This window comes from Nicotiana tabacum, chromosome 24 (genome assembly GCF_000715075.1).
Source record: "Nicotiana tabacum cultivar K326 chromosome 24, ASM71507v2, whole genome shotgun sequence".
Lineage (NCBI taxonomy): Eukaryota > Viridiplantae > Streptophyta > Magnoliopsida > Solanales > Solanaceae > Nicotiana > Nicotiana tabacum.
The window spans coordinates 21,709,455-21,781,309 of record NC_134103.1 but is presented as its reverse complement, the minus strand read 5'-3'; the positions used below and the strand labels follow the sequence as shown (position 1 = coordinate 21,781,309).

The window sequence follows — 71,855 nt, the reverse complement described above, 5'->3', positions numbered from 1 at the left end:
TTTGGATTTGGTCAAATGATCGATTGATTGATTAATTTTTTGGACCAAATTTATTTGTTAATAGTAAATATTAACGTAAGATTATCTGCATTTGTAACGGATATTTTCCAATCTGTGTATTGACCATTTGGCAGCCGCCTAATGCTCTTCCCACCATGAATGTGCTTGCTCCACAAACATGAATGTGCTTGCTCCACAAACAAGCTAATGCTTGCTCCACCATGGAGGGTGGACGTTTGGTCTTCTTCAACACTGGCTGCTATATATATGTGCAGCAGATGTTGAAGAAAGACCCTCAACACTCAACACACAAACTGAAATCCTGAAATCGCTCAACAGATTTGGCTATACATTGCACTCCTTCCTCTCAGCATTTCCATACAATTTTTTGAGTTTCTACTCCTTCGTTCTGCATTATTTTAACTTCAAATAAAGCAACTGTAAGTGTGATTTGCTACCGAACTTTGTGTTCGCTGAAACACTGGGGTTTGAAGTACCGCTACACCAGTGAGTGATTCGTTCTATCCTGGGAGGAAATAATCTATTACCTTGGGTACTAGGAGGGGATTAAATTCCTTAAGGAAATACTGTGAATTCAGTGGGCTCGAATTATTTACTGTTTCATTACGTTAACTTATATTTTGCAGAATTATTATTTACAAATACAGCAATATTGGCGGGAATAACAATCTTAAGGAATTTATATTTATTTCTGTATTTGTGTTATTCTTATTATTCTGCAAACTAAAACCTTTGTGGTTTTGTGTACTCCCGTTTTGGAGAGTAAAGCCTTCGTGGCATTTTTTTGGAGATTAAAATCTACGTGATTTTTTACTCCAGTTTGAAAACGTGTATTAAACGTTTGTTTGTGTCATTTTTTTTTCCTGAAACAATGACGACTGAAAGCGAAAATCAAGCTGTTCTGATGGTGACTGCCAGCGCATCGACAAGCCGAACACACCGGCGTTGGCACCGGCAGAAAAACCCGAAAAATTTTTCGGGATTGATTTCATGCGCTGGCAGCAGAAGATGTTCTTCTACTTAACTACGTTATGTCTACAGAAGTTTATCAAGGAAGATGTTCCTGATCTGCCAGATAAAACTCCAGAGAATGAACGCTTTCTCGTGATTGAAGCGTGGAAGCATTCTGATTTTTTATGCAAGAATTATATTCTTAGCGGACTGGATGATAATCTGTATAATGTATACAGTAGTGTGGAGACGTCAAAAGAATTGTGGAATGCGCTTGAAAAGAAATATAAAACTAAAGATGCCGGGATTAAGAAATTCGTTGCCGCAAAATTTTTGGACTACAAAATGGTAGATAGCAAGTCTATTATTACCCAAGTCCAGGAATTGCAAGTGATTATTCATGATCTACTTGCTGAAGGTCTTGTCATCAACGAAGCATTCCAAGTAGCAGCAATGATTGAGAAGTTGCCTCCGTTGTGGAAGGACTTCGAAAATTATTTGAAACACAAATGAAAGGAAATGTCCCTTGAAGATCTCATTGTTCGGTTGAGAATCGAAGAGGACAATAAAGCTGCTGAAAGGAGAGGCCATGGAAATTCAATAATAATGGGAGCAAATATTGTTGAAGCTAACAAAAAGAGGAAGAAGGCTTCTGGTCCGAAATACAACCCAAGCAAGAAGCGGTTCAGTGAAAACTGCTACAACTGTGGGAAAACCGGACACAAATCTACGGAGTGTCGTGCTCCGAAGAAAGACAAGAAAAGGGGTCAAGCAAATATGGTAGTAAACCATGATGATGTTGATAACTTGTGTGCCATGCTTTCTGAATGTAACTTGGTGGGTAGACCTAAACTGTGGTGGTTTGATTCAGGAGCCACTCGCCATGTTTGTGCAGTTAGAGAAGCTTTTGCTACTTATGCTCCTGCTGGACCCGGAGAGACAGTTTATATGGGAAATGCTTCAACAGCAAAAGTTGAAGGATGTGGGAAGATATTTCTGAAAATGACTTCTGGCAAGGTCATGACTTTGAACAATGTCCTTCATGTTCCCGAAATGAGAAAGAATTTAGTCTCTACTGGACTTCTTGTTAAGCACGATTTTAAGTGCGTTTTTGTGTCCAACAAGGTTGTCATTAGTAAGAATGAAATATTTGTAGGAAAAGGTTACCTCACCGAGGGCCTTTTCAATCTGAATGTAATGGTTATGGAAAACAATAATAATATTTTAGCTTCTTCTTACTTACTTGAGTCAAATGATTTATGGCATGTACGTTTGGGTCATGTCAATTATAAAACCTTACGGAAAATGATTAACTTGAAAGTACTGCCCAAGTTTGAATGCGAAAAATCAAAATGTCAAACATGTGTGGAATCTAAGTATGTTAAACATCCTTATAAGTCAGTTGAAAGGAATTCAAATCCTTTAGACTTAATTCACACAGATATTTGTGACATGAAGTCAATATCATCTCACGGTGGAAAGAAGTATTTCATAACTTTTATTGACGATGGTACTCGATATTGCTATGTTTACTTACTGAATAGTAAAGATGAAGCAATAGACGCATTCAGGCAATGCAAAAATGAAGTTGAAACGCAACTTAACAAGAAAGTAAAAATGATAAGAAGTGATAGGGGTGGTGAATATGAATCTCCTTTTGAAGAAATATGTTTAGAATATGGAATTATTCATCAAACAACAGCCCCTTACACACCCCAATCTAATGGGATTGCGAGAAGAAAGAATCGCACATTAAAGGAGATGATGAATGCGTTGTTGATAAGTTCTGGTTTGCCACAGAACTTGTGGGGGAAGCCATTCTTACGGCTAATCGAATATTAAATCGAGTGCCCCATAGCAAAACACAATCCATTTCATATGAAAAATGGAAAGGAAGGAAGCCCAACTTGAATTACTTTAAAGTGTGGGGGTGTTTGGCAAAAGTGCAAGTTCCTAAACCCAAAAGGGTAAAGATAGGACCGAAAACCGTTGATTGTGTTTTCATAGGATATGCGACAAATAGTAAAGCATATCGATTTCTGGTTCATAAATCAGAAAATCCCGACATTCATAATAATACGGTTATAGAATCAGATAATGCTGAGTTCTTTGAAAATATATATCCGTATAAAAAGGAATGTGAGTCGTTTGGTGAAGGATCTAAACGACCTCGGGAAGAAACAAAAGAAAGTACATGTAATCAGGAGGATCCAAGACGTAGTAAACGTCAAAAAACGTCTACTTCATTTGGACCAGATTTTGTGACTTTCTTATTGGAGAATGAGCCTCAAACATTTAAAGAAGCTATGACTTCTTCGGAATCATTGTTTTGGAAAGAGGCAGTCAATAGTGAAATAGAATCCATATTGAACAACCATACATGGGAATTGGTTGATCTTCCTCCTGGAAATAAACCTTTGGGTTCTAAATGGATTTTTAAGAGAAAAATCAAAGATAATGGCACTATTGATAAATTCAAGGCAAGGCTCGTAGTCAAAGGGTATAGACAACGAGAAGGTCTAGACTACTTTGATACATACTCTCCAGTTACAAGAATTACGTCCATACGGATGTTAGTAGCATTAGCTGCAGTGTATGGTCTTGAAATTCATCAAATGGATGTTAAGACGGCCTTCTTAAATGGAGAGTTGGAGGAAGAAATTTACATGGAACAACCTGAAGGGTTTGTGGTTCCAGGTAAAGAAAAGAAGGTATGTAGACTTGTTAAGTCTCTTTACGGACTAAAACAAGCACCCAAATAATGGCATGCGAAATTTGACCAAACAATATTGTCAAATGGTTTTAAGATAAATGAATGTGATAAATGTGTGTACATTAAAAATGTTCCAAATCACATAGTCATTGTTTGCCTATATGTGGATGATATGATGATAATGAGTAATGACATTGCCAACATAAATGCTACTAAGCGTATGCTCAATAGCAAGTTTGATATGAAAGACTTGGGAGTTGCTGATTTAATTCTGGGAATTAAGATCCATAAGACTCCTCAAGGTCTGGCATTGTCACAATCTCATTATATTAAGACAGTACTTGAAAAATTCAAGTACTTGGGCTTTAAAGTTGCAAAGACTCCAATTGACGTGAATCTTGCATTAGCAAAGAACAAAGGCCAAAGCATATCACAATTGGATTATGCTCGTGTGTTGGGATGCTTAATGTATATCATGAATTGTACACGACCAGATATAGCTTGTGCTATAAGTAAACTGAGTCGATATACGAGCAATCCAGACCAATCTCATTGGATAGCAATGAAACGAGTTTTGGGATATTTAGAACATACCCAGAACTTTGACATGCACTACAGTAAATTCCCTGCGGTGATTGAGGGATACTGTGATACAAATTGGATCACCGGTTCAACTGATTCTAAGTCCACGAGTGGATATGTATTCACTATTGGTGGAGGAGCGGTATCTTGGAAGTCGTCCAAACAAACATGTATTGCCCACTCTACAATGGAGGCTGAATTCATAGCCTTAGATAAAGCCGGTGAAGAAGCTGAATGGCTCCGGAATTTCTTGGATGACATTCAATTTTGGCCCAAATCGTTGGCACCAATATGCATACATTGTGATAGTCAAGCGGCAATTGGAAGGGCTGGGAGCGTTATGTATAACGGTAAATCTCGTCATATACGACGAAGACATAAAACCGTTAGGCAATTACTCTCTAGAGGAATTATCACGATTGACTATGTAAAGTCAAGTGATAATGTGTCGGATCCACTTACAAAAGGCATAACTAGAGAGGTAGTTGAGAAATCATCAAGGGGAATGAGGCTTTGGCCGAGAACAAGTCATTGTGGCGGTAACTCTACCTAGAAGACTGGAGATCCCAAGATCTAGGTTCAAGGAGATCAAACAAAGTCATTAATGACGGTTCAACATTGTCAAATAAAATTTTAGTCCGTTCTCATGATGAGACAATGTTCAGTACCAAGGATAAAGCATTAAGGCTTTTTAATAATTTCTAAATTTGATACGGGATATATCAAATAGTGTATCTACAGGATGACACGTTTAGGAATCACCTATGTAAGTGTGAAGTGTTAGCCGCTTCAAGGAGAACTTTGTGAGGCCAGTTCTCTACGCACTTATGAAACCAGGCGGTGTTCATGGCTGAAACGAACACAACAATGAGAACCAAAGACGGTTAAGGGTTGATTGTGTGACTTATGGTTGTCTAGGTATACACCAAAGATCGACGGTTCAAAGATATCAAATCTACCGATTGATCGAGTATATCCGACATAAGTTTACTACGGAAAGTTCAAAGGGAAACCTACTTATCCAGATGCGATTAATCCTTGCTTGTAAATCACACAGTTTTTTCATGCATACTTCCGTGATATAGCCATTCCCCATTCATGTGGGGGATTGTTGAGGTTTTAATTTTTTTAAGATGTAATATTCTTAAAATGAGGGTGAATGGGAAATGGAGGGAAAATAAAATTTTTGAGTAAAATTTTAAGTTTCCCTCTCTTGACAATGAGACATTGTCCCATATTGGAAGAGGAAAAGATTTTTGGTGGGTATATATATAATTGCTCTTCTTGTAGCTCTTAAAGAGTTAAGAAGAAAGCAAGCCTTACGCCGTCGTCATCGTCGCGCGCTCGGCTCGGCTTCGGCTTCGGATTCGGATTTGGATTTGGATTTGGTCAAATGATCGATTGATTGATTGATTGATTGATTTTTTGGACCAAATTTATTTGTTAATAGTAAATATTAACGTAAGATTATTCGCATTTGTAACGGATATTTTTCAATCCGTGTATTGACCATTTGGCAGCCGCCTAATGCTCTTCCCACCATGAATGTGCTTGCTCCACAAACAAGCTAATGCTTGCTCCACCATGGAGGGTGGATGTTTGGTCTTCTTCAACACTGGCTGCTATATATATGTGCAGCAGATGTTGAAGAAAGACACTCAACACTCAACACACAAACTGAAATCCTGAAATCGCTCAACAGATTTGGCTATACATTGCACTCCTTCCTCTCAGCATTTCCATACGATTTTCTGAGTTTCTACTCCTTCGTTCTGCATTGTTTTAACTTCAAACAAAGCAACTGTAAGTGTGATTTGCTACCGAACTTTGTGTTCGCTGAAACACTGGGGTTTGAAGTACCGCTACACCAGTGTGTGATTCGTTCTATCCTGGGAGGAAATAATCCATTACCTTGGGTATTAGGAGGGGATTAAATTCCTTAAGGAAACACTGTGAATTCAGTGGGCTCGAATTATTTACTGTTTCATTACGTTAACTTATATTTTGCGGAATTATTATTTACAAATACAGCAATATCGGCGGGAATAACACTTTGAACATTAATAAGCCCAAACTTCAAGACTTCTGGAATTTGAAAATTTTCTATATGAGACCCTAGTATCATATGCTAGAGTTTATAACTTTTAAGAGTGAAACTTCTAACATGCGATACTGGAGCTTAATTAGAACTTAATAATATCCTTCCCTGTTAATACACTTTACTGTATTCAAATGTAGAAAGCTAGATTTCAAAACGATTAAAGGTAAAAAGTCCAATACCATATCAGGGAGTTCGAATCGCAAAAGCGATTCATTGTTGGAACCATTATTTCAAAAATTCCACCAATGAAAGAAGTTGGAGGATCTGAATCTGAAACTATCTACCAACCAACAGGAATTCAGATGTATTTATTTTGTGTTTGTACAACAAATCGAAGTCATCAACAATGACAAAATTATTCCTAAGCTTCTGCAACATATAGAAAAGGCGAGAAATAATCAGTTTGCAATAGGTTAAATACAAAGATAAAGACATCACTACATGATCAAAGTAACTCCACCATATTATACTGAGATTTCACATTTAAAAGTATTGAACCTTAGCATATTATGTTAGAAGTTTACGGGCAATTTCGAACTCCAGTACTAGTTCTACTTGTTAAAATTTTAAAATCCAACAACGATTGTTGAAGTTATTCCGTATTTTAGTTAAGAGGCACTAATATCAACGTAGTCTAATTTAAACGGAATAAAGACTATTTTACTAATACATTTGAAAAGGTGAATAATCTTTAAAAGCTGGCCCAAAAAAGTGGCTAGCCCACCCAATATTTTCTATAATAACCTATTTCGCATGTTTTAGGTACTAGTTTTAGTATACGTGCGTTGTACGTGTGTATAGTGTCTATCAATTAAAAAATATATACGTTGACGTTAAAATAAAATGAAATATTTATTTAAATGATGAAAATATGTTTTCTCACAATAACATAGTAATTGTATTCAATATCTTTTGAATATGCATGAATGATGCATTTAGATAAATTAGTTGTGCATTATTTTATATATACAAATATATTAAATTATGTCTCACCTGACATCTCTTTATGAATATGTTTTATCTTCTACTATTTTATTCTTATTTCTTAAAGTTGCATTTTAATAATTTATTCTTAATACAATAATTGGTTTTATTTTATATTCCGATCTCTTTTAATTCAAATACTTAATTATCTTTTTAATAACTAAAAGAAATAATTTATTTTTTGAGGATTCAGATTATTAATATTAGCTCATATATTAAATATTTAATTATAATAATATTTTTATCCACAAAAAAACTTTTGTCAAATGATATTAAAAATTGACCTTTTGTACTTTATATTTGTCGTAGTATTGGTAAACAACTTTTGTCAATCACTTTTCTTTCTCTCTTGCTCTTATTAAATATTATCGTAATTATTTTTTCTAATTATATTTTAAAATCTGTGTTAATATTTATATCTACTCAAATTATTGATCAAAGAATAAAATTATAGTTAGTGGACGAATCTCACATGTCTACTCATAGCATTTATACGTTACTTCCTGATTTGAGATAAAGGACAATGCTTCCTCTTTTTTTAGTCTTTTCTTTATTTTATTTTGTGTTATATCATAATTGTTTACCTAAAATTTAGTATAATTGTACAATCTCTTTTGCACTAAAAATGTTTAAGTGTAGAAATTCATAAGCATAAATATTTGGTATTACTTAATCATACTTTAGTCGTAAAATTTATATAAGATAAAATTTTAATAATTTTAAAGTCCTAATTATAAGGACTTCTTACTTATTCAAATAAGGAAAGATTAATAAGTAATAAATCTGATTTAATTTAAAACTCCTAAATATTAGTTAGGAGAATAATTAAATGACTATTTTTTCTAGAATGAACTCTATTTTAAAGGGGTAAAAAAGGCGAACGACATTTCGCTAAGGGCCTTCGTGCTTTTAATATTGTATAGATTATTATCCAGCCCAGATGTAAAATATTCCTAATCGAGTCCACAAATACATAGCTTCTTTATATTTTCAAGTTTTCAATTTGTTTTAATTCAACTTTTAAAGTTACTAATTTTAGCTTTTCGTTAGATACCTTTTCAAATACCAGAAAATTAATGTATATGTCACAAAACTATAATTGATACTTAATATTTTTTTATCATTTCCTTGTATTCATTATTGACCTTTAAACTAAAAAATATTATCATTATTTTCTTGTATGATACATTAAGAATGCAATAAATCTCCTTTTCAAGTGTTTAAAATTTTTCAATTTAATTCCCTGATTTCTTAGTAGAATTTTGCTTAATGTCATAAGATTTTATAATAAGATATTCAAATCTTCATAGTGATAAGTAAAATTTATGATAAATGATCCAAAGTGGTATATTAAAAATACATGGCTAATATCTTGTTAACTTAAAGTAACCCATATTATCTTAGTAACGTATGCTAAAATATGATTTGTCTACAGATGTATCAATTGGTTTTCTTTCTCTTTTGACATCTTTTCAAGACTAGTTCTTCTTTTCTTTTGATTTTTCTCATTCCGGAAGAATTATAGAAAAATATGGGAAAAAGTAATATTTATATATTTTTCTAAGATATTGTGAGCACCTAATTTTTTTATCATACTTGAATTTTTTTACTACTTTTAGTATGTAAATATTTTTTTAAGTTTAATTTTGATATTTTTAGCTCTTGTTTTACCTTTTTATAGGTTTACCTAAAAAAAATTAAGAATACAAAAATTGTTATATTCTTTTTTAGAATATAAGTTTTGTTCTAAATTGCAACAGAAAGAAAAAAAACACTAAAAATATATATTTTCTTTGATAAGGCTAGTAATAGGGGTGGCATGTGGGCCGGGCCCGGTCCTAAGTGGACCGGTCCTAGGCGAGCCGGTCCTAAGCGGTCTCGGGTTTCGCGGGCTTCTCGTTGGAACCGGTCCGGGACCGGGACCACGAACTAGCGGTCTCGTATTAAGTGGGCTGGTCCCGGGCTTAAGCGGGTCCAACGAAAACTTTTTATTTTTTAAATTATTTTTATACAAGTTAGAGAAAAAAAATGATAATAAAAATATCTAAGTCAATTCCTAGTAAATTATATTATAGAATTGTCACCTAAATTTTTTAATTCAAATTTAAAGACAAAAATATTGTAAAGAGATATTCAAAGCAATGTGTTATAATATATATACTATACTATACTATATATACATCTTAAGATATATAAGCTATATTCGATTTATATACTATATATACATCTTACTATATATATATATACTATACTATATATACATCTTATATATATACTATATATACATCTTACTATATTAAGATGTATATATAGTATATCGTAAGATGTATACTATCGAATATGGCTTATATACTATGTATATATATATATATATATATATATATATATATATATAGTATAGTATATACTATATTATACTATATGTATAGCTTAAGGTATATAAAAAGACAAAAATCTTGTAAAGAGATATTCAAAGCAATGCGTTATATTTTTATTATAGCATTACAAAACTATGGCAATATCTTTCTTAGTCTTCCTCCCCCTATGGAATGAGCACAACAAGGTGCTAATACCACCATTGAGAAGAAAAAGAAACTAATCAAGATGTACCAAAATACAAGTTACATATTAATTTACATGGTATCTCTTACAAATTTCATAAATCCTTCAAGGTCCGGAGGAATTTCTGTTGGTGGTGGCGGAAATGAAGCTTGGTCATCACCGCTTCCAGGCGAAGTATCATCCTCCGCAAGTTCAGCTAGCATTTCTTCATAAGCTTCGTCTACCTCTGGTTGTGATTCAGCAAGTCCAAAATTTCTTCTTTCCGAATGGATCCAATCTCTGAAAAGTACTGATTTTTCCAAGCTCTCCCTCATAGACGTTCTATAATCACCGAGTTGAAGTCTTGCTTGACTGAAAGCGCTCTCTGATGCCATTGTTGAAGCTTGAATAGTTAAAATATCTCAGGTCATCCTTGAAAGAATCGGAAAGTATTTTTCTTTGTCCTTCCACCATTCCAAAATATTAAAGGAGCCATCAGAATTCACTTCCTCAATTCCCTGTGACAAATAAACTTTAAGCTCATTTAGTTATGAAAAATCACTAGTACTAGAACCTTGAGAACCCCTGAACCCTGCCCAAGCACTAAGTGCTCTTACTCCCGCAGTTCTTTTAGATGATTGAGAACTAGAAGAAGAAGGAGTTGGAACATTTGGTCTAGCATGATCTAATGCAACTTGATAAGCATTATAAATAGTTTGAACATTTATTTTAATTGAGGCTATTGCGTCCGCAAGTGTAGACAACTCCTCATCTTCAAGTGCTAAACTATTATAAACAGTTTCATACCAAAATTGAGGACCTCCTAATTTCATAGTAGGATTTAACAATGCAGCAACACCATAAATAGGGGGGATAGGAAAAAAATATTTTTTAAATTTTTTTCTTATGGAATCAATAGCAAGTTGATAAATTTCCCCACCCTCTGAAAAATGATCAAACAAATTTGCAAGTTCTGCAATATAAACTAAACAGTTAGAAATAGTAGGATAATATTGCCCAGAAAATTCATTTGTAGCAATATGAAAGTTTTCTAAAAAATCTACAAGCATTTTAACATTAGCCCAATCCGCATTTGTAAGGTGCTCATCATCATCACTTACATGAGCATTAAACGTTGAGTTTATAGAGTTTCTATATTCATATGCAACAACTAAACTTTCATACATGTAATTCCATCTAGTTGGACAAGGTTTAGGAACCTTTCTTTCTCTTAGGTCAAATTCATCGCGTCTTTTAAAATATTCTCTAAGTCTATTTCTACGGTTTGAATAAAAAAGTCAATTAAGAGCCATTTTAACCTTTTCAATTTCAACATTTAAAATTCGCATACCATCACCCACAATTAAATGGTAAATATGACAAATACATCTAACATAAAAAATATTACTAAATGCAGGATTTAGTGTAGTGGTAAGCAAGGCTACAACATTTGTGTTACTAGTAGCATTATCTATTGAAACTGACATTATGTTATCACTAATGCAAAAATATCTATAAATATCCGTAATCGTGCTATAAATAAACTGCCATGTGTGACGTGAATTAATTATTCTATAAACAATAATGCGCCTTTGCATTATCCATTCCTCATCAATCCAATGACCGGTAACAGTAAGGTAATCACAGTCATTACTATTTTTACCAATATCAGTTGTAATAGCAACACGACAATTTATACGAGTAAATAAATAGCGCAAATATTGTTCATATTCATATTTATATTTATAAATATCACTCTTTACGGTTGTGCGAGGAAAACTTTTATAAGTAGGATTATAAACTTTTCTAATATAATGCACAAAGTGAGGGTTAGAAGGAAAACTATAGGGTAAGCACATAACAGTAACCATTTTTGTCAATTCTTCCCGATCTTTTTTTGGATCATAATATAAAATACCATCGGTAACAGTGTTAATTCCCGGTTGAAATTGATTTGATCCGATACTAAGGTCAGTCTGACTAGGTGCACTTGTCCCTTCGACCAAAGATTTCATACGAAAATATCTAGCTTTATCTTGAGGGTGTAGCAATATGTGTCTAGTCAAACTTCCCGTCCTCCCGACTTCCAACATATTTAAAAACTAACTCTTTGCCACAAGTTTTACACTTGCCCCTATTTTTTTCTCTTAGTTGAGTAAAAAATGGCCAAACAAGAGATGTTTCTGCCCGTTTAGAAGGTTGTCTAGAAAAAGTAGGGGGAGTAACGGGAGGGTCAGACGGGGGATCATTTGGATTATTATTAGTTGGGTTAACTTCAGGAGCAGGACTAGTGGGTGAATCGTCATCCGGTTGCGCTTCATCAAAATCTATTTCTTCATCATCATTTTCATCAATAGTTGGATTACCATAAAGAGCATTCATATATTCATGGTTTAATTGTTCACCGGGTGCAATATTATGGCAAAATTGACTCTCGGTAAATTATAATAAACTATTATCGCTATCAAGAATAGGAGGTGTAGGACGGGTAACAGGTTTCGGCCGGGGAGCCGGAGGAAGTGGAGGAGGAACAGATTGGCCACTAGATTCACCACCCTTGAATTTTTTCTTATTTTTACTAAATATTATTTTTAGGGAATAGCCATCTTAATTAATCAAGCAAAGTAAATAAAACAAACAAAACTATAATATTAAAACTTAAGAGTTGGAACGAGTTTACCGAATTAACGAACAACTTGTTGAAAAATAATTATCGTTGAAGACTTGAAGACTTCAATTCACCAACTTCACTATTTTGCACAAATTGTAACAATTAAGTAAGCAATTATAGAAGAATATTAGAGAGCGATTGAGAGAGATTGATGATTTTGTGAGAAAAATGAAAGAATGAGGGGGTATTTATAGTTGAAAATAGGGAAAAAGTGTAATTATAAAAAGTTTGGGGTTAAAACAAAATTTGGGAGGTTAAATGGCTATTTTGTAAATAGCCAACGGCTATTTTGGCAGACCAAACGACTAGTTTTTAAATGGCCAAACGGTCAAAAAAAATTAAAAAAAATTGCCCGTTTAGGACCGCTTGAACCGGCCCACTTCTGAGCCGGTCCCGGTCCTAAACGGTCCCGGTCTCGCGGGCCTCCCCTATGAGACCGGCCCACCACCCCCACTGTCCCGGTCCTATCCAGTTATGATCGTTTATACCACCGCCCATGTGGGCTTGCAGTCCTGGGCCGGTCCCGGTCCTAACCGGCCCACTAGCCACCCCTAGCTAGTAATGGATGTATCTTCCTTTTTATTTACATTTTTGAGAGGCCCCACACACCCCAATTCTTAGAGGACATTTTTAGGAATACTTATACACACAACGCATGAGACGCATGAGAGAGTAAAAAAGGAAAAAGAGAACAAAAGTGAGAGAAAAGTTGAGGAAAGAAAGAGAGCCAAAAGAGAAAAATACCAGAAAATATTCTTGCACACACTGACACACCATAACAACACACGCTCATCCTCACTCACGCACCTCTTACTAAAATAGTTCCTTGAATTCAATTTTTTTTTTAATCTCAGGTCTGAAATTCAAAACAAAACTCCATAAAATCAAAAAAAAAATAAAAGAAAAAGAGAGACTTCAAAAGTGATTCTAAGTTTTGTTGATCTACGAATTTTCTGGGTTTTCAAGTCGATAATTGAATTGGAAATTGAAGTTGTTTGTTGGTCCTATTGTTGTTTGTTGTTAATCTATAGCTGAACTTCCCCATTTCTTCTGTTTTAGACCTTATTTAGTCGTTAATTGTTATTTTTCTACTTCTAGGTACGTTTGCCTATTCCTGATAACTTCTATTTGAACATGAATCAATATTTGAGTTGTTAATTCTACAAACATGTTGAATATTATGGATTCTTGATGTTGACTGCCAGATCTGTTTGCCTTGCTTTCTCTGTCAATATTTGATCATATTTGATTGTTCGAACTTAATGTTTTCAATTGGAATCATTCGATTAATTGACTTAATAGCTGTAAATAGTGAATTGTTTTATTTTGAACATGCTCAAATTAAGCGTTAGATGTGTTTGAAATCAATTGTGTCAGAGGTAGCACTTCCTAGATTTAATTACCGTTTGATTTGTTTGGCTAGTGAATTCTGCGAATTAATGGAATCAATTTGAAGTTCATTTGTAAAAGACAAACCTGGAGTTCAGAATTTAGAATTGGTCATTTACAACCCTTGTGGTATCAGATTATTTATTAATTCAGTTGTATTGTTAATATATAATATTGATGTAAAAGGCTTGTAATAATTTCGTTCCTCAATTTTTGTAATTAATCAGTATGTTAACAATTGTTATTTATATCATTTTTCTCAGATTGTTTGATATTTTTTTGTGTAATCAATTCACTCCTACCTTTGATCGTGTATATGATGTTGGATTTGATGAAGCTCATGCAAATGGGCATATGCTTAATTAAGAGCTATTATCACTTATAATCATCCGGTAAAAACTAATGACAATCGATAGCCACAAAATAAATCATACAATTAATAGCCCATAACCAATTGGAAGGGCTAGCAACGAAACAAAAAAAATTAGCGACCGCCTAATTGTTTTGTAATTTGAACTCTCTTTTGCATTTGGGAGTCTTAGTTTTTGATTCAATTTCTTTTACGTCCATAAAAAAGTTCCTTTTAGGTTTTAAGATTTTTTGTTTGTTATGACACACGGAAAAATTATTTTTTTTTTAAAATTTCAAACACTTTCACCTCCTTTTTATGTTTAGGATTTTTTTTGGGATAAATTTTGAGCACTTTCACCTCTGCAACCACCAAACTTCTTCCTGTTACATATAAATTATAATCTTTTTTATATTTTATTAAGAACCTAAAATTTTTATTGATCTAATCTAAAAAAATATGATATCATATAAGCAAAAATACTCATGATTTAAGAAAAAAAGAAGAAGGTGATGTATATATTGTACATACAATATACACTAGTATAAAGTGTATATACACTTTTTATACATCGTAAAATAATATATATACACTTCTTATGCATTGTAGAATAATATATACACTTTTTATACATCGTAGAATAAAATATATATACTTTGGACATACTAAAACGCTTAGGATACACTAAAGATACATTAGGATTTAGGGGTACACTGAAAAATATAGGATACACTTTATATACAAAATTTATACAATGTAATAGTGTATATACAATTCCATCTCTTTTTGTTTTTTGCTCACCAAAGAAATTCTCGTAGCTGAAATTGTATAATCAGTGTATATATATTGTATAATCAGTGTATACTATATAAAAACTCAAAGTGTATATAGATACATAGATATTACATAAAAGATACACTAAATATATATTTATTGTACATGAGATATACTAATTATATATCTCATATTAAAAAACCAGAAGAAGAAAAAGAAGAAGAAGAAGAAGAAGAAGAAGAAGAAGAAGAACCACCTCCACAAATACACTTCACCTTTTACTTCTTCCTAGGAAATGCATATAAATTCATCCGAAAGAATTATGAAGTCCAACCTCCAAAACGGCTCGCAAAACATCAACAACCCACCAGCAATATTTATATTGTATAAATAATGTATATAAATTGTATAATAGTACATATACACCTATTATACAACATAACATTTGTAAGGTCGCTGCAAAAAAAGTCGGAGTCGAAAAGGAAAGCGTAAGGTAAGGTCACCAGAGTCTTTATCTGATCGCAGCCATGGCCGATATATATCACTAGCCAAGTATTTGCTATAATTCCTTACAGATTTAGAATTGCATGACTTTTATTGAAGAGGAAGGAAGTAACATGGAAGATAATAAAATTATCATCAGTTAGAGGTAGTGGTGGAGATGTTTTAGGCAAAGAAAAATTATTTCTATAAATTTCATATTCGCAAGTGTGGTTGTTGGTCGATTTGATTTTGAGGTTGAGATTTGAGTGTGTTTTGAGAGGGAGATGAAGATTTACTTATGGAAATATGGTGAATCGGTGGTAGGGAGATCAGTGATGGTGATAAGCTGGAGCTGTGGTGTAAGGAAGGCGATGTAGATAAGCTGGATTGGTGGTGATTATATCGATGATGGAAATGGGAGGAAAATAACAAACAACCGGAGGAGTAGGAAATAAGAATGAATTGGGAAGAGAAGTGCATTGGGAATTATGGTTACAATTTGCAAAAGAATTGGGCCTAAAGGCCATTTCGGGTCAAAAATAAAAATATGGACTATTAAAATATTTGGACGGCCATACAACGTCATTTACTCCTGAATTAACCCCGCCCTTTTACCGTTTAGACTTCATTTGGAGCCCAGCTTTAAGAAAATGACTGGACCTGATTTTGAGCATGTTTGGATGGGCTTAAAAGTTGGTCAATTTTTAAACAGTTTTTAACTTGTGAAAGTGTTTGGCAATCAAAAAATGGGCTTAAAAAAGTTAAAATCTGCTTAAAAAAAGCCAAAATCATTAAGTTGGAAAACCCAACTTTTTCTAAATTGGCTTAAAAGCCATATTGCTTTGACCAAGGATATTACATTCTTATCCCTTATAATTTTTCTTAATCCCGAAATTACCCCCAAGTAAAAACCGTACAACATACTATTTTTTTTCTCCATCTTCCAATATTTGTCAATTTCTTGAAGTTCTTAACGTGAAGCAAACAATAATTTTTTAAATAATGTTTGATACATTTCAATATTTTTAAAATATTGTTCTTTTGGCATTTTTTTTTGGTTCCATAACATTTAATTTTTTTGGTCGTTGAATTCTTCCTTTTTTTAAAATTGGTGTAACTATATTCTAAAATCAAATCATTCAATGAATTTACGTGTTACCCCTGAATTTGAAGTTATGAACGAAAAATATAATATTATAGTCATCATCTTCTTTATAATGTTAACAACTTTAAGGATATTTCAGTCATTTTAACAAGAAAAAGTGCTTACCAGCATTTGTTTACCAAACACTTCATCAGCTTGTTTTAAGTTTCAGCATTTTTATCCAAATACGTAACTGTTTAGTTATAAAACAAGTTCCAGCACTTAACTTAAAAGTCAATTTTTTTAAGCGAATCCAAACGGCCCTTCCATTGCGTTTCTCTCCTCTTTCCCTTTCTTTGACTCCTGAGTTTACTACTTAGTTTGGGCTGGTTGTTACTAATGAGTTTCCTTATTTAGGATTTCGTAATGATAATTTGGGTTAGTTCACGATGAGAGTTAATAATAACATATGGTTGACTGACTTGTTCTTCTATCTGATTTCGATATGAAACATTATCTTATTGCTAAAGCTGTAGTCGTACTAGGCTCTAATAACGTAGGTTTTGACGTATCAATTGTTTGACGAGGTGCGGGGGATGCATCTCTTTTGATGGGGGATGCATAATGTTCAATTGTATATTCTATATGTATTCTATCCGTGCTTTTTTACTAAAGAAAAAAGATAACTGACTCTTATTATTTATGAGAAATCGTTAGACAAAATTCTCCTATAACTAACCCTCAAATGTGTTAAATCTATATATTCTACCTTTTCATATTTAAGCATTATAAATCATAACTGGTTATGTGAGATTCTATCCATTAATTGTTTGTTAAGAATTTACTCTTTTTAATATTTGTTGAATGGAGGAAATTAATACTGACAAAGTTTGCTAGGAAAAAGTAGTGAATTCAGATATAAAGAAACATGTAGTTGCCCCATTTCCGTGTGGATGAAAATTTAAAATAACCTTAACTTGTTGTTTCTAAGCTGTGTGATTTTTGATCATTTTTTAAGTTGACCAAACTCCCCTGAGCTAGTTTACAAATTAACTGATAGATATTTCTTTGGTATAACTAAACAATTTTTCATTAATCACCAAAATGTATATATGTAGGGAGAACTATATCTAGTAATGTTCAAAAACTTTAGCAGGTTAAACAACCTGCTCTGATACGATAAAAGGAGGGAACAGATATTTTGAAAGCAATTTTAATTGCTAATTGATAATTTTAATTATATTCATCTTTACAGAGTCCCTGTTATGTATAAATTGTCCTAGGTACTATGTCTATACGTGGCACTATACAATATATGTATCTATAACAGATTTTGTGTTACTATTTGTACAATGTAAGAAAACAAAATAAACAGCTGGCATAGTCTAGAAAGTTCCCTTTGATATATTTGCTGCTTTGCATTGCCATTTGAATGGCCTGATTGTGAACCACGTGGCTTGATCTCCTTTAAGGGCAAGGTTGAAATTTCACAAACCAAATATCAATTTGGGTTTAGCTTATTGTGTTCAAACGTGAACATCTTTGTACTTTATCTTCTCTTTCTTCTTTGACTAAACCCACAACTTCTCTTCTTTCTAAATCAATAGGAGAATTCCGATTACGATTGTGCGTGGCATCTTTAACAGTTCAGTGTCCTATTTACCTAATCCTTATTTTCATCCAATAGTTTCCTATTTACCTAATCCTTATTTTCGAATAAAAAAGTTTTCTTATTTTCAAAGTTCAAATTAATATAATTAGAGTACAAAGTTAATTACTTCCTCCATTTCAATTTAACAATTTATGAGGTGTATTACTTTCATCCATTTCAATCCAGATGAAGAAACAAATATTATTTTTTTGAACTTGGGGTTGGTATGATAAAAGTATCTTTTTTTTAAGAATAAAATGAGAAGTTTTAATTTAAATTATTTTAAATATTAAAAATATTTTTTTTCCTTTGAACGTATAAGCAATTAGTGTTACATAAAATGAGACGAATTGGGTAGTATTTGTTTCTGGAGGTTGTTAATTGGAATCTAACCTCTAAAGTTAACTTTCTCCTTTCTTAATACATGAGACAGGGAACTCTAGTTGCAATCTATAATAGCAATTATATTACTGCTCGCCCTTTCCATTAATTTATCTCTTCTTTTCTCTCAACTTCTATTACAGAGAAGTAAGGATCTTCGTGGACTTCAAGCTACTTATTTTGGGCCTAAACCCAATATACTCCTCCTCCTCGTTGAGTCCATAAATTGACTGCTTCTCCATTCTCATATTTTGTGGAGAAAAGTGAAGGTGTATTTGCACACAACCTGTTTGATTAAATTCCCGAAAGAGCGTGTGGTTACTCCAGTGAGCCGTGCTAGCTTTTAATCACACAAATGTCCCATTTGGAGAAGTGGGTCTGCTGTAATTTCTGTTAGCAAGTGAAAATATTTGGGAAACTAGCGGTAAGAATGACAACTATGGCTCTGGGTAATGTGTGTTCGCTACAAATAAAGACTTGTGGGCTCTTTGGAATTTGTATTAATCACTTATGTACCCTTCCTATCCAAAATAAAAGTAAGTCCAACACTTATATTTGAAAATATATTTTACTCTGCTGTGTACTTAGCTTTCTACATTATCCTTTGTAGGCTTAGACGTTAAGCCATTGGTTATTCAAGCCACGGCTAAAGCTAATTCTCGGACTGAGGGCGCTAAACTTCGAAATAGGCGAATTAGAAAAAAGGTATGTGTTAAATTATGCTCTTGATTATTTTTCCCGGCAAAATAATGTGAATTGTGAGGCATACTAAGCTATCTGATGTAGCCCCATATATGCGCTACAATTGGCTACACTAAGCAGGTGATTAAGTGCTTCAGCACCAGGTTCAACCGAATCTAGTATTTCAACGCAGCGTATAGATTTTTATGTGAATACCCACCAAATTTTCAACAAATATTAGATCTGAACTCCCATAATTTTAAAAGTACAATGAGTTCGTTGCTAAGAACTTTAAAGGTCGAAGCTATCAAGTTCAAAACTTGGATTCTCCTCTGACACTAAGATAAATGTTAGTGAACAAGATTCGGAGTTGATGGGTTTAATTACAATTCTTCGTTGTTCGGACAGAAACAAGAAACTAATTTAGGAGAATAGATTTGCGAATGATGCATTTAGTGCTTTAATCTGCAAGAGATCAACTGTAACTAGGCTTTAAGATCATACATTGTTGAGCACAAACTAATAACCTTTGCTTAGGAAGAGAATAAGTGTACATAACTGAATAAGGTAAATGCAAAGAGTCTATTGGTTTCTTGGCATATTTGTATAGGAATAGCCAACAATGACTTTGACTTTTAATCTACCGGATTGGCATTTCATACTTAACCCCCTTACATAAGGATCATTGGGTCTTGGCCAAATACGAATCCAAGATTTGAACTTTATGGATTCGAGTTCGGGATTCTACCACAACCCATTTGATTTAATGAGTTCGAAATCTGTCTTTTGTACTTCTTTAGTGAATTTTTAACCACATATACATGATTTAAGCCAAAGCCACTGGATTTTAATGAACCTATAACATATACAGTACATCCGCCTCTGACTTTGGCAACATGGCTCTTCTATTAGGCTACTCATATGTCATATTACCCACACCATGACACTTAAAACATTGCGTATCTCTATGTCTAGTAGGAATAGGTAGAGCATTTTAACATTTGCCCTTGTCATCCTTCTATCCCTTTCGTTTGTAAAGTTGTGGCTTAAACTTGCTTCTCATCTTCGGGCTTGTTTCAAGCTCTCTGCAATTGTCTTTTGGCTTGTCCCATGTTGATGAAGTTTGTTTGCCTTTTTTCTTTATTTGTTCTACCACTTGGCTTGCCAAATGCAATGCTTAATCTTAACTGTTCTCTAAAATCATATCATGAACTCTCTCTCTCACACAAACACAAATATATGTAGCATATATGTATAAGTTTGTTGATTCACTGTAATCTCATTAAACTTCTCTTCGGTCTTGGCAGTTTAATGGAACTCCTGAAAAACCAAGACTTTCAGTCTTCTGCTCAGAAAAACAGTTGTATGCTACATTGGTAGATGACCAAAATAAGAAGTCTTTGTTTTATGGGAGCACTTTGCAAAAATCAATCCGGGGTGATCCACCATGCAGCACTGTAGTGAGTATCTTTAGCATATTGAGACCATAAATTATAATTGAAGATGGGATCTCAGTTTTCTTGTTCCAACACATTATGGGATTTTCAAGTCATAGCATCATCCCTTGACTTTGCCCCTCTCAATCACAGGAAGCAGCGGAACGTGTTGGTGAGAAACTTGTGCAGACTTGTGTTGATCTCAACATCAATGAGATTTCATCTTATGATTGCAATGGTTTTGCTCGAGGAGAAAGAATGCAAGCCTTTGAGATTGCCATTTCGTGCCATGGTTTTCTGCCCAGATAGTTTCTTCCTTCTTTTCTATGTGAATTCTGTATAGCTTTCAGGAGTCTGAAGCTCTTACCTTTTTCTACAAGCTTGCTCATTTGGGGGTCAAATAGATGCATATGTAACTACCTTAATAGTAGATTTTATTGTGGAGTTAACTTATGGAGACTTTAGATTGTAAAGAACTTCTATGCTAGTAGGGGTCGTTTGGTGTACGGACTAAATTATTCCGGGAGTAATAGTCCTAGGATTATAATCCCTAGACTAATTTATCCCACCTGAGAGGTGGGATAAAATAATACCAAGTTTGATGGGATAAAGTGGGATAAGATGGGATATCCAGGATTAAGTCTGAGACTAAGTTTATACCATGTTTGGTTGACGGTATAAATTTAGTACTACACTTTATACCACCTTATCCCGTGTACCAAACGACCCCTCAGCGTATTTGAACTTATTACAACAAGTAATTTACGATATTTTCTAGGTTACTAAGTTAAGACTACAGGTTCTGTTCTAGTTCACTTTAACTTGATGGGGAAAAAATAATTTCAGTCATTGCTCATAAATTTAAGCTCTTTTGTTGGGCTAAACCAACCTAAAGTTACTCAAAGCGTGGTATGATATTAACCATTTTGGATCAAGGTCGCATAGTTTTTTACCATAATGTCCCATTCCATTAAGAGATCCCTACACCTTATATGTAGGCTCCCAGTCATTTTAGTTACTAACGTGGGAGTTTATTCGTAATATCTTTTATTATTTTCCTTGAGGGGAACATAGATAAATTCATTTTATTCAATACTTATTTTGTTGGACTCGTGAGATATCATCTTGGAAGAGAGAGAGAGAGAGAGCAGTCACTTTGCCTCGTCCCATATGGACCATACAAAAAGATATATTTTTCAAAACTTGATAAGACATTAGAAAATGACACCTTGTAAAAATAATAGCCGAAAAAATATATAAAATTTATTTTATATGTTATATACAGAAGTTATACAAATTTTATATATTTTTTCGGCTATCAAATATAAATATTTTTTAACGCGGGTTAAAAGTGATAATACCACAATCATTTTGGAACAGGGAGAGCAGTCACGTTGCCCTTTCAGGACTGGCATCTACAGATTTCACTCGAAATAAAAAACAAAGGGCAAAATAATTTTTTTTTAAAAAGTGATTAACGAAAAAAAAGGAACTACCAAAATAAGGACTTGCAAATTTTGAATTTTAGAGGAATAGTTTGCGGGTGGCAACCATTCGAAACAAGTTAGTTACTAAACGTTAACCAAATTCAAAAATTGTTGACGCCATTTAATTTACCTACCCAAAACTATAAATAAACCAAAAAGTACATTAAACCAAGTATACGATACTATAAACATTTTCATGATCTTTGCCTAAAAACTTCAAATTTTATCACTATTCCTTATTCCTTCAATCTTCAACGCCTCTAAATCTTCTCTATTATCTCAAAAAAATGGAGCAAAGTACTGAGGGAATTGGGATCAAAATTTACAGTGCATCAAAACGTGCCGATACATCAATGTACCCTACTAATTTACCACCAGACAACGATGTTCCGATCCCCGAATTGCCTCAACCAGCAATTGGTGGCAAGAAAAGACGAGCAATGGCAAATGGGGTTCAAAAAACACTCTCAAAAACTTCATTGCTTGTCAATTTCTTGCCAACAGGCACACTTTTAACTTTTGAAATGGTCCTTCCATCAGTCTATGGCAAAGGCGATTGTTCCCCTGTCACTACACTAATGATTTTAACACTACTTGGCCTTTGTACTTTGTCTTGCTTCTTCTTCCATTTTACCGATAGTTTTCGGGGACCCGACGGGAAAGTTTACTATGGATTTGTGACACCAAGAGGATTGAAAGTTTTCAAGTCCGGACTAGGTGTGGATGTGCCAAAAGATGAGAGGTAATATGTGTGATCAAACATATATGACAGACAGATCGCCTCTCACAATTTTGTGATAGTTTTTATGACGAAATTCATCCATGTGGATTGATACTTTTGACGGAATATATATCACCAGACCGATCGTCTGTCACAATTTTGTGACATTTTTTATGTTCATCCATTTGGATTGATATTTTTTGACGGAATAAATATGACAAACAGATCGTCTGTTACAATTTTGTGACATTTATGATGGAATTCATCCATGTGGATTGATAGTTTTGACGGAATATACATGACGGACAGATCGTCTGTCACAATTTTGTGACAATTTTTATGTCAGAATTCATCCATGTGGATTGATATATGTGAAGATTTTATTCTTTTGTCACAAGCATTATTTTTCTTGTAGTACGTTGATTTCACACTTCAAAGCCGTTATTTCATGTTTTAATTTATTGTTTACTTTTTCTAATAGGTACGTAGTGGGATTTACGGATTTCGTGCATGCGATGATGTCTGTTTTGGTATTTGTGGCGATTGCTTTTTCGGATCATAGAGTGACGCTTTGTCTATTCCCTGGACATGCAAAAGAACTTGATGAAATTATGAGGAGTTTTCCTTTAATGGTGGGAGTTATTTGCAGTGGACTTTTTCTTGTTTTTCCCAATACTAGATATGGTATTGGATGTATGTCTGCTTAACAATTAGGAGTATTATTCAAGTAAATTATTCAGGCGGATTGTGCTTTAATGTGTGAGGATATGTGAGGATTTTTTAGTTAGTTCTCTGTGGTACTATTTGATGTATTGTAATTTAAGTAATTACTCTTTATATGATCAATAAGTGATTCTGGTTGTTGTTTAGATCCATGGATCGATTTATTATGAGCCTTTTTCTATCAGTTGTTAATGCTTATTAAAAGAATGGCATTGTTATATATGGTAGGAATTTCAAATTATTTAATTTTCCGTAGTAATTCGGATATTGATTCCTTAATTTTGTTCAATATCTGATTATGCTTCTCTGACTGTTAGTACTAAACATGAGATGTTGAAAAAAATTAAACTTGAAAGAATTTCAATGAATGAGTATTTTGTTTCAAGAATTAAGTCATGGTAACATTTTTAGTAGGAAGCCTTGATTATATCTCTATAACTTTGTCTGAATAAAGCAAAGTTAATGATAAATTTGGCATCATTTAATGTCGATTGGTAAAATAAATTATAAATAACTTTTCACCAAACATTATAGTATATCAATGGAGAACAATAACACACAAGCCAAGTTTGACGTTTCCGCTAAATTCAATTCCAAACAGCTTAATATTTCTAGGATGGACTTTACTATTATACCTAAATTAGCCGACCTAAGGAAACTGCCATGGGCAAAGGTAAACACCTACAATGTGTATTAATTAACTTTAGTTTAGTGATAATACTGATATGACAATATACGTGTTATGTATTTATTGAATTAATATAAACACATAAGTCTTTAGCGTTGTGACATGGGGTGAAATTTGCTATCTTAGTATTCAAAATTCATATAGTAGAATAAGTTTACGTTAATAGTTAACATAGCTAGGTAACCTTCTCCTTTATTCAGACTTCAGTTGATATATTCAATATTCATATATACTTTGTTAAACTTATATATAGGCAAAGTTTTACCAATAAATAGAAGCGGTTAAACAAATTAACAATCGATTTAAAATTGACAAGTAATTAAAAAGAACTTGAAATAAATAGTGAAACAAAAAGGAAAGAAAAAATATCAGAGTGGTCCAGTATCACCATTTGTAGTACACTCATGCTGATCTGTACAATAACGTATGGTTTATAATACAAATCCCTCTTCAATGTTAAGTTATGACATATTTTCAGCGGTCCTAAAGCCTCTCTCTATCATTTTGGAGGAAAATTACAACCATGACTTTTGATGCTAGCTAGAGTTCAAGTATTTATGTTGAACAAATGGTTGAAAGGAGGGAAAGGTTCATTTTGGACAACATCCACCACACATCAAATCTATCACTTCAACAAGATAAGGTTAACATGGTTTGCACATTAAAATGGCTAGCTAAGTCGTTCCAATTTTATCAAATGTTCTCTTGACGTTGGTTGAGATAAATACACACACGGTCAGCGAGTACTTAGTCATTTTAGTCATAGCTATGGATATGAAGCAAGTATTAGTCCCAAGAGTTAAGTTGAATTCTGGCCATGAAATTCCTCTTATAGGTATGGGAACAGCACCTTCACTACCACCATTGGATGAATTAGTCCCCACACTTGTAGGTGCCGTTGAAGCCGGTTATCGACACTTTGACACGGCCGCTGTCTATGGCTCTGAGGAGGCACTTGGCCTAGCAGTGGCAGCAGCGGTTCAACGTGGACTAATTAATAGCCGAAATGAAGTGTTCATTACCTCCAAATTATGGTGCACCGAAACACACCACAACCTTGTTCTTCCCGCCCTCAGAAGAACTCTAGCGTAAGTTTTGGTATCCCGGTACACTAAACTCCCCCTGTATATACGGAGAGAGAAAGAGCCGAATCTAGGGTTGTTCATTTGGATCGAATATTCGAAATCCGAACTGATCCGCTCAATTTCGGATTTCGGATATTTGGATCGGATTTCGGATTGTGTTTATTAAAATTTCGGATATTCGGATCGGATTCAGATTGGTATAATTGTAACCCGATCCGATCCAAAATCCGAAATTATTAGGGCATGTATAAATATTAAACTTTAATTTCAGATAGTCAGTATTTTATTTATATCTTCCTTCAAGTTATTACCTTTACAATTGCTAGATTTAGCTATATTGGCACCATAGTACTCTCATAATTACAGAAACATGAATTTTTCTTACTATATTCACTCTCTTTTCTTTGTCCAATTTCGTCTTACGCCTCTTTTACAAAGAAAATATAAATATGAGTTTTGCATAATAATCCGATCCGAAATTCAAAAATCCGATCCGATTCGATCCGATATTAATTCGGATCGGATTCGGATTGTATTTTAATTTGTACAATCTGAAATCCGAAATATGCTAAATCTGATCCGATCCGATCCATGCACAGCCCTAGCCGAATCTATGCAAATAGCCTAGAGTCGTCGTTGGAGCTAGTTTTAATTTATTTATTTTTACATTTAATATCTACCCAATGAATGTCAAATATTTTTATATTATCAATGTAGTTTAACATGTGATAGCAGTTAGTTATCACTTTTTACCAAGTTGTCAATTAGAAGTTCACTTATAATTACCTTATGAGTGACTTGATTGTGTGAATAATTTGTACACAATCATGATGTATAGAACTTAATCACACGTGAAAAAAATGTTCGTAGGATGCTGGGGATGGATTACTTGGATTTATACCTAATACATTGGCCAGTAACGATGAAAAAGGGTAATGATGAAGAGATAAAGTTTGCAAATGAGGATGTAATTCCATTTGACATGAGAGGAACATGGGAAGCAATGGAAGAATGTCACAGGTTAGGTTTGGCAAAGTCTATTGGTGTATGCAACTTCAGCTGCACAAAACTCTCTCAACTCTTGCACCATGCTATCATTCCTCCTGCCGTTAACCAGGTATGCTTGCATTAATAGAGGCGGATCTAGAATTTTTATTTTATGAGTTCAGCATTTACAGTTATGAGTTTATATCTACTATTTATAATAATTTTAATGATTTTTTACACATAAATTCATCGTTCCATGGTGCATCTGCCCCTGCTTGCATAGGGTTCTAAAAAGTTCCTAGAATGGGATCAAATGAGCACAAACATCAAAGATGGGATACCAAACAGAACAACCCATTAAATTACTTTAAGGAAAGAATTAAGTTATATAGTATACATTAAGTGTAAAAAAAAATTCATTATTGGTGTGGTTTAACCTTTTACAGTATGTTAGTTTCTATTTCAATCAGGTCATAAACTAATGCTTATTACAGTGTAATTATCTTATAATTGATATGATAGTGTTTTTTATACCGTCAATGTATAGAACTTTTAACTCTCATTTGTGCTACATAAAATATTCAATTGTTTTGAAGTGTATTTATAGGAATTCTCATCAATGAGAGAATATTATTAGGAGTAGGGATGACAAGCGGACGGGACAGTCGGATATGGGCAGATCAAAAACGGATAACGCAAAATGAATAAATTATTCGACCCGATCCATATTTAATACGGATAAAAAAATAGATTACAACAACAACATACTCAGAATATTCTTACATATGGGGTCTGGGGAGGGTAGTGTGTATGCAGACCTTACCCGTTCCCAGTGAAGGTAGAGAGGTTATTTCAAATAGACCCGGATAAAAAATGGGTTAACTAGCAGATAATATGGATATCCATATTATCCATGGTTTCTTGAATATGATCATTTTTGGGAAAATTTCTAGTCTCCCAAAATTAAGGAACCCCAAATTTGAGTCTTTACAAATGTAAAAGTTAAGCCTATTATTTATCCATTGGTTATCCATTTTCTAAGTGAATAATATAATTCTTATCCATATTTGACCCGTTTTAAAAAATAATAATTATCCAACTTATTTTTTAGTAGATAATATAAATGGATAACAATTTTTTTAAGTCATTTTGCCACCGCTAATTAGGAGTGTAAGAGAAATGATTAATATTAATTGGCAGGTGGAAATGCATGTTACATGGAGGCAAGACAAGATGTTAGAGTTTTGCAAGGAGAAAGGGATACATGTAAGTGCATGGTCTCCACTTGGATCAAATGGGATGCATTTATGGGGTAACCATGCTGTAATGCAAAGCCCTGTCCTTAAAGACATTGCCTTTCATAAACAAAAGAGCATTGCACAGGTATTTTGCTTCAGTTTTTTCTTCTTAGTATATCAGACTTATAGTCTTTGGCTAAACTTTTAAAATCATCTTATTTTAGAAAATATTTTCTGTCAAAAGTGTTTTTCTAAAAATTACTTATGGTGAGAAACACTTTGTATTTGACTAATTAATTTAAAAATTTTGAGCAGTAATTAGTGTTTGACAAAACTTTTTAAAAAATATTTTTTAGTGTATTCTTATCAAAATTGTTTTTCGAAAAAATACTTTTTGTGAGAAGCTATTTTTTCCACGCTTCTAAAAAATTGTTTCTGCTTTACTTAAAAATAGTTTTTGTTTTTCTAAAAGTTTGGTCAAACACCTTAATTTTAAAGGAAAAAAATACTTTTGGCAAAATAAAGCTCAGCCAAACTGGCTATTAGTCTTTATCTAAGTATCTATCATGATATTTAATTGTAGGTTGCATTGAGGTGGGTATATGAACAAGGAGTAAGTGTATTAGTGAAGAGTTTTAACAAGGATAGGATGAAAGAGAACCTTCAAATTTTGGATTGGGAACTAAGTAATGAAGAAATCGCTCGAATTCAAGAGATTCCTCAATGCAGAGGATTCAAAACTGAGGTTTTTGTTCATCCAGATGGACCATACAAATCCGCGGACCAATTCTGGGATGGCGAGCTTTAATAAAAGTTTCCAGCCTTCCTATTATTTGCAATTTTTGGTTGTTTATAAAGGTATTTAAGAAAAATCGAAAATTCAAACTTTGACTCTCTTATCAAACATATTTGATAATATGATATATTCTTTGTTAACCCTAAAAATCGGATAACAATTAAATTTGTAAGTGATTTTAAGGATATGTGATTTTACTAGGCACAAACTGAGAAATATGAGAATTGAAGTTAGAAATTAACTGTAAAGTAAAGCAAACCAATGTAACGTGCAACCTTGGCCCTCGATCTAGGTCGCCCTCGAACCAACTGAGTATATTATTAAAAAGCAAGAACTAGTCAATAGAATAAGAGTGCTTAAGAAAATGTTATAAACTGCTTTTATATGCGTGAATGTGATGATTACAAAATGATTGGAACCCTATTTATATAGTAGAGGAGTCCCACATATGGTACAATTCTAAATACAGAAGGAAATCTCCTGATTGGCTAATCAACCGGTCTTGTCTTGATACATGCCGAGATCTCTGCCACAATCTTCGTCCGATCACGGATTCCTCGGCTTTCTGTTATTCGACTTAGCAGGCTTCCTTCGATCTCGCTAGATCTCTATCCTTCTTGGTCTCGATCTTAGCTGGTCTCGATCTCGATCCCTGAATCACGAGCTAGGCAATATCTATTCATGTAACGATCCAATATAACTTGGGATCGAACCTCGGTCTGTCGCCCCGGTCTCGGTTAACCATACGAAATCGGCCTAATTTCGACCGTATACAGTCTTCAATTTAGTATACAGTCTTCAATTTAGTATGGTTTGAAATGCAACTGTAATATATTGAGTATTTTCTTTAATTTGGTGTTGACTTTAAAAAAAATTAAAATTGATCTATTGTTGAGCGGGCGGAAACTGCCTCTTATACCTTTCGGACTTTGGCATTCGCCTGTCACCCGTAATCCAAAAAGAAAGCCATATTGAAATTGGCAGCGACGGGCAACGCATGTTAACCAAGTAATGTAGGTATTAATTATGCAGAGATTAGTTATATATGATTTAATTGTGCAGAAATTAGTTATTCCATCTTCTACCCCACATAAAATAATACATAAATTAACTTATAACTTATTATATTTGTTTTATTTATGTGATATTGTAAAATGATAACCAAACAACGTACTTGGTGTGCCGAAATTTATAGAAAGCAACAAAAAAACTATCAAACGTGGTATCAGCTATGCTAGTATACATGAATAACTCCCTTCCTAACTAGAACCAAACGACCCCTTAGGATTGCAGTAGCTGTAAGACATAAGGTAGACAACTCCAATGTAAAAACATACTGTAGTATACAATGTATACCAATGCTCTCCATCACTCAAGAAATGGGTACGAGAGATCGTGTGATTTACATACAAAATAATCACCGAACGTAGTGTACCCGCTTCTCTATACAATGTATAATGCCCCTCCATTTAGCTTCCTTTTTATAATACAGATCCCTTTCCCACCATCATCTTCACTAATCAATCTTCTAGTAATATGTTTAACAAGCTAATCTAATCACCTACTTATATCAATATGCTAGTAACTACTTTACCTCCTTATACCACAACATGGTATAGCAGCTTGAATAAGCACAAGTTTGGTCTCTTCATCCCGACCTAATTGGTATTCCACCTCAAGTAGATATCCTTGGTCAGTTAGTAGACAAGGTCAGCAGGATCTTTGTCAAATCTTAGTAATAGAAACTTCCGAGCCTTCAAAACTCGGAAGAAAAACTATTTTGTATTACTCGCCACAACATAAAGCCCGTTTTTTCTCTTCAATCTTTTGCCAAAGACAGAGCATCTCTCTAGGGCCTTGGTAATGTGCAATAACATAACCATCTCGGCAACCTTCATTAAAAATCCTCTCTTCTTTTTCATACTTCACTTCCAACCCTTTCTTCTTTATTTCTGAAATCCAGATGCCCATAGCAACATCTTCCAGCTTAAACATCTGCATTTTCAGCGGACTAGTAACTTTTAGAATTAAATGGGAGATACAGGACAGGGGCCGCTGGATATTACATTTTCAAACGTAAACTTCATTCACTTAAATGACAGTTGAATAAGTAGAGATAGACAATGGTACATTTTACCTTTAGGCGGCCTTTTCTCTGTTTTGAGCTGATTGTTTTTGCTATATCACTGGACACAACATAACCCGGTCCATGTGCCCAAGGAGGGTAAGTTTCTTCAGGCCATTCCTTTACATCAACAAAAGAACAAGATTCAATACGTATAAGAGCTGAAGATCAACTATGTGTTATTTTCGTTCCATGATCAATTGCTAAGACAGATGCCCTTCCCCATTGATGAATACTGAAAGAGTGCAAGGGGTGAAATTGTCTATGAACTATGAGATATGAAGAAGATATTCACCTCTGGACTGATAAACCACTTGCTGTCTGGGCTCCTATGAGGATGGGAATCTGAGTTGATAAGACCATACAGCAATCCGCGAGTCACATTAATCCTCTGCATAGAAGACAAGATTTCATCCACTCGAACAAATGCGTCATCATCTGTCTTCATGACAAACTTTGCTGAAATGACCTCCGTCTGTGCAATAAATGAAGTCAGCAAGGCGTGCATGAGATACTCCATGGATTAGGAAGAGACAGGATTTTACCCCAAAAACACATATGGCAATGGTCTTCCAAGCGATAAGACTATAGTAATCAACAAAAGGCATCAGCTGGATGTCCATATATGTCCTAGCCTCATTCCAGAGCTCTTCATTCACCATTTGGTTTTTATGCTACAGAAGATACATAACACAGAATTATCATGTCAAATGAAATTTCATTCGCTGAATTCTAATATGTGACTTCTACTAAGACATTACATAATACTATCTACTTTTTAAAATAAGATGCTTTCAGGATGAATAAATGATGGAATATCTTCTGGCTCTAACTGGGCAGCCCCACGATCCAGTAATTAGGATCAAATAAGCATCGCTATTGAACACTACTTAGATCCAATGGTAGTTTCACAGTATGGAGTGCAAAGAAAAGAAGCACTCACCAAGCCAACAAAAAACCGCACCGCAACTTGTCCAGATCGCACTGCATCATATTGCATCCAAGTTCTACGGACAGCCATTCTGCGCTTAAAATTATTTGCGGTAGAAAATACACCAACAAAGAGATCTAGTCTTTTCCGAGGAGGAAGAGGAACTGCTTTTAGAGCTTCCAAGTCACTTATATGCTCTGAATCCTCAGATGTTGGCAAACCACTCGCGACAACAGAAATTAATTTTATGTCTCCGGATATCCTCACTTCACTTACAAGCCACGGTTCCAAAGTCTAATAAGACATACATAAAAATTAAAGGAGATTCTGGGGAAGCAGATAACCATTATGATGATACAGAAATACAATAAAATTCTGAGGAACAAGAGGAGAAAGGGAGAAACGGAGAACAAAAATTACTTCACGGAAAGCAAAAGATGTTATGTGTTTTCCATCAACTGTCATCTGAATTCCTTCAGATCCTACTCTCAGAGTGGCAACAGAGAGATATCCTTGCTTGAAAGGAAAATATTTTCTTGATTTAGACCCGTCCTGAGCCAGGCTAGATTTATTTGTTGCAATGACATGTCGAGTTATGACATTTCCCACCATCTCATTGCATTGCTCCAATTCATCCACTGGCAAAAAGGTAACTAATGTTAGTTAATAATGCAAAGGATAGTACAAGTGAGGAACAGGAGAACATTATGATGAACCCAAATTTAGCTAGTCATATAAACCTGTTATATCTCTTGGAAGAAAATAGAGGTGCAAAGGAGATGATGCAATTATAGAAATCGTTATCACGATTCTCAGGAATGAGACCAACCAACTTTTAACAAATTGGAGAAAAGGTTTGCAACATATCTCTTATGGCTTATGCAGCAATGGAGAATATGGTCAAAGGGAGGGGACAAAATTGAGAGAGACAATATCAACAGGAAAGACACTGAAACTCAACTAGGCAGGCAGATTTTGAAATAGTGAAATTCGGAAATCTATATATATTTAAAATAGCAAAATTGCCAAGAAGATAAACCCATTTTCAGAATGTTTAGTATAATATCAGCACACAAAGAAATCCCAAATGTATGCAGGATCTAGACCTCAAAAGATGACATAGACTTCAAGGGCAATAAGTTTATTTCCATAAATGGCATGCCCAACATTATGACTGCAGTTACTCAATTGAGCACACATGAGGATGCAGCATCACTTCTAGAGCATAGAAAGTTGCCAAATCGTTGATGGAATTGAAAGGAATGCTGGTGAATGAGCTTCAAAGTTTCCTTTTGTGAAGAGAGAAAAAATTCTCTTACCTTTCTTACTCTTTTCATCCGATGGTAAGGGACAGCGCTCCTCTTCACCCCAGTCATGTGCAATTGTCCAGGTGTTTTGTACAATTACGGGATCCTCAGTTATTTTATCACCATGGAGCCTAACATTGTAATGCAGAATAACAGGAGGATCTGGTTCACCTGGAAGTGGTTCACCAGTCAAATCTATCCGAAAATTCCCAAGAAGACCATTTGGAATGCCAATTATTGTGATGGAAGAACCCTGAGTCAGACCACAAGGAAACCGCAACTTAAAGCCACTGGCATCAATTTCTGTAGCATTGGTTTTGCTGAGAAAATGAGGGCATTGTTTCTGTTTTCCTGTCTTAACTGAACTATCATTTGCATCAAGTTTTTCCCTCTCTACTGCACTCATGAGGTTGTTCCATGCAACACTGGCTTCCTTAACTGCCTCTATAGCATTAGGTAAGACTTGATCATGAGTAACTAAGCGTTTCAACTGATACCACGTAGACAAAGATTGTTGCTCCTGAGCTGACAGGTTCCTCTTAATAAAGAGATCAGAGACAACAATTTCTGCAGATATCACTTGAGTAATTTTTTCTGGCTGGTGAGCTGCAGGTGGAGCCATAGCATTTATCCATTCAAGAGGATTTGTCATGTTGAAGTAGACAGAACTTGTAACATAACTTTCCTTGACAGGTTTCCTCATCACACAGTACCCCAGAACCAAAAACATCAACAAGGATGTTGTTAAAACACCTCCGTACCATTTCTTCATTTTTATTGTCAATACAACTGTTTAATCATTTAGGATTCAATTCAACTAATGCCAGACTAGAAGAGCTCCAGGAGTCAAACACAGTAGCACCCTCAATGGTAATGCCCAGATAAGTCATAGAACAATAGCACCTGCAACAGTATGCCCAGATATGTCAAAAAATAGCTTATCTCATGATCTGCATATGCTAAGGAGAAAAAGAACCATAATTAACTTGAAGAACAAAATTGAATCTTGATCATGTGAGTCCATTGCTAGATACAGTGCAAAAGCCAAAAGGAAACGATACCCGTTTCTTCATAACACCAAATACGACATGCACTTTCACATTATTTCCCCAGATTGGAAAGTAGTTGCAGATGAAAATCATGCCTAAACATAAGATTGGAGATTTGAGTGCACTGCTCAAGAACACGACAAACCTAGTTGACTGGCTGATGATCAAATTTAGGGGGCAAGTTCTTGAACATTGAAAGATGTAGTTTGAATTGAACACCTAAAGGACCTACTGCTGCTTTAATACTAGTCCTGTCAGTAGATAAGAGATTAAAAAGGCAGCCTCGTGCACTAAGCTCCCGCTATGTGCGGGTCCGGGGAAGAGCCGGACCACAAGGGTCTATTGTACGCAACTTTATCCTGCATTTCTGCAAGAGACTGTTTCCACGGCTCGAACCCGTGACCTCCTGGTCACATGGCAACAACTTTACCAGTTACACCAAGGCTACCCTTCACACTAGATAAGAGATTGAACAGAGAAAATGGTTTTGAATAAATATCAAAGTGCTCCAAGAGGAAGATCACAACTTGAATGCAAAAGAGCAATACAGTCCTAGCTATATTGAAATAGAAAGGGCAGCAGCCAAGAAGCACTGTCTGCAGCTAACACGGAGAAGTTTTACTGGTACCTTTATATCAATGACAAGAAAGAAGGCGAAGTCTATGAAACATAATCAACCAAGTCAAGAGAAAATATTCAAAAATTATAACAAAAGCACATAAATGTCCAATTTTCCACCGTATACTCTTAGTTTGAAACATAAAGGGATAAAAACAAGCTTTGAAGTTAAATGACTAAACATCTATAAAACCTGCCGTTTGACCATCCTAATGCATTTCTGGTTCCCTTTCCGAGCGTAGTTAACTTTTATTAACAGGGCCGGTAAAAGAAAAAGAAAAAACAGATTGCAGCTGCCAGGATCATGTACCAGTGGAAAGAAATGGGAAGAAACATTGAGACCGATCAGGACAAAAAATAGTATTATACTTTATCTGGAGCATGAAAAGCTGAAAATGCTCTAAATAAGCATCCAAAGTAAAAATTACAGATAACAGAGTGAAAAGTTTTGATAGATTAGAACTAATTTAAGAATATGATACACTAGTTTCTTGACTGTCTTCTGAAAAAATTAAATACTCAGAAACCATTTCACATATTTTAGACTCTGAAATGCTATACTTTTTTTTTTTTTTGGATAACCGTGGTGTCCGGGCCAGCTTGCGTGGACCTCGACTAATTCCACGAGATACCTGCCATCTCCCACCTGCAACAGGTACCAGGTAACTCTATACACCAAGGCTTGGATAGATGGGAAGAAATCACCTAGTATTTGCCTCCGCTGGGATTTGAACCTGAGAGGCTGAGACATCATGATTCTCACCCACTTCATTAACCACTAGGCCTCACCCTTGGGTTGGGTGCATTCTAAAATGCTATACTAAATTCTGCTTAGTCTTCAATATATCAGTATTTTATAATAACCTGTGCGACAGAAGCCAGCAAGCACCTGAAGTTACAGAATAGACAATTAAATTTAAATATAATACACAAAAACAATTTAGATCGGCACAAGGCGCGAGAACATTCAGTACTCAACTGTCAGCCTCGACCACAGTTTTTCAACTACAGATCTCAATCTCAACTTCAAACACAACATAAAAGTTAAAAAAAGAAGAAGGAAACTTACTTAATCAAACTCATAATTTTCACAAATGTCCAGTTCCTTCATAATTTCCACAAGAAAAACCAACGAATCTGCTTCTCGAACCGTCGGAGACGCCACTGCTAATCGAGTAATTAACCCTAGAATGCGGCGTTTTCCTCCAATATGAAGCGCAATGTACAAATCGAACAGCTTGAAAACTGAAAGCTAAACAGAAGAAATTTCCGAAAATCACTCCTAAGTTCAAAAAATTAACTAACACCTTCTACTTCCATAAACCGATGTTAATTATAACAAAGCATACCTGATTATGCCGGAGAAGCTAAGAAATGGAAGAAAACTCCGAAATGCACAGATCGAAGAGCTTGAAACTGAAATATAAGCAGCAAAACGAAGAAATTACAAACATAATTAGAAAACTCACGCTAAAATTTAAACATAGAAACATAAAGTGTAGTTCGAGAGTATTCGCGAAATGTACAGATCGAACTGCTTAAAAACTGAAAACTAAGCAGCAAAACTACAAAATCAAAGTTAAGCGAACATTTTCTACTATCAAAAAAACGAGAGAGGAAAAAACAGTACCTAGAGAAACGTGACTCGTGAGAAACGATTATGCCGGAGAGAAGTATGTTGAAAAACACTTGGGATTTTGTGTGCACCAGAAATGAACATGAAGAGTTAAAAAAATGTAAAATAGAGAGGGAAAGATAATTTATTTGTGGGCCCGTTGTTGCTGTGTCGTTGTCGCTTGGACTGGACTTCAAATCTACGCCTAATTAAGAAAAAACTGGGATTGAACGCGGAGGGAAAATACTGATTTGATTAGTTTCTATTGCAAGTTAAATAGAGTTAATGATACTCCAACCAACTGTCAAAACAAGGAAACCGTACTAGTATTTGTTTGTTGGAAAATGACTAAAATGAGATAATTAAAGAAGACATCATTTTTGTATTAATTACACTAATTTTCTCTTAATTATGTAAAGACGTTCGTAATGAAATATTAATATGGCATATACAAGTGAAGGGTACTACAGTTACAACAATAATAACAACCTATCAAGTATATTTCCACAATAGAGATAGAGATGTTGTTTACAATTGAGCCTCGACTCAAGAAAAATTAATTCTCAGTAGGTTTGAAAAAGAAAAACAGTAATAAAGAAGTCATGTTAAAAATAATAAAGACAAGAATAGTAATAACGTCAAAATAAAAAACAATAAGAAACCAAATACAAGGGAGTAGTAATAGAAATCGAAGGCTAAGATAATACGAAAATGATAATAATAATAATAAAAATATGTAACAGATACGGTATCCCAAACTCGACTACCTACAAACCTTCTACCATAATACTCTACCTATATATCCTTCTATCTAGGATCATGTTATCAGTAAGCTAAAAATATGACATGTTCTGTCTAATCACTTCTCTCCGATACATCTTCGGATTACCTCTAATAAGGGTACTACAGTTGAGAGATCTTAAGTTCAATAATAATTATACTGATTGCTGCCTTTATTTGTTTGGGAAAATCCTTCTAAACTGTCTCTAATTTTTTTGATGAATAAAGACCAGATGTCTTTGAACAATTTTCAACATGAATTTAATATTCGTTCAATTACTGTTTTAGACTGCACCAATTACTCTTCTTTTTACTTGACCAAAGAAATAATACAGCATGTCCAAGTTCGAACAATTGAAACTTCGTTTTGAATATTGGTAAAAGAATGGTCTTTAGCCATCAATATGTCCCTACACGGACTTTTCTCTTCTTCTTTTTTTTTTTTTTAATTCAATGACGCTATATTTGCAACAAGTTTTGCTTGCGATGTTATAAGATATTTGTTTACCCTCAAAATCGGATAACAACTAGATTTGTACATAGTTTTAAGGATACGTGATCTAACTTGATACAAAATGATAAATTAGATTGAAATTGAAATAAGCAATGAGAAAGTAAATGCAAACCACACTGGTTGAACAGTCTTAGCCTTAGAAGGTTTGTCGCTCTCGAGCCAAAAGTGCTTTAATTGATATCAGAACAGAATGACAAGAGAATAAGAACTAAAAATAACAATATATCACTTTGGAATGCGAGTTACAATGCCCTTCACAAGTAATCAGACCCTATTTATATAATATGAGAGTCCTACTTTAGGTACAATTCTATAAAAGATAAAAATCTCTTGGTTTGCTAATTTGCCAGTTCCTTATTGATACGTGCCGAGATTATCACAGTGATATTTGACCGGTTACGGATATTTCGGCCTTTCATTATTTCGGTCTTCTGTTGGTTATACCGGCTATGTTTTCTCGAGCTTATTCGGGGTTAGGGTGGATTCCGGGTTCATGGACTAAATGTTCTCGAGGACGGACATTCTGACCTCGTGTTCTAGTTCGATGAGACTCAAGGTCGATCTTCAACCCCTCGTGTTCCAAGCCCGATCTGTCATGCAATAGTCTAGTCCGATTTCGACCATATACAGATAGTCCTCTCATTTTTCGGAGAGTAAACGACGAGAAACGATATGAGCTTCCGATTCTCATCTCGGTACTCCGCGTTAGAAATGACAAAATGAACGAAATGCCTCGTCAAGTACGTCTTAATGGCATTAAATGATCGTCAGTTGCTGGTCGAACACTCCTGGCTTTGAATCATCGTTTGAAAATTATAAATACCCCATTCTTCATTCATTCAAACTTTACATCCAAATCTTATCTACTCTTGTTCCTTAGAAATCTCTACATTTTCTAGCATTTGTATCATGATTTCTTGAGATCTTTGTAAGAATTTTCGCTTGTCTTCATTCCAGACCATCAAGTGTATCTCTTTAAGTTCCTCTTTTTCATCTATTTTCCTTCATTTTAAAAGAAAATGGCGAAAACTTCAAAAATAGTTCCCCAAAAAGAAACTACTTCTACATCGCGACTGGCCGGTGAGGAACCAGCAGCTGAACCTTCTCTTAGCATGTTCATTCCTGGCGGGTGCTCGGTGACTGCTGATTTTAAGGTTGAGAAACGTTCACCCGTACCTGGCCGGTGCGAGAAGGTCTCGAGGTACATCTGCTCGATCATAAAAAAATTCTCCCCGCGGTTAAAAATGATTGCAACTGGGTCGGAAAAGACGTGGTGGTTCCCGGGCCCGATGAAGATATCACTACCCACGTCGAGGGATACTTAAGTGTTTCACTTATCCCTTTACGCTGGGCCCGTTGGACCCGGTAATCATCCAGTTCTACAAAAGGTATGTGGTGTGCCTCAGTCAGATCCACCCCTCATTCTGGAGGATCGTCATTCTTCTCTGGTTGTTTGTGAGCAAGATTGACGGATACTCATTCACTATCGACCATCTTATGCGCATATACAGTCACCGATTCTTCCAGGGGGGACTGATTAAACTTGCGCGCCGGGCTAGTAAAGCCTCATTCTCGAGCATCGATGAAGATCGGGATCGAGGTTGGTTTGGCCGATTTGTCCGAGTGAAGACCTCAAACCTGATCCCAGCCGAGTACATGTCGTTCCCCGAGAAGTGGAACACAAAACGTAAGTAAAGATTCATTTTCCCAAAGTTTCAATTTTACTCTCCTTTCCTTCCTTATTATCGGTGTTTGGTGGCGATGCAACTGTTGCTCAGGTCCTGGATCCAGTCCCTCGACTCTAGGAGTGGGTCGAGGGCATTGTGTCACAGAAATTGTATTCCGAGCGCACATGGCACTAGCTTTCGAAGGGCCGGTGGGAGGCCCGTTCTCATGGTGAGATTCCTTTCTTGAGTGGACAACACTTAGGTTTCCTCCGTGCTGTTGTGCCCTTACTCATTTCTTTTTTCTTTGTAGGTCTTTCCAAGGATGTCGCAATGAGGCCTCTATCCAGTGACGAGGATTGCCCCGCTGAGTCCCCTGCTCTGAGATAGGGTGGGAAGAAGAAGAGAAAAAGGGCTCCGAGTTCTCCGAACTTGGAGAAGAAATAACCAAAGAGGAGGCTGGTGCGTAAATCTAAAGAAAGCACCAACGCCCGAGAGCTTCCATCGGACTGACTCCATCGGCTAAGGGATGAGTCCGAAGAAGAAGAAGAATAAGCTTCTGAACTGGTGGCCCACGTGCGAGGCGACACCAAACTGCCTCAAATCAGGGGACCGATGAAAAGGCAGTGGTCGAGGCCTCCGAACCAAGGAGGGGCGAGGCCGTTTTGTCCCAAGTTAGGGAGGTCGACAAAGAAACCGCGGTCGGTGCTTCTCGGGCAGAGGACAATGCCCCTAAGGACGTACTTTGAGTGATTTATCTCTCAGAGTCGCCTTCGTTTATTGATTCCATGATCAACGAGGCCCAAACGTTGAGAGGGCGCCCCAACGAGGGCTCCCAAGGGGTGGCAGACACCTTTCACAACTCTTTTGATGGTTTAGACTCTACCACCTCGGAGGACGTCATCGGATCAGGTGACTTACCGGTGCCAAGGAAGAGACCGTCTTCAGGAACCAGCGGGCCTTCTTCAAGTCTGAAACTAGTCAACCGATTCCCAGCTCCTAGTGTGAATCCTGACCGGAAGCGGCCGATTATCATGTATATTCCGGAGGATGCCCGGGTCATCTCTGCCCCCATAGGGGTTTCCAGTTATCTTCGGTGCCCGGTGACCAAAGAGGATCAAGCCAAGATGAACTAGGTGGACGCGTCCTGCCTATTCAACGAAGCACAACAAGCACTAAACCGGGTAACTTCGGATGCCTCTTGATGACTTCTATTATGTAATTAGATTAAGTCGTAAATAACCGTAACTTTTTTCTTTGTGTTTGTAGGCCTCGGTGCTTCACCACGAGACATTTCTCCGATATCGGGAAGAGTTAAACCAACATGAGGCCGAGACTCGAGGGCTTACTGAGAAGAGGGATGCTTACAAATTTCTCAGTGAGAAACTCCGGGTTGAGCTAGAGGTGGCTCGGAAGGGGCATGTCGACCTGGTCGAGTAGGTAAGAAGAGCATTTGAGGTTAATGATAATGAGTCAGACACTGTGGCTAATGGTATGGACCCGCAGGTCCAACAGAAGCTCGATAAGATCGGGCAGCTCCAAGCAGAGGTGGTGTAACGACTCGGCCGGTCGTTTCGAGAGTTATAGCCCCATTTTCCCCATTTCTATTTCCTTTATGATTTTAAGCTATATTATGATATACCAGGTTAGTTGGTTCGGGTCCGGAGTGGTTTCGGAGTGGAATGAGACATTTAGTCTCTAAAGTAGAAGCTTAAGTTGAAAAACAACGTCAATTGGATGTTGACCTATATGTAAACGATCTCGGATTTGAATTATGATAGTTCTGTTAGCTCCGCTAGGTGATTTTGGATTTAGGAGTGCGTCCGGAATGTGATTTGGAGGTCCGTAATAGAATAAGACTTGAATTGGCAAAAGTTGAAAATTTGGCGATTTTGGTCGGCAGTGGAAAATTTGATATCGGGGTCGGAATGGAATTCCGGAAGTTGGAGTAGGTTCGTAGTGTCATTTGTGACGTGTGTGCAAAATTTGAGGTCATTCGGACGTGGTTTGGTTAGTTTCGGCATCAGTTGTCGAATTTGAAAGTTTAGAAGTTCTTAGGCTTGAATCCGAGGGAAATTTGGTGATTTGATGTTGTTTTGAGTGATTCTAAGGTTCGACTAAGTTTGTATGTTGATATATGACTTGTTTGTATTTTTGGTTGAGGTCCCGAAGGCCTCAGGGTGATTCCGGGTGGTTAACGAATTTGTTGAAGTTGGAAAATGCACCTCAAGCTGCTGCTACTGATATTTCCGCACCTGCAGAAGGAGGAGTCCGCAGGTGCGAGGTCGAATATGTGTTTGGGGTAGCCACAGATGCAGAATGGAAGGCCAAGTCTGCGAACGTAGGTGCGAAGGATTTGCCACATCTGCGAGCCCGCAGGTGCGAGGCCTTGAGCGCATATGCGGAAAAGAAGAGTTGAGATGGTTCCGCAGAAGCGGAAGTGTTGCGCAGGTGCGCGCCCGCAGGTGCGGAACCTGGGGCGCATGTGCGGAATTTGAGGACTTAAGTGGTTCTCGCAGGTGCGGTTCCGCAGGAGCGGACATTTGGCCGCAGGTGCGAATGTGCTGGGCAGAAATTCCCCAGCTCGTGGTTTTGTCTTCATTTTTTAATTTTTTGGATTTGAGAAACTCGGGAGAGAGGCGAATTTTTGAAGGTTTTCAAGGAGCAACGTTGGGGTAAGTGATCCTAACCCATAATGGTATAAATTTCGTGAATCTATGGCTTTGTTCATCATTAATTAGTAGGATTTTGGAGTGAAAATGAGGGGTTAGGGTTTGGGATTTTGGAGAATTTAAATTAAGGATTTGAGGGACCAAACGATATCGGATTTTGATGAATTTTGTATGTATGGACTCGTGAGTGAACGGGCTTTCTAGTTTTGTAAATTTTTTCGGATTTCGAGACATGGGCCCGGGGGCCGGGTTTGAATCAATTTCGGGTTTTGGACTAATTTGATAGTTTTTCTTGTGGAATTTATTCCATTAGCATATATTGATGGTATTGTACTAATTGTGAATAGATTCGGATCATTTGGAGGTCGAGTCGATAGGCAAGAGCATCGCGGAGTGGGGATTTGATCGGTTTGAGGTAAGTAACGATTGTAAATCTAGTCCTGAGGGTATGAAACCCCGGATTTCGTATCATTTACTATTTTGAGGTGACGCACATGCTAGGTGGCGGATGTGTGGGCATGCACCGTTGGGGATTGTGACTTGGTCCGTCCCGTAGCAATTGTAAAGTTGCATATTTTGTTGAAACTATATGATACTTGTGAGTTTTAGAAATGAGTTCCTGTAAATTGGGCGGAATGCCATGTTTGGACCTTGTGCCAGTGCTGTTTGGACCCTTAGGGGCCTTTTTCTTACTATCATTTCACTATTTTCGATTGAAAATCTATACTCAGTCATGGTTATACTTGTTTACTGCATAACTCGGTTTTATCACTCTGTTTTGATGCATATAAATGTTGTTTTGGACTGAGCACCCTGTTTGTTTTACTGAGAGCCCGAGTGTCTTGAAAGGTTTATGACTGAGTGAGGCCGAGGACCTGATTTGTGAGGATATTTATGGGATCGAGCTGCACACTGCAACATGTTTGCTATAGGTCGAGGGCCTGGTTGATTTATGCCTTGATTTGGCTTGATATAACGCTTGGACTGAGGGAGCCCCTCCGAAGTCTGTACAGACCCCCAGTGAGCGCAGGTACCTACTAAGTGCGAGCGCCGTACTAAGTGCGAGCGCCGAGTACCGAGTGCTGAGTGACTGGTAGGCATGAGTGATTGTGAGGTATGCCCGAGTGGCATGAATGATTGTGAGGTTTTCCCGGGGGGTTGTATACGAGTGATGTTGCCCGATGGGCTGTTTATGATTTCATTATTTTTGCTCACCTTTGCATTTAGCCTCTCTACTCCTTCGGGGTAGGGGTAAGGTCTGCGTACACACTACCCTCCCCAGACCCCATTAGTGAGATTTTACTGGGTTGTTGTTGTTGTTGTTTGCATTTAGCCTCTGTTTGAAAACTGTTGAAAAAAATATATTTTTAAATGATTTTTACTGGAATTGGGTTTAAACGAGATGTTTTGATTCAAATCCTGATTGTTAAAGCATGTGGCATTTTAGTGAGATTTCATGATATGAACTTTATATGCTTTATTGCTCGTCACTACTGCTCAGTCTTTATTTATTATTGTTATTTACTGAGTTGGCGTACTCAAGTTACTCCCTGCACCTTGTGTGCAGATCCAGGTGTAGCTGGACACAGTAGCGGTTGTTGATTATTCTGGTTGCAGATTTTCTCGAGGATAGCTAGGTAGCTACTTGGCGATTGCATCCCCTGCTCTTCTCCCTCTTATCTTCCTTTAGTTGTATTTAGCTATTTTTCCATACTATGTTAGTCTCGATATTGTCAGACAAATTATAGCAGATGCTCATGAGTAGTGACACCTCGATGTCAGGCTTTTCTTTCTGCACTTTTGTTTTGATTTGAACTCCTTTACAAAGGTTTTTTTTTATGTTAAATAGCCTTGAGATTATCTTTGAAATAAAAATATCAGTTTGTTTTGGAAATGAGTCGGCTTTCCTAGTTCCACGATAGGCGCCATCACGACAGGGTTAGTTTGGGTCGTGACAAGTTGGTATCAGAGCCTAGGTTACATAGGTCTCACGAGTCATGAGCGGGTTTAGTAAAGTCTTGCGGATCGGTACGGAGACGTCTGTACTTATCTTTGAGAGGCTGCAGAACCTTTAGGAAAACTTCACATTCTTGAATTCTTGTCGTGCGAATCTGTTGATTCTAGTAACTAAACGTTTGTTGTTTCATTCTCTCACAGATGGTGAGGACTCGTACTACCGGTCAAGAGGGCCAGCCACCAGTACCACCAGCCAGGGCCGTGAGAAGCCGAGGCCGCGGTAGAGGTCATGGTAGGGGTAGAGGTGCAACCCGCACCGCAGCTAAGGCAGTACCTACAGATCTGCCAGTTGCTCCAGATTAGGACCAGATTCCAGTTGTTGATGCACCAGCTCAGGAACCACCTGTGCCTATTGTGATTCCAGGCCTTCAGGAGGCTCTAGCTCAGATTCTGACAGCGTGTACGGGCCTTGCTCAGGCAGTCTCTATCTCGAAGGCCGCAGCCACTTCTCATGCCGGGGGAGGCACATGCACTCAAACTCCCGTTGCTCGTACACCCGAGCAGGTTGTTTAGTGACTCCAGACACCGGGGCACCATCAGCCCAGCCGGTTGCAGCTGCACAGGATTATATGGTCCTTGCTATGCCTGGGGATGATCGGCGTAGGTTGGAGAGGTTTGGGAGACTCCAGCCGCCACCTTTCAGTGGCACAGAGAGAGAGGATGCTCAAGACTTCTTGGACAGGTGTCAGAGGATACTCCGTATTGTTGGTATTCTGGAGACTTGTGGAGTCTCATTCACTACCTTTCAGTTTTCTGGGGCTGCACTCAGATGGTGGGAGACTTACGAGAGGCGTAGGCCTGTTGGCGCAGCACCCCTTACTTGGCAGCAGTTCTCCATGGTCTTTTTGGAGAAGTTCGTGCCTCGGTCCTGCATGAAGGAGCTGCACAGACAGTTTGAGCGGCTTTGCCATGGTTATATGTTTGTGACGCAGTATGATATGCGATTCTCGGAGTTGGCCCGTCATGCTATCTGGTTGGTTCCCACGGACAGGGAGAGGATTATGAGGTTAATTGATAGTCTCATTTTTCAGCTACAGTTACTTATGACTAGAGAGAGGGTGTCTGGTGTTACCTTTGATGAGGTTGTCGACATTGCTCGACAGATTGAGATGGTTAGCGGTCAGGAGAGGGTTTAGAGGGAGGCCAAGAGGCCTCGTGGTTAGGGTGGATTCAGCGTTGCTCCTTTTGGGGGTCAGTTCCAGCACGGTAGAGGTCGTCATTTCAGATAAGCTCAGTCAGCTCGGCCATTTCACCGTGGTACATCATCTGGCCATTGTTCTCACAGTTCTCATCAGGGCCACTCATCACTCGGTGCCCTTCCAGCTCAGAGTTCATCCCGTGCTCCACTAGTTCACGGCTTCTCCATGCTAGGTTCTTCTACCAGTTATTCCCGTGCTAGGGGTTCCCTTCAGTTCCCGCCACTAGCACCAGGGAGTTGTTTTGAGTATGGGGAGTTTGGGCATATGTGGAGGCAGTGTCCTCGTCGTCTTGGAGGTCTATCTCAGCAGAGGAGTTAGCCTTCGACTTCAACACCAGTTACTTCACCATCCGCCCTATCAGCTCGGGGTGGAGGTCAGTCAGCTAGGGGTCACCCTAGAGGGGGAGGCAGATCAGGGGGTGGTAAGGCTTGTTTTATATGCCCTCCCTGCCAGACCAGATGCTATTGCTGCAGATGCTGTGATTACAGGTATTGTCTCAATTTTCACAGAGATGCCTCCGTATTATTTGACCATGGTTCCACGTATTTATATGTTTCCTCGTATTTCGCCCATATTCTAGTTATGCCCCGTGAGTCTTTAGTTTCATCTGTTTATGTATCTACTCCTGTGGGCGATACTATTGTGGACCGCGTGTATCGGTCATGTGTGGTGACTATTAGGGGGGTATGGAGACCCGAATGGATCTATTGTTGCTCAGTATGGTTGACTTTGATGTCATATTGGGTATGAATTGGTTATCTCCATGTTATGCTGTTCTAGATTATCACGCAAAGACCGTAGCGTTGGCTATGCCGGGATTTCCGAGGGTTGAGTGGAGCGATTCTGTAGATTATGTACCTAGTAGGGTGATTTCATATTTGAAGGCTCAGCGTATGGTTGAGAAGGGTTGCCTGTCTTACTTGGCTTTTGTGAGGGATGTTAGTGCAGAGACTCCTACCATTGATTCTGTTCCGGTGGTACGTGATTTTCCGGATGTGTTTTCTGCAGACCTACCGGGCATGCTTCTTGACAGGGATATTGATTTTGGTATTGATTTGGTGCCGGACACTCAGCCCATTTCTATTCTACCATATCGTATGGCACCGGCGGAGCTGAAGGAGTTGAAAGAACAACTTCAGGAACTCCTTAATAAGAGGTTTATTCGGCCTAGTATGTCCCCTTGGGGTGCACTGATCCTATTTGTGAAGAAGAAAGATGGTTCCATGAGAATGTGCATTGATTACAGGTAGCTAAACAAGGTCACAACTAAGAACAAGTATCATTTGCCTTGTATTGATGATTTATTTGACCAGCGTCAGGGAGCGAGGGTGTTCTCCAAGATTGATTTGAGGTCTGGTTATCACCAGCTGAAGATTTGGGATTCAAATATTCTTAAGACAACTTTTAGGACCCGATATGGCCATTATGAGTTCTTAGTGATGTCTTTTGGGCTAACCAATGCCCTAGCAACGTTCATGCATTTGATGAACAGTGTATTCCAACCCTATTTGGACTCATTTGTTGTTGTATTCATTGATGACATCCTGGTGTACTCTCGTAGCCAGAAGGAGCACGCTCATCATTTGAGAATTGTATTACAGAGATTGAGGGAGGAGAAGCTTTATGCAAAGTTTTCCAAGTGTGAGTTTTGGCTCGGTTCAGTAGCATTCTTGGGGCACGTGGTGTCCAGTGAGGGTATTCAGGTGCATCTGAAGAAGATAGAGGCAGTGCAGAGTTGGCCTAGACCATCCTCAGCCACGGAGATTAGGAGCTTTCTTGGTTTGGCGGGTTACTACCGTCGCTTTGTGAAGGGATTTTTATCTATTGCATCGCCCTTGACCAAATTGACCCAGAAGGGTGCTCCATTCAGGTGGTTGGATGAGTATAAGGAGAGCTTTCATAAGCTCAAGACTGCTTTGATCACAGCTCCAATGTTAGTTCTGCCATCAGCTTCAGGTTCTTACACTGTGTATTATGATGCCTCGAGGATATGCATTGGTTGTATTTTGATGCAAGAGGGCAGGGTGATTACATATGCCTCGCACCAGTTCAAGACCCATGAGAAAAACTATCCTATCCATGATCTTGAGTTAGCAACCATTGTTCATGCCTTGAAGATTTGGCGTCATTATTTGTATGGGGTTCATTGTGAGATTTATACTGATCACCGGAGTCTGCAGCATCTGTTCAAGCAGAAGGATCTTAATTTGCGTCAGTGGAGATGGTTGGAGCTTCTTAAGGACTACGATATCACTATTTTGTACCATCCGGGGAAGGCCAATGCGGTGGCCGATGCTTTGAGTCGTCGGGCGGAAAGTTTGGGGAGTTTAGCATATCTTCGAGCAACAGAGCGACCTTTGGCATTGGATGTTCAGGCCTTAGCAGGCCAGCTTATGAGATTGGATGTTTCGGAGCCGAGTCGGGTGTTGGCTTGCGTGGTCTCTAGATCTTCTCTTATTGACCGTATCAGGGAGCGTCAGTATGATGACCCTCACTTACTCGTTCTTCAGGACAGGGTTCGGAGAGGTGATTCTAGGGATGTGACTATTGGTGATGACGTTACGTTGAGGATGCAGGGCCGGATATGTATGCCTAATGTAAATGGGCTTCGGGAGTTGATTCTTGAGGAGGTCCACAGCTCGCGGTATTCCATCCATCCGGGTGTCGCGAAGATGTACCAGGATTTGAGACATCACTATTGGTGGAGGCGGAAGAAGAAGGATATAGTTGAGTTTGTAGCTCGGTGTCTCAATTGTCAGCAGGTTAAGTATGAGCATCAGAGGCCGGGTGGCTTGCTTCAGATATTAGAGATCCCAGAGTGGAAGTGGGAGCGGATAACCATGGACTTCGTAGTTGGGCTCCCACGGATGCCGAGGAAGTTCGATGCTATTTGGGTTATTGTGGATCGGTTGACCAAGTCCGCACACTTCATTCTAGTTGGTACTACTTACACTTTAGAGCGGTTGGCTGAGATTTACATCCGAGAGATTGTTCGCATGTATGGTGTCCCAGTTTCCATTATTTCGGATAGAGGTACTCAGTTTACATCGCAGTTTTGGAGGGCCATGCAGTGAGAGTTGGGTACTCAGGTTGAGTTGAGCACAACTTTTCACCCTCAGACGGACGGGCAGTCCTAGCGCACCATTCAGATATTGGAGGACATGTTGCGTGCTTGTGTCATTGACTTTAGGGGTTCATGGGGCCAGTTTCTGCTACTCGTGGAGTTTGCATATAACAACAATTATCAGTTGAGTATTCACATGGCTCCGTACGAGGCTTTATATGGGAGGATGTATAGATCTCTGGTTGGATGGTTTAAGCCGGGTGAGGCTAGGCTCTTGGATACAGACTTGGTCCAGGATGCATTAGATAAGGTGAAATTAATTTAGGAGCGGATTCGTACGGCGCAGTCTAGGCAAAAGAGTTATGCGGACAAGAAGGTCCGTGATGTATCTTTCATGGTAGGGGAGAAGGTTTTGCTGAAGGTATCACCCATGAAGGGTGTTATGAGGTTTAGGAAGAGGGGCAAGTTGAACCCCCGGTTCATTGGGCCTTTTGAGGTGCTTCAGAGGTTAGGGGAGGTGGCTTATAAGCTTTCCTTGCCACCCAGCTTGTCGAGTGTGCATCCAGTGTTTCATGTTTCCATGTTCCGGAAGTATGTTGGCGATCCATCCCATGTTTTGGAATTCAGAACGGTTCAGTTAGAGGGTGATATGACTTATGATGTGGAGCCAGTGGCTATTTTGGATCGATAGGTTCGAAGGTTGAGGTCAAAGGACATAGCTTCCGTGAAGGTACAGTGGAGAGGGCATTCGGTGGAGGAGGCCACCTGGGAGACCGAGCGAGATATACGGAGTAGGTATCCACGCCTATTCGAGACTCCAGTTATGTTTCTAGACCCGTTCGAGGATGAATGGTTATTTAAGAGGGGGAAGATGTAACGACCCGGTCGGTCGTTTCGAGAGTTATAGCCCCGTTTTTCCCATTTCTATTTCCTTTATGCTTTTTAGCTATATTATGATATATCGGGTTAGTTGGTTCGGGTCCGGAGTGGTTTCAGAGTGGAATGAAACACTTAGTCTCTAAAGTAAAAGCTTAAGTTGGAAAACAAAAGTCAACTAGATGTTGACCTATGTGTAAATAATTTCGGATTTGAATTCTGATAATTCCGTTAGCTCCGTTAGGTAATTTTGGACTTAGGAGTGCGTCCGGAATGTGATTTGGAGGTCCGTAGTAGAATTAAGCTTGAATTGGCGAAAGTTGGAAATTTGGCGATTTTGGCTAGCAATGGAAAATTTGATATCGGGGTCGGAATGGAATTCCGGAAGTTGGAGTAGGTTCGTAGTGTCATTTTGTGACGTGTGTGCAAAATTTGAGGTCATTCAGATGTGGTTTGGTTGGTTTCGGCATCAGCTGTCAAATTTGAAAGTTTAGAAGTTCTTAGGCTTGAATCCGAGGAAAATTTGGTGATTTGATGTTGTTTTGAGTGATTCGAAGTTTCGACTAAGTTTGTATGTTGGTATATGACTTGTTTGTATTTTTGGTTGAGGTCCCGAGGGCCTCGGGGTGATTCCGGGTGGTTAACGGATTTGTTGAAGTTAGAAAATGCAGCTGAAGCTGCTGCTACTGATATTTCCGCACCTGCGGAAGGAGGAGTCGCAGGTGCGAGATCGCAGGTGTATTTGGGGTAGCCGCAGATGCGGAAATGGAAGGCCAAGGCTACAAACACAGGTGCAAAGGATTTGCCGCATCTGCGAGCCCGCAGGTGCGAGGCCTTGAGCACAGATGCAGAAAGGAAGAGTTGAGCCGGTTCCGCAGAAGCAGAAGTGTTGCGCAGGTGCGCGCCCGCAGGTGCGGAATTTGAGGACTTAAGTGGTTCTCGCAGGTGCGAGGATTCGACTGCAGGTGCGGTTATGCAGGAGCGGATATTTGGTCGCAGGTGCGAATGTGCTCCGCAGAAATGCCCTAGCTCGTGGTTTTGTCTTCACTTTTCAATTTTTTGGATTTGAGAAACTCGGGAGAGAGGCGATTTTCGAAAGTTTTCAATGAGCAATGTTGGGGTAAGTGATCCTAACCCTTTCAATGAGCAATGTTAGGGTAAGTGATCCTAACCCATAATGGTATAAATTTCGTGAATCTATGGCTTTGTTCATCATTAATTAGTAGGATTTTGGAGTGAAAATGAGGGGTTAGGGATTGGGATTTTGGAGAATTTAAATTAAGGATTTGAGGGACCAAACGATATCGGATTTTGATGAATTTTGTATGTATGGACTCATGAGTGAATGGGCTTTCTAGTTTTGTAAATTTTGTCGGATTTCGAGACATGGGTCCGGGAGCTAGATTTGAGCCAATTTCGGGTTTTGAGCTAATTTGATAGTTTTTCTTGTGGAATTCATTCCATTAGCATATATTGAAGGTATTGTACTGATTGTGAATAGATTCAGAGCATTTGGAGGCCGAGTCGAGAGGCAAGAGCATCGCGGAGTGGGGATTTGATTGGTTTGAGGTAAGTAACGATTGTAAATCTAGTCCTGAGGGTATGAAACCCCGGATTTTGTATCATTTACTATTTTGAGGTGATGCACATGCTAGGTGGCGGGCGTGTAGGCGTGCACCATTGGGGATTGTGACTTGGTCCGTCCCGTAGCAACTTTAAAGTTGCATATTTTGTTGAAACTATATGATACTTGTGAGTTTTAGAAATGAGTTTCTGTAAATTGGGCGGAATGCCATGTTTGGGCCTTGTGCCAGTGCTGTTTGGACCCTTAGGGGCCTTTTTCTTACTACCCTTCCACTGTTTTCGATTGAAATCTATACTGAGTCATGGTTATGCCTGTTTACTACATAACTCAATTTTATTACTCTGTTTTGATGCACATAAATATTATTTTGGACTGAGCACCCTGTTTGTTTTACTGAGAGCCCGAGTGGCTTGAGAGGTTTATGACTGAATGAGGCCAAGGTCCTGATTTATGAGGATATTTATGGGATCGGGCTGCACGCCGCAATATATTTTATATGGGCCGAGAGCCTGATTGATTTATGCTATGATTTAGCTTGATATAGCGCTTGGGCTGAAGGATCCCCTCCGGAGTCTGTACACACCCCCAATGAGCGCAGGTACCTATTGAGTGCGAGTGCTGAGTGACTGGGAGGCATGAGTGATTGTGAGGTATGCCCGAGAGGCATGAGTGATTGTGAGGTTTGCCCAAGGGGTTGTATACGAGTGATGTTGCTCGAGGGGCTGTTTATGATTTCATCATTTTTGCTCACCTTTGCATTTAGCCTCTGTTTGAAAACTGTTGAAAAATATATATTTTTAAATGATTTTTACTGGAACTAGGTTTAAACGAGAAGTTTTGATTCAAATCCTGATTTTTAAAGCATGTTGTATTTTACTGAGATTTCATGATATGAACTTTATATGCTTTATACTACTGCTCAATCTTTATTTATTGTTTTTACGTACTGAGTTGGCGTACTCACGTTACTCCCTGCACCTTGTGTGCAGATCCAGGTGTAGCTGGACACTGTAGCGGCTGTTGATTATTCTGGTTGCAGATTTTCTCGGGGATAGCTAGGTAGTTGCTTGGCGATCGCAGCCCCTGCTCTTCTCCCTCTTATCTTCCTTTAGTTGTATTTAGCTATTTTTTCAGACTATGTTAGTCTCGATATTGTTAGACAAATTATAGTAGATGCTCATGACTAGTGACACCCCGATGTCGGGCTTTTCTTTCCGCACTTTTGTTGTGACGAAGGTTTTTTTTATGTTAAATAGCCTTGAAATTATCTTTGAAGTGAAAATATCTGTTTGTTTTGCAAATGAGTCGGCTTGCCTGGTTCTACGATAGGCGCCATCATGACAGGGTTAGTTTGGGTCGTGACAGGTGGATGCGGTAAAGGCTGAGGCCAAAGAATGGAAACGCTACATGGACCGCTTGGCCTCAAAAAAGGAGATTGCCGGGGCATAATTGGCTTCGACTGAGGTCCATCTTGGAGCTGTAAAGGAAAAGGCCTTGGTTTAGGCCAAAAAGATGGAGGAGCTCTAGTCTCAGCTGAGTTCGGCCGTCTCCGATCAAGAAAATCTGGCCAAGGAGCTTAAGGCGGCCAAGTCGGAGGCCAAGGTAGTTAAAGTTGATGCCGACGAGATGGTGGTCGTTTATAAGGCCAATGCTGAGGCGGCTCAGGTTTGAGCAAATGATGTCATCGAGCACGCGAAGTGGCAATCTAGAAGGGAGAACCTAGAGGAAATTCATGCTCGGGGTTTTGACTTATCGGCTGAGATTAAGAGTGCCAAAGAGCTCAAAGTCGAGGCCAAAAAATTGGCCTATCCTGAAGATGATGAGGAGTCTGACGATTCGGGCGAGTCTGAGGGTGGCGGAGACCTCGAAGGTGACTATGCGGCCCCCAACGAAGACTAGGCCACTTAGGCCCTTTTTAGATGTTTTTGTTTTTTGGTTTTGTATTTAGTACTTTTTGTTGAGGCCGTTCGACCTTTGTAAAATTTTGCATCGGGGTTGTTTGGCCCTTGTAAAAAGAATTGTTGATATGTATATAAGGCTTTTTCCCTTCAACAACTTTTGAATTTTCCCTTTGCTTTATTCCTTATATTTGCAAAGATCGAAATTCCTTAGCATGAAATAGTTAGGTTACGTTCGGAGGTTCCAACAAACCTTGCCTTCAACATTATTTCGTTTTAAGGCATCGTGGAGGTTCGGTATTACCAGAAACATTTTCCTAAAGTAATTTAGATTATAGTTTGTTGAGGGTAGCCTTTAGAACCACTTATGAAATTTTGAAGGCCTTGTTTTTTGTTACGGGTCTCGGACGTCTCCGAGTCGTTTTAGTATGGCCATAGCCTTTTTAGTTCGGGTAATGCCAAATAAGCTTCATGACCTCGGGTTTCGATATCCCGGAATGGCCGTAGCCTTTTAATTCAGGAAACTCCAAATAGGCTTTGTGACCTCGGGTTTCGATATCCCGGAATGGTCGTAGCCTTTTAATTCGGGCAATGCCAAATAGGCTTTGTGCCCCTGGGATCCGATAATCTGAGGCGTCCTAGTTTATTTTCGGACGGCGGCCTCCGATTGGGAGTGATCGTTTGAACCTGGATAAAGGTAGCCCTTGGGCTCGATACCATTAGGGGATCGAATGTAAGAAATTCCTTAAAAGAAAAAAGAGAAATTCTTAAAGGATAAGATATTTATCCGCAAGGTAAAAACTTTTATTATTGTGCGTGATAGTTACACATGTGTACAAGTTTTATGCCAGGGCTCGAGTAGTCTATGCGGGCACGGTTCATGTGACCGTTTAACCCTTACAGTAAATCCTATCGATCGAGTCGAGACCATTGAATCATAAAGTTTCCTTCCTTGATAAAGTTATTATCTGAGGGTAATGCCTCGAATGTTGTAGTGATCTTTGTCATCAGTTTGTAGCCGGCCTTCAATTCTAAGTTAGCACGATTTACTTGTTGCCTTATTATAAACCTTGCCGGAAAACCCATTTGGGACAAAAACGGTTCAAGGAAAAAAGAGTGCAACGCATGCTTTTAGACCTAAAAATTGTATCGTTCTTCGATGATTGCCTGCAAGTGTTAGTTCGGAATAGATATATAAAATGAAAAGAATGGGGTCGTACCTTAGCAATAGTATCGCTTCAAGTGAGCTATGTTCCAGTTGTTCGGTAGTTTCTCACCGTTCATCGTTGCGAGTTTGTACGATCCTTTACCGGTGATCTCAATAATCTAATAAGGGCCTTCCCAGTTCGGACCCAACTTCCCTTCATTCGGGTTTCGGGTGTTTAGTGTAACCTTCCTTAGTACCGAGTCCCCGACATTGAAGTGTCTAATGTTGGCCCGTCGATTGTAATACCTTTCGATCCCTACTTTTGGGCGGCCAATCGAACAAGGGCTACTTTACGCCTTTCATCCAGTAGATTTAGGCTCGCGTTCATAGCCTCGTCATTTGATTCCTTGGTTGCATATCGGAACCTGAGACTTGGTTCTCCGAATGCGACGGGTATTAGAGCTTCGACGCGATAGACCAGTGAGAACGGGGTGGCCCCTGTACTGGACTTCGAGGTCGTTCAGTATGCCCATAAGACTTCAGGTAAGATTTCCTTCCATCTTCCTTTGGCGGCAGTTAACCTCTTTATGAGATTTTGGAGTATGGTTTTGTTTGTCGATTCTGCTTGTCCGCTCCCACTAGGGTGGTAGGGTATTGATAGGATCCTATTGATCTTATAATCCTCGAGGAATTTTCTTACCTTGCTGCCGATGAATTGTTTCCCATTGTCGCATACTATCTCGGCCAGCATTTCAAATCGGCATATGATATGATCCCAAATGAAGTCGATGACTTCTTTCTCCCTGACCTTTTCGTATGCCTGGGCTTCCACCCACTTAGAAAAATAGTCAGTCATAAATAATATAAATTGAGCCTTACTGGGAGCCCATGGAAGGGGGCCAACAATATCCATTCCCCACTTCATGAACGGCCATGGTGACAAAACCGAATGCAACAGCTCCCTTGGCTGATGAATCATCGGAGCGTGTCTTTGACATTCATCGCATTTTCGTACGAACTCCTTCGCATTTTTTTCATATCAATCCAGTAATAACCGGATCTGATTATTTTTTGAACCAACAATTCGGCGCCCGAATGATTTCCGCAGGTACCTTTGTGGATTTCTCTCAAAACGTACTCGGTGTCTCCTGGCCCTAGACATATTGGGAGTGGGCCATCGAATTCTCTTCTGAACAAGGTTCCATCTTTGGACAGGCTAAATCGGGCTAACTTTGTACGCAGAGCCCTCGATTCTTTTGGATCCAAGGTCAGTTTCCCGGTCCTAAGATATTCTACATATTTATTTCTGCAGTCCCAAGTTAGGCTCGTCGAGTTGATCTCGGCATGGCCTTCTTCCACCACCGATCTCATAAACTGTATGGCTGCCCCTAAATTGAACTCTCCATCTTCGATCGATGACCCTAAGTTAGCGAGGGCATCGGCCTCACTGTTTTGATCCCGCGGTACTTGTTGCAAAGTCCATTCTTTGAACCGGTGTAATGTTACCTGCAACTTGTCCAAGTATCTTTGCATTCATTCTTCTCTGACCTCGAATGTTCCATTACTTGGTTTACCACAAGTAGGGAGTCACACTTGGCTTGGATCGCTTCTGCCCCCAAGCTTTTGGCTAGTTCAAGGCCTGCAATCATGGCCTCATATTCGGCCTCGTTGTTAGTCAATTTCACAGTATTAATAGATTATCTAACTGTGTTGCTTGTTGGTGGCTTCAATACGATGCCATGTCCAGACCCTTTTGCGTTTGAGGCACCATCCGTAAAGATGGTCCAGATTCCCGAAGAGGCCCCTGAGTTAATTAATAACTCTCTTTCGACCTCGGGTATTAGGGCCGACGTAAAGTCGTACACAAAGTCTGCCAAGATTTTAGACTTAATAGCGGTCGGGGTTGGTATTCAATATCGTACCCACTTATTTCCACGGCTTATTTGGCCAACCGGCCCGAGATCTCGGGCTTATGCATAACGTTCCTCAACAAGTTAGTAGTTACGACACATATGGGGTGACACTGGAAGTACGGTTTTAGCTTCCTAGAGGCGCTTAGCAAAGAGAGCGCCAGTTTTTCTAGGTGAGGGTACCTAGCTTCGGCCTCACCTAGGGTCTTGCTAACATAGTAAATTGGAAATTGCGTACCTTGCTCTCCCGGTCTAGGACTCCACTTACCGCTTTCTCTGAAACTGCCAAATACATGTATAGTTGTTCGTCTTCCTTCGATATGTGAAGCAGCGGTGGGCTCGATAAGTACCGTTTGAGTTCCTCCAAAGCTCGTTGACATTCCGAGGTCCATGAGAACTTATTCTTCTTCTTCAATAGTGTGAATAATAGGTGGCTCTTATCAGACGACCTCGAAATGAATCGTCCCAGGGCGGCTATGCATCCGATTAGTCTTTGCACGGCCTTCACGTTGTCCACGACCGTGATATCTTCGATGGCTTTGATTTTGTCGGGGTCGATCTAGATTCCCCGATTGGATACCATGAATCCTAAGAATTTACCCGACCCAACTCCAAAGCACATTTTTTCGGGTTCAACTTCATATTGTATTGCTTCAATATGCTAAAGGTTTCCTGCAAATATTTTAAATAGTCCTTTGCTCGCAAGGACTTAACCAACATGTCGTCAATGTAAACTTTCATTAATTTTCCTATTTGTTCCTCGAACATCCGGTTTACTATGTGTTGATAAGTGGCACCGATGTTTTTTAATCTGAATGGCATCGCGTTATAGCAGTATGTGTCGTACTTTGTGATGAAGGAGGTTTTTTCCTGATCACCCGGGTTCATCCTTATTTTATTGTACCTGGAATAGGCATCGAAAAAACTGAGGATCTCGTGGCCGGCCATGGCATCAATCATGCGATCGATGTTGGCTAGAGGAAAAGAGTCCTTAGGATACGCCTTGTTCAAATCCTTATAGTCTACACACATTCTTAATTTGTTCCCTTTTTTAGGGACTACCACTACGTTTGCTAACCAATCCGGGTATTTAACTTCCCGAATGGACCCTATTTTAAAGAGTTTAGATACCTCATCCTTGATAAAAGCATGTTTGACCTCGGACCGGGGCCTCCTCTTCTGTTTGACCGGATAGAATTTCAGGTCCAGGCTTAACTTATGAGTGGTTATCTCCGGTGGGATCCCTATCATATGAAGATGAGACCAAGCGAAACAATCTTCATTAGTTATAAAAAATTGAATGAGTTTTTTCCTGAGCTCAGAGCTTAACCCCGTGCCCAGGTACCTTTCGATCGGGCAAGTGTTCTCTCAATATGACTTGTTCCAGCTCCTCGACCGTCGATTTAGTGGTGTTGGAATCATCGGGGGCTATAAAAGATCTGGGAACCTCGTAATTATCATCCTCGCCCTCCCCTCGTTTGTCCAAATCTGCCGAGGCTGGTGTCAGTGATTGCTATTTGGCCCCATTTTTGACCATTTGGTTCGGATCCTTCGATGTTGAGATTGTAGATGCCGATATCACCTCCTCGATCGCGAACATTTCCTTGGCAGACGGTTGTTCACCATAGATTGTTTTGACTCCACTAGGTGTTGGAAATTTTAGTGCTTGGTGCAGTGTCGAGGGCACTGCCCTCATGTTGTGGATCCATGGCCTTCCGAAGGTACAACGCTTTATTCGGTCCCGGCGGTGTTTACTGGTAACGTTATCTCGCCCTTAGTGGTTTCACACGCCATGTTGAACCTGTTTAGAACTCGGACTGTAGACACGATTTGGTCTTGTAGACCGAGTTGCTCCACGACCCTCGATTGGATGATATTGGCGGAGCTACCTGGGTCAATTAACACACGTTTAACTTGGGATTTATTTATGAGTACAGATATTACCAGTGCATCATTGTGGGTCCTTCCGATATGTAATCTCGAGTCCGTTTCTCCTTTATGATGGATACTTTGGTGCGTTTCAACATTGGCCCCTGAGGAAAATCGACCCCACCGATAATCATGTTAATGATGTGTTGAGGTTCTTCTTGCTCGTCCTGCTTGTTAGAATCACTATTCCTGAAATGATTTTTTGCTCTGTTGCTCAGGAATTCTTGAAGATGTCCATTGTTGAATAATCGGGCTACTTCCTCTATCAATTGTAGGCAATCCTTCATTCTGTGGCCGTGAGTGCCGTGATATTTACACATCTGGTTAGAATCCCTCTGGGACGGATCAGATTGTAACGGCCGAGGCCATATGGTGTCCTTGATGTGTACGATAGCTGATACAATGGTGGCACCATCGATATTAAAGTTGTATTCCGATAACCTCGGAGCTTCTTTAGGCCCGATGGGCCTATCGAAGCTATTTTTGTTCATGAGTCCCCAGTTGCTATGACCTCTGTCGCTTCTCCTTTTGTTTCTCATAGAGTTCTGCCCGGACCCGCTACTTCTTCGGTCTCCATTATACGGCTGGTACCGATCCCTGTTTGGTCTTGGTTCACGATCGATGTCTCTCTTGACTCTGTCGATGTTTCTGACGGGATAAACAGACCCCGAAGGGACCCCGAGTTGATCATCTTCCACTCTGATCTTCGATTGATACTGGTTATGCACGTCGGCCCAAGTAACGGTCGGATATTCTACCAGGTTTTGTTTCAACTGTTGTGAATCCACCGAGCTTCAAATATTGAGTCCCTGAGTGAAAGCTTGAATATCCTAATCATCAGTAACCGGCGGTAGGTCCATCCTTTCCATCTGAAATCGGGATACGAACTCTCTAAGTATCTTGTTATCATTCTGTTTTACTTTGAAAAGGTACGACTTCGTGGGCTCGACCTTGATGGCACCAGCGTGTGCTTTCATGAAAGAATCTGCAAGCATATCAAATAAGTCAATAGAATTAGGAGGTAAGTTGTGATAACACATCATAGCTCCCTTTGACAGGGTCTCTCAATTTGTTTCCAGCAGAACAGACTCGATCTCATCATCTTCTAAGTCGTTCCATTTAATGGCACATGTATAATAGGTTACATGCTCATTTGGGTCGGTCGTTCCGTTATACTTAGGTATCTCAGGCATACGGAATTTCTTAGGGATCGGCTACGGAGCCGCGCTCGGGGAAAAAGGTTTTTGCACGAACTTCTTGAAATCTAGGCCTTTCAATATCGGTAGTGCTCCTGGGATCTGGTCTACTCTGGAATTGTAGGTTTCCACCTTTTTGTCATTAGCTTCAATTTTCTTCTCCCGTGGTTCTATCCATTTTGTCAATTCTTCGAGCATCTTTATGATTTCGGGGTTAGCCCCCGATTCATGTTCATTCGATCTTTCTGCGACCGGTTCATCCCTGCGGGTGACTTTCCGGGATAGATCGGGTACAACTCTGCTCGGTGCACGGTTTTGGTTCTGTAACTGAGCTATCACCCCCTGTTGAGCTTGCAACATTTCGAAGATCACCCGTAAACTGATCCCGTCTCGTCCAATATTTTGTGTATTTTAAGTTGCCGATCGGGCTCCACCACATACGCTATTCTCGAGGTCAGTTGGCAAGTTTGCATCGATAGCCACATGTGAATTAGCGTCAATTGGATTTGCGATCGGAATTTCGATGGGATCAGCGGGCGATACCTGATTAACGAGTGTTATGTTGTTATTTTTACCATGGTAACCGGACTCGTTGTCAACATGTAGGGGTGCTGATTGAGAGTTCGACATTTTGTATTTTAACCTAAAATTAGAGACACTTCAAAGAGCAAGCGTAAAGTAGTATGTGTTATGAAGATTTGTATCAAATAACCATTATTATCCTTAGCCCTACTGTGGGCGCCAAACTGTTTACCCTCAAAATCGGATAACAATTAGATTTGTACGTGGTATTATGGATACGCGATCTAACTTGATACAAAATGATAAATTAGATTGAAATTGAAATAAACAATGGGAAAGTAAATGCAAACCACACAGGTTGAACAGTCTTAGCCTTATAAGGTTTTCCGCCCTCGAACCAAAAGTGCTTTTATTGATATCAGAACAGAATGACTAGAGAATAAGAACTAAAAATAATAATATATTACTTTGGAATGCGAGTTACAATGTCCTTCACAAGTAATCAGACCCTATTTATATAATAGGGGAGTCCTACTTTAGGTACAATTGTTTAAAAGATAAAAATCTCCCGGTTTGCTGATTTATCGGTTCCTTATTGATACATGTCGAGATTCTCGCCGTGATATCCGACCGGTTACGGATATTTCGGCCTTCTATTATTTCGGTCTTCTGTTGGTTATACCGGTTATTTTTCCTCGAGCTTATTCGGGGTCAGGGTCGATTCCGGGTTCATGGACTCAATGTTCTCGAGGACGGACATTCTGACCTCGTGTTTTGGTTCTATGAGACTCGGGGTCGATCTTCAACCCCCACGTTCCGATCCCGATATGTCATGCAATAGTCGAGCCCGATTTTGACCGTATACAATGTTAACATGTGATAGTACAAAATTAAAATCCCCTCACATGGAAATGTTTAGGGCAAAATACAAAATTAGTTGGTCAGCAGTATATAAAATATGTATATTATATGTATATAATACATATATATACAAAAAATATATATTTTATCGGCTATTATTTTTTGGAACGGCTAAAATATATTTTTTATATTTTTTTCAAATTTGTAATGTGAGTAGTAGTGTAGATTAGGACTTGATTACAATGAGTAGAAACCTGATTTTAAAACATTATAATTGAAGTTGCATACCTCTCATTGTCGTGAAAAAAAGAGATTAGTTCATAAATCATGTTTTTTTTTTGGAGAATAAAAGAGTATCAAAGAAGATTTTTTTATTATTATTCAACATCAAAGAAGAGACTTGAAAATCAAAGCAAGGAATCAAGATGGTGCAAAAGCACTAATCACTGCTCATTGGGACCGTTAATATGCATATTTAGGATAGAACTAAGGTGAAAATGTTATTACACTTCTCCAAGAGAAAAAAGAAAGTAATTTGGCCAAAACATTTTTGTAAATTTTATGTGATCGAAGGAGACCTAGTGGAGGCGGTGTTTACTGGTAACGTTATCTCGCCCTTAGTGGTTTCACACGCCATGTTGAACCTGTTTAGAACTCGGACTGTAGACACGATTTGGTCTTGTAGACCGAGTTGCTCCACGACCCTCGATTGGATGATATTGGCGGAGCTACCTGGGTCAATTAACACACGTTTAACTTGGGATTTATTTATGAGTACAGATATTACCAGTGCATCATTGTGGGTCCTTCCGATATGTAATCTCGAGTCCGTTTCTCCTTTATGATGGATACTTTGGTGCGTTTCAACATTGGCCCCTGAGGAAAATCGACCCCACCGATAATCATGTTAATGATGTGTTGAGGTTCTTCTTGCTCGTCCTGCTTGTTAGAATCACTATTCCTGAAATGATTTTTTGCTCTGTTGCTCAGGAATTCTTGAAGATGTCCATTGTTGAATAATCGGGCTACTTCCTCTATCAATTGTAGGCAATCCTTCATTCTGTGGCCGTGAGTGCCGTGATATTTACACATCTGGTTAGAATCCCTCTGGGACGGATCAGATTGTAACGGCCGAGGCCATATGGTGTCCTTGATGTGTACGATAGCTGATACAATGGTGGCACCATCGATATTAAAGTTGTATTCCGATAACCTCGGAGCTTCTTTAGGCCCGATGGGCCTATCGAAGCTATTTTTGCTCATGAGTCCCCAGTTGCTATGACCTCTGTCGCTTCTCCTTTTGTTTCTCATAGAGTTCTGCCCGGACCCGCTACTTCTTCGGTCTCCATTATACGGCTGGTACCGATCCCTGTTTGGTCTTGGTTCATGATCGATGTCTCTCTTGACTCTGTCGATGTTTCTGACGGGATAAACAGACCCCGAAGGGACCCCGAGTTGATCATCTTCCACTCTGATCTTCGATTGATACTGGTTATGCACGTCGGCCCAAGTAACGGTCGGATATTCTACCAGGTTTTGTTTCAACTGTTGTGAATCCACCGAGCTTCAAATATTGAGTCCCTGAGTGAAAGCTTGAATATCCTAATCATCAGTAACCGGCGGTAGGTCCATCCTTTCCATCTGAAATCGGGATACGAACTCTCTAAGTATCTTGTTATCATTCTGTTTTACTTTGAAAAGGTACGACTTCGTGGGCTCGACCTTGATGGCACCAGCGTGTGCTTTCATGAAAGAATCTGCAAGCATATCAAATAAGTCAATAGAATTAGGAGGTAAGTTGTGATAACACATCATAGCTCCCTTTGACAGGGTCTCTCAATTTGTTTCCAGCAGAACAGACTCGATCTCATCATCTTCTAAGTCGTTCCATTTAATGGCACATGTATAATAGGTTACATGCTCATTTGGGTCGGTCGTTCCGTTATACTTAGGTATCTCAGGCATACGGAATTTCTTAGGGATCGGCTACGGAGCCGCGCTCGGGGAAAAAGGTTTTTGCACGAACTTCTTGAAATCTAGGCCTTTCAATATCGGTAGTGCTCCTGGGATCTGGTCTACTCTGGAATTGTAGGTTTCCACCTTTTTGTCATTAGCTTCAATTTTCTTCTCCCGTGGTTCTATCCATTTTGTCAATTCTTCGAGCATCTTTATGATTTCGGGGTTAGCCCCCGATTCATGTTCATTCGATCTTTCTGCGACCGGTTCATCCCTGCGGGTGACTTTCCGGGATAGATCGGGTACAACTCTGCTCGGTGCACGGTTTTGGTTCTGTAACTGAGCTATCACCCCCTGTTGAGCTTGCAACATTTCGAAGATCACCCGTAAACTGATCCCGTCTCGTCCAATATTTTGTGTATTTTGAGTTGCCGATCGGGCTCCACCACATACGCTATTCTCGAGGTCAGTTGGCAAGTTTGCATCGATAGCCACATGTGAATTAGCGTCAATTGGATTTGCGATCGGAATTTCGATGGGATCAGCGGGCGATACCTGATTAACGAGTGTTATGTTGTTATTTTTACCATGGTAACCGGACTCGTTGTCAACATGTAGGGGTGCTGATTGAGAGTTCGACATTTTGTATTTTAACCTAAAATTAGAGACACTTCAAAGAGCAAGCGTAAAGTAGTATGTGTTATGAAGATTTGTATCAAATAACCATTATTATCCTTAGCCCTACTGTGGGCGCCAAACTGTTTACCCTCAAAATCGGATAACAATTAGATTTGTACGTGGTATTATGGATACGCGATCTAACTTGATACAAAATGATAAATTAGATTGAAATTGAAATAAACAATGGGAAAGTAAATGCAAACCACACAGGTTGAACAGTCTTAGCCTTATAAGGTTTTCCGCCCTCGAACCAAAAGTGCTTTTATTGATATCAGAACAGAATGACTAGAGAATAAGAACTAAAAATAATAATATATTACTTTGGAATGCGAGTTACAATGTCCTTCACAAGTAATCAGACCCTATTTATATAATAGGGGAGTCCTACTTTAGGTACAATTGTTTAAAAGATAAAAATCTCCCGGTTTGCTGATTTATCGGTTCCTTATTGATACATGTCGAGATTCTCGCCGTGATATCCGACCGGTTACGGATATTTCGGCCTTCTATTATTTCGGTCTTCTGTTGGTTATACCGGTTATTTTTCCTCGAGCTTATTCGGGGTCAGGGTCGATTCCGGGTTCATGGACTCAATGTTCTCGAGGACGGACATTCTGACCTCGTGTTTTGGTTCTATGAGACTCGGGGTCGATCTTCAACCCCCACGTTCCGATCCCGATATGTCATGCAATAGTCGAGCCCGATTTTGACCGTATACAATGTTAACATGTGATAGTACAAAATTAAAATCCCCTCACATGGAAATGTTTAGGGCAAAATACAAAATTAGTTGGTCAGCAGTATATAAAATATGTATATTATATGTATATAATACATATATATACAAAAAATATATATTTTATCGGCTATTATTTTTTGGAACGGCTAAAATATATTTTTTATATTTTTTTCAAATTTGTAATGTGAGTAGTAGTGTAGATTAGGACTTGATTACAATGAGTAGAAACCTGATTTTAAAACATTATAATTGAAGTTGCATACCTCTCATTGTCGTGAAAAAAAGAGATTAGTTCATAAATCATGTTTTTTTTTTGGAGAATAAAAGAGTATCAAAGAAGATTTTTTTATTATTATTCAACATCAAAGAAGAGACTTGAAAATCAAAGCAAGGAATCAAGATGGTGCAAAAGCACTAATCACTGCTCATTGGGACCGTTAATATGCATATTTAGGATAGAACTAAGGTGAAAATGTTATTACACTTCTCCAAGAGAAAAAAGAAAGTAATTTGGCCAAAACATTTTTGTAATATTAGATTTCTTTGTGGATAAATTTGGATAGAGAGATTTTTAACTCGTATTTTACATTCATAAATTTAAATTCTTTCTGCCAATTATACATTCATAAAGAAATTATTGTAGGTTTAAAATATTAATTCAACCCACCATTCACCCAAAAAAAAATGGAATTAGCTACAAACTTCGTTGTTAATCTGCCGCTAAATTGCTCGTAGCTAGCAGAATTTTTTGATAATCTATTGTTAATCCGTCGCTAAATGATATTAACGATGAATTTTTCTGTTTTGCTACATAATTTGTCGCTAAAACATGATTTTTTAGTAGTGATTTTGGAAGATTCATTTGAAAGGATTACACTTGAAAATATGTCATTGTTTTACAATGAAAACGTATCATTTTAAATTCCAAAGGAAAATTGAAATCTCCTCATAAATTCATTCAAATAAATAAGATTACTAATTACGCTCATTGCTGCTTAAGAATTAAGAGATACCAAATTACGCACCAAACTCAAATTTCTCTGTACATTTTCTTAACCAATTTTAATAACTTTCTGATGATTATAGTACGGTCCATAACATTACTTACGGGTCGAACTATATAAATATAGGGAACACTTTTAAAAATGTAGATTTTTACTAATTAAACTCGCATAGACTATTCTTAAGATGTTACGAATTTGATATTTCATAAATTACTAATTCAAATCTTTTGAAAATATAAATTTGTGCATGCAACACATATGCCCCAATACATTTTGGAAAGATCAAATTAAACAAGAAAGACTCCCACATAATGTTCCTAAAAAACAGAAAAAGAGAAAGAAAAAGAAGGAAAAATGGAAACAAGAATAAAGGAAAGACAATAAGAAATTAGATGCTTTCACATTAGTTGTGACTGTGCTTTCTGGATAACGAGGCTTAAGTTAGTTCTATGCCTCGTTTGGTAAAACCTTAAATTGAAAGCAACAATTACAAGCCATAATAATATTAATTAGTTAGGTTTAAGTAAGTTGTTTCTTTTTTCTTTTTTGGTAGTGTCGATATTGTGGGACAAGATGTGTCGGTCAAAATGATTAAAAAACGATACTAATATTCTACTGTTAACTTTTCACACCGTAACAACACCATCGGAATTAAAATAATAACACCAATTACAACATGAAATATTAATAATATTAACAATTATCATAACAAACTTTAGCTTGGGAATTCTACCCCTCCCCACCCCCACCCCCCAAAAAAAGAGCACAACTAAATTGGATACAATACGTATGCATACGAAAGTTATATAGGGTAAAATATGTTTATATTTAATGCTCGCATGATAAAACAATACGTGGAGCTGAAGATGTATATGGTAAAATATGTTTATATTAAATAATCGCATGAGGAAGTGACACGTGGAGCCAAAAACAGAAAATAGTTGAATCTGAAGGCAACGATCCTGTCTGTTACTAGAGGGAATGATACTCATAAAGATGAAGTAAATGCCTGCCACCCGGTAGCGTTTAATGAAGGATATTCTACAGTATTAAGTACACGACCCGTTACAAGGAATATGACATTCATTGCTTGCCGTTACACATTCTTCAATGGCCCTCATAATTGATATTAAAGAGGGACTTGATACTAGGACCTTGTTCCCTAGGTGCAACTATAAATAGTGAGCTCTATTATCATTGTAAATGACACGAATTTTCTTGCAAACATACGCTACTCTCTATTCAAAGCTCAATATAATTTTATCTTTTTGCTTACCGATATCGTTATTATTGTGCCCGGAAGCCCTGCTCCCGGAATTACTGTTTCTGCTATTTTATCTCAATCTCAAGGCTAAGTATTAAATTTTTATCTAATTCATCTAGTATTTCATGATCAAATTAATTCACTTGTCTATAAACTATATATAAATTCAACTATACCGTTTTACGGGTAAACAGTTTGGCGCTCACTGTGGGGCTTAGACAATTGTGTAATTAAGTTGGTGCTTGCCTCTTTTACTAACGTGTTTGATTATTTGTTCTTAGCCAAATATCATAGAAAATAGAAGATAATGGTGTTAACAACACACAAAACCTTGAGGCCCAAGAAAGTTAGCCTCAGCATGAGGAATCAATCAGCGATACCCGCAGTGAGGGGAATGAGGCCACACCGGTCCACAGAAGGCGGTACTCGCGACATGTTCGAGAAGCGACTCTTGGTGATGCTGAAGAAGAGCACGTCGTCGAAGCGGTAAGGGTATTGCAGGAGCAACAAGAGGCCATTTTAGGCCATCTCACGCGATAGGATAAGGTAATGACACAGCTGAAGCAGGAGTAGTCGGGTACTTCCAATAACGCGAATGGACGAGGTTCAGTTCCTCCCGGTGCTCCCTCAAATCAAACAGCGCAGAGGGTCGATAACAACACCCCGAGGGAAGAGGTCGTCTTCGATGGGACCGGGGGGAGCGGATCCGGTTTCAACAGCTAGAGCAATCCCTTCAAAAACGAACTCATTCGGTTTATGAGGGAAGTAAACATCCGCATGGACTAAATTCCGGGCGCACCACCAGTGCTGAAAGCGCCGGACTCAAAGAATTACACTCAACTTTCGTACAAACCAAGCGCGACACCAGAGTTGATCTTGAAGCGGTTTAAAATGGCCGACGTGCCGAAATATGATGGGACTTCAGATCCTCAGGAGCATATCACCACCTATACAATGGTGGTGAAGGAGAACTATTTAGCTCCCCATGAGATCGAGTCGGTTTTGTTGAAGAAATTCGAAGAAACTCTCACGAAGGGAGCCTTGACGTGGAATTCTCTTTTGCCCGAGCATTCTATAGATTCCTTCGAAATGCTCACAGATTCTTTCATTTAGGCCCATGACGGGGCCACGAAGGTACTAGCCCGAAAGTCTGATATATTCAGGATTGCACAAGGAGAGTCCGAGTTGTTACGGGAATTTGTAACACGGTTCCAGAAAGAAAGGATGTTACACCCGGTCGTTACGGATGAATGGGCGACTGAAGCATTCACCAAGGGTTTGAGTCCGAGAAGTTACGATGCTTCCCAGAAGTTGAAAGAAATCTTGCTCGAGTTCTAAGTGACAATTTGGGCGGATGTTCACAACCGGTACGAGTCAAAGATAAGGATTTAGGATGATCAGCTTGGTTTCCTGTCGTCGATTAAAGGTTGGGAAAAGAATAAATAGAAATCAAAAGACTATTTCCACACAGATCGACGGTCTTCGAGGAGCCGATTATTTTCCATATGATCGGGCCGAAGGAGGCGATAGAGATTTCCAATCGGCAGACATGTTCATTACCGATAGAAAAATGGATCGCGACCGGAACAACAGGTCGTTATAGGAAAAGAAAACGTCGGCTTCTCAAGATTCTTCCTACCCTAGACTTCCAGAATATAACTTTAACGTCAGTGTAGTAAAGTTGGTATCGGCTATGAGGAACATTAAAGAAGCTCGGTTCCCAAAGCCGATGAGATCCGATCCCAGTCAGAGGGATCCTAACTTGTGGTGTGAATACCATAGAACTAACGTTCATTGGACTGAGGACTACCGGCACCTGCGCGAAGCGGTTGCGATGCTGCTGAAAATGGCTATCTCAAGGAATTCTAAAGTGACTAGGCTAAAAACAATTATGATCGCAATCATGATAACACGGAGCCCTCAAAAGCAGGAGAAGATCCCCCGCGCATGACGATCAATATGATTTTTGGGGGGAACGAGATTAACGGGGTTACCTTCTCAGCGGCAAAAAAGACGAAGGTATCAGTAATTTATCCACGTCCAATCCGCACTCAATAGTTAGTGGAAACGGTCGTTGTAAGAATAGTACCCAACAAGAGTCAGGGTCAATTTCCACAATGAGTTTAATATTGGTGTTAGGGTATACACTTGATGAGAGCAAATGAAATAACTGAATTGCGCTTCTAAACAAATGATTTTGTTTTATACTTCTAAATTATCACTAACAATTATAAACTAACGAGAAGAAACTAGAAAGCGAATTATTGTTTTTGTTATTTTTACCAAATGGTTAAAAAGCCTAGGGATGTGACATTCACATAGATGTTTGCCTAATGGTTTAAGTACGTTAATACTTACTTTATTGATCGGGGTGTATTATAGCTCTCAACTTATAATGACCCGACCTGTTGTTTTGAGTATTACAACCTTGTTCCCCCATTTACTGCTCAATTTATGCTTTACAGTTGTTATGTGACTTCCCGGGGGTGATTAGTTCGGGTCCGATGAGGTTTTGGAATGATATGGAACACATAGTTCCAAGGTTTAGAACTTAAGTTGAAAAGGTTGACCGGATGTTGACTTATGTGTAACGACCCTGGAGAATTTTTGCTAAGAAAATTAAGGTTTTGTGGTGGCGAGGTAGATCTATTAGTACAAAGGCCGGCTCGGATATTTTGGGTTGAACAATATGTCAATGAGTAAAGGAAATATTTTGTGAGAAAAAGTCATTTCTGCGGCCCACTATGCGGTCGCAGAATCACTCTGCAGACCACATAATGGCAGCAGAGTGAATCAGAAGCTAGGCAGGGTGAGTGTAAGTCTGCGGTCTATTATACGACCACAGAACTATTTTGCGGTGCATTAAACGACTGCAGAACAGGTCTGCGGGCCGCATAGTGACCGCACACCCAGGCAGAAAATGCCCAGTTCTGAAGGGCCATTTTGCGACCCTTTTTGCGTACCGTAGAAGCATTATGCGGTCGGATATGCGACCGCAAAGTGTGTTTCGAGGCTTCATTTTTTTGATTTTATAAACCCGACTCCATTCTTAAAAAACACAATTAGGGGTCATTTTGAAGGGTTTCATTTGATATTTTAGAGAGAGGTGAGAGCATCTTAGAGAGAGAAAGTGAAGACCTAGTCAATTGTTCATCAATTCTTGTTCAATGTTTGAAGATTTCACAAGGATCTTGCTAGGGCTTCAAAGAGGTAAGAATTTCTTCCCCCAATTCTTCAATTTTGATTTTTGGGGTAAAAGATGAGAGATTAAGGGTATGATTCTTGGGTGTAAGAGTATCATTTATACATACACGTCCCAATAAGGTTGGGGAAAGATTGATGAGTTCAAATAGGTAAAGATTGAGTTGAATATGGTAGAAATCTTCATAGACTTTAATTGAAGATTTGAGAGTCGAGTTGATGTCGGAATTTGGTGAAATTTATATAGTTAGACTAATGGTTGGATGAGCGTTCATATTTTGTAACTTTTGTCGGGTTCCGAGACATGGGCCCCACGGATAATTTTTGTGTTAAATTTTGGATTTTTATCGGAAAACTAGTATTTTCTTATGGAATTAAATCCAATAATTTGTATTGACTGAATCGAATTAGTTATGGTTAGATTTAAGGCTTTCGGAGACCAATTCGCGAGGCAAGGGCATAGCGGAGTAATAAATTACATGGTTTGAGGTAAGTAACACTTCTAAATTTGATTCTGAGGGTATGAATCCCCGAATTTGGTATGATATAAATTGTTTGGAGGTGATACGCACGATGGGTGACGGGCATGTGGACGTGCACCATTGAAATTGTGACTTGAATAAATCCTGTGAAGTTGTAAAATTAAAGAATCATGTTATTATCTGAACATGTTCCACGTGTTAGAGAAATTGAGCTGAGGCTCTTATTAAAGATCATATTTAGGCTACGTGCCAAAATTTTGGGACCCATGGGGTCGTGTTGCTGTTGAATTATTTGTTCAAATTGTAATTTTGTACTCAGTTATATTCGTCCATTGCATATCATATCTCAGTCTCTGTTGCTATTTATTGATATATTATATCATCATTTTGGGCTAGTTTCATGACATTGTGAGCCCGAGAGACTGGAGAGATTTATGACTGAGTGAGGCCGAGGGCCTGATTGTGAAGATAATTATGGATCGGGCTGCGTGCCACAGTAGGCCATATTGGCTTTATATATATGATTACTATATGGAACGGGGCTGCCCGCCTGCAGCAGGCCTTATAGGATTTACTATTATATGGATCGGGGCTGCCCACCTGCAGCAGGACTTATAGGCTTTATTATTATACGGATCAGGACTGCCCGCCTGTAGTAGGCTATATCGGCTTTATATCATGCTTGGGCTAAAGGAGCCCCTCCGGAGTCTGTACACACCCCTAGTGAGCGTAGATGATTAAATATATATTCGAGATGGACTTCCCAAGGCATGGACTTTCCTTATTTATTTATATTGTGAAAAATTTTCCATGGACATGGATCTTATCCGTATCATTTACATGTGGGGGTAAATTATCCCAAGGCTAGATTGGCCTTATACGGTACTGAGGGACTGACTGTCAGTCGATGTGAATATATATACGGGATGGAATATCCCTGGGCTATATTGGCCATAAATAGTACCGAGTGATCGAATGATTAATGACCAGTAGTACATGAAGTCTTTTCACTAAGATGTCACATTCCTCATATCATGAAGTATTGATCTGTTTTCCTTGTACTGAGTTTAACTGTTGAACTTGAAAGCATGCCTACATTTCTGTACCATTATTTATGTAATGGACTGTACCTGCGGACCTCATCACTACTTTCAGCCCAAATGTTACTCTTGTTACTTATTGAGTTGGTTGTACTCATACTACACTCTGCACCTCGTGTGCAGATCCAGGTACTTCCGGATACGGCTGTTGCCAAATTTGAGGATTTATCTGTTGGAGACTATCAAGGTAGCTGCTTGGCGTCCGTAGACCTTGACTCTCTTTCCTTTTAGTTATTGTACTGTTTTATATTTTCAGACAGTGTTCTTACCCGCCAGACTTTGTTATTATTTAGATGCTCATGTACTCAGTGACACCGGGTTTTGGGAGTGTTTTGTATCCGAAATTGTGAAGTTTTCTATGGAATTCAAATATTATATTTTCAAACTTAATGGATATCGGCTTGCCTTGTATTGAGATATCCATCACGACAGGTTAGGATTTTGGGTCGTGACACAACTCTAAGTTACCCACTCAATACCTCTTGGTCATCGAGTAATTTTGCCCAATTTATTTTTTTCAAGGCCAAATGGATATCAAGTTAAATAGTTTATATGAGCTCAAGTCGGATTTTTCCTATATCTAGTTAAAACCCTTTAATTAGGCTGATCAAATCCTTAATTAGCCCAATTTCTTGTTAGCCAAGCTTTCCTATACTAGGTCCATCTTTCTCAAGTAAAGACCAAGTCAAAAAGGCATGAATCAATACTTGCAACCATTAATTCTAAAATTAAAGCACAAACAAGGCTAAATAATCAATACCCAATCATAAACAAGCATTAAATTAAATACCCATAAGGTTTACCCACTAGGGTCGGGTCACAACCCTAGTAAAAGTCCAGCTACTCATAATAGAAAATGAAGCAAATAAAGAAGAATTACTAATTAAACTCATAATGTAAGATTAAAATAATAAACTATAATGTTTAATCCCAAAATGATCATAGATTTCCTAAAATGGAAAATTACAACGGCTACAATTGCTTGAACTTCAAAATTTGACCTAAAATGTGATTCCCGTCTATTTATAGTGGCCCAAAATTCGCTAACAAAAATGCCTCTCGGGAGGTTCTGCGACCACACATTGCTTCAGCTTGCAGGGACTTGGATTCTGTAGCCGCACAATTTGGTTTGCAGTTGCAAGTCAGCTTATACGGCCTCACAATTCTTGTGCGGTCCGTACTTCAGGCAAGGCTTCAGTCTTGGTCATTCGCACACTCTCTGAACTTTTTGAACTCTTGTCAGTGCGGACCATGATCTGCGGCTGCACAATTCATGTGCGGTCCACACTTCTGCTTAAAGTCTGCTTGGCTTTTTCACCAGTTCTACGGCCGCAGAGGGAATTCTGTGGTCCGCACTTACTTTTGCGGCTGCAGAAATACCTCTGCGGACCACACTTCTTGTGTGATGCGCCCCTTCTTGCCTTGTGAGTCGG

At 38.4% G+C, this 71,855-nt stretch overlaps 4 protein-coding genes across 7 annotated transcripts; 3 read left to right on the top strand and 1 right to left on the bottom strand.

Annotated features, from left to right (window-relative positions):
- The first annotated feature begins 18,153 nt into the window (after nt 1–18,153).
- On the top strand, nt 18,154–21,580 carry LOC107783070 (uncharacterized). Of its 2 annotated transcripts, XM_016604035.2 has the most exons (5): nt 18,154–18,288; nt 18,819–19,211; nt 19,286–19,380; nt 20,664–20,816; nt 20,946–21,580. In XM_016604035.2, exons 2-5 carry the CDS (start codon nt 19,106–19,108, stop codon nt 21,099–21,101), a joined length of 510 nt encoding a protein of 169 aa, XP_016459521.1. In that variant the 5' UTR covers nt 18,154–18,288; nt 18,819–19,105; the 3' UTR covers nt 21,102–21,580. The 2 variants fall into 2 exon arrangements, with proteins under 2 accessions (XP_016459521.1, XP_075104290.1); XM_075248189.1 differs by having other exon boundaries at nt 18,172–19,211.
- Nucleotides 21,581–22,475: 895 nt separating this feature from the next.
- LOC107783066 (protein DMP9-like) lies at nt 22,476–23,853 on the top strand. The gene is made up of 2 exons (XM_016604032.2): nt 22,476–23,021; nt 23,482–23,853. The coding sequence occupies exons 1-2, from the start codon at nt 22,567–22,569 to the stop codon at nt 23,705–23,707; spliced, it is 681 nt and encodes a 226-aa protein (XP_016459518.1). The 5' UTR covers nt 22,476–22,566; the 3' UTR covers nt 23,708–23,853.
- A 1,023-nt stretch (nt 23,854–24,876) lies between these two features.
- Nucleotides 24,877–28,666, top strand: LOC107783069 (rhazimal reductase 1). The gene is made up of 4 exons (XM_016604034.2): nt 24,877–25,499; nt 26,367–26,613; nt 27,684–27,866; nt 28,305–28,666. Exons 1-4 carry the CDS (start codon nt 25,180–25,182, stop codon nt 28,527–28,529), a joined length of 975 nt encoding a protein of 324 aa, XP_016459520.1. The 5' UTR covers nt 24,877–25,179; the 3' UTR covers nt 28,530–28,666.
- A 1,146-nt stretch (nt 28,667–29,812) lies between these two features.
- Nucleotides 29,813–36,394, bottom strand: LOC107783067 (beta-1,3-galactosyltransferase GALT1). Of its 3 annotated transcripts, none has more exons than XM_075248187.1 (11): nt 36,178–36,314; nt 35,897–35,963; nt 35,617–35,799; nt 35,253–35,436; nt 32,893–33,783; nt 31,994–32,211; nt 31,586–31,867; nt 31,188–31,316; nt 30,938–31,117; nt 30,655–30,762; nt 29,813–30,512 (listed from the first exon to the last, which is right to left on the bottom strand). In XM_075248187.1, the coding sequence occupies exons 5-11, from the start codon at nt 33,650–33,652 to the stop codon at nt 30,303–30,305; spliced, it is 1,887 nt and encodes a 628-aa protein (XP_075104288.1). In that variant the 5' UTR covers nt 33,653–33,783; nt 35,253–35,436; nt 35,617–35,799; nt 35,897–35,963; nt 36,178–36,314; the 3' UTR covers nt 29,813–30,302. The 3 variants fall into 3 exon arrangements, with proteins under 3 accessions (XP_075104288.1, XP_075104289.1, XP_016459519.1); XM_075248188.1 differs by having other exon boundaries at nt 35,412–35,436; XM_016604033.2 differs by lacking the exon at nt 35,253–35,436 and having other exon boundaries at nt 36,178–36,394.
- Nucleotides 36,395–71,855: the final 35,461 nt, after the last annotated feature.

What these genes read in the sequence shown, in the direction of transcription:
- LOC107783067 (XM_016604033.2), bottom strand. Translation starts at nt 33,652, where the DNA reads ATGAAGAAATGGTACGGAGGTGTTTTAACAACATCCTTGTTGATGTTT. An exon ending in GGATGAAAAGAGTAAGAAAG is followed by an intron (nt 32,212 to 32,892) that starts GTAAGAGAATTT and finishes CCTTTTTGCCAG; the next exon opens with TGGATGAATTGGAGCAATGC. An exon ending in CATCTTTTGCTTTCCGTGAA is followed by an intron (nt 31,868 to 31,993) that starts GTAATTTTTGTT and finishes ATGTCTTATTAG; the next exon opens with ACTTTGGAACCGTGGCTTGT.
- LOC107783066 (XM_016604032.2), top strand. Translation starts at nt 22,567, where the DNA reads ATGGAGCAAAGTACTGAGGGAATTGGGATCAAAATTTACAGTGCATCA. An exon ending in GATGTGCCAAAAGATGAGAG is followed by an intron (nt 23,022 to 23,481) that starts GTAATATGTGTG and finishes TTTTTCTAATAG; the next exon opens with GTACGTAGTGGGATTTACGG.
- LOC107783070 (XM_016604035.2), top strand. Translation starts at nt 19,106, where the DNA reads ATGACAACTATGGCTCTGGGTAATGTGTGTTCGCTACAAATAAAGACT. An exon ending in ATAGGCGAATTAGAAAAAAG is followed by an intron (nt 19,381 to 20,663) that starts GTATGTGTTAAA and finishes CGGTCTTGGCAG; the next exon opens with TTTAATGGAACTCCTGAAAA. An exon ending in ATCCACCATGCAGCACTGTA is followed by an intron (nt 20,817 to 20,945) that starts GTGAGTATCTTT and finishes TCTCAATCACAG; the next exon opens with GAAGCAGCGGAACGTGTTGG.
- LOC107783069 (XM_016604034.2), top strand. Translation starts at nt 25,180, where the DNA reads ATGGATATGAAGCAAGTATTAGTCCCAAGAGTTAAGTTGAATTCTGGC. An exon ending in GCCCTCAGAAGAACTCTAGC is followed by an intron (nt 25,500 to 26,366) that starts GTAAGTTTTGGT and finishes AAATGTTCGTAG; the next exon opens with GATGCTGGGGATGGATTACT. An exon ending in AACAAAAGAGCATTGCACAG is followed by an intron (nt 27,867 to 28,304) that starts GTATTTTGCTTC and finishes ATTTAATTGTAG; the next exon opens with GTTGCATTGAGGTGGGTATA.